The sequence below is a fragment of the Amblyomma mixtum genome, chromosome 8 (genome assembly GCF_055824585.1).
Source record: "Amblyomma mixtum isolate Tamu chromosome 8, ASM5582458v1, whole genome shotgun sequence".
NCBI classification, from domain to species: domain Eukaryota; kingdom Metazoa; phylum Arthropoda; class Arachnida; order Ixodida; family Ixodidae; genus Amblyomma; species Amblyomma mixtum.
In genome coordinates, this window is record NC_143019.1 from 32,390,933 (window position 1) to 32,451,880 (window position 60,948).

General features: G+C 49.8%; 1 protein-coding gene across 2 annotated transcripts; it reads left to right on the top strand.

Moving 5' to 3' along the window:
- Positions 1-31,147: 31,147 nt before the first annotated feature.
- On the top strand, positions 31,148-60,327 carry Rab1 (RAS oncogene family member Rab1). 2 transcript variants are annotated; one of them, XM_089556938.1, is made up of 7 exons: positions 31,148-31,281; positions 45,137-45,209; positions 46,468-46,515; positions 47,697-47,744; positions 51,864-51,959; positions 56,066-56,197; positions 57,769-60,327. In XM_089556938.1, exons 1-7 carry the CDS (start codon positions 31,253-31,255, stop codon positions 57,964-57,966), a joined length of 624 nt encoding a protein of 207 aa, XP_089413064.1. In that variant the 5' UTR covers positions 31,148-31,252; the 3' UTR covers positions 57,967-60,327. The 2 variants fall into 2 exon arrangements, with proteins under 2 accessions (XP_089413064.1, XP_089413065.1); XM_089556939.1 differs by lacking the exon at positions 31,148-31,281 and adding an exon at positions 39,025-39,184.
- The last annotated feature ends 621 nt before the right edge of the window (positions 60,328-60,948 follow it).

Below are 60,948 nucleotides of genomic sequence, written 5' to 3' on the forward strand. Positions count from 1 at the left end.
GGCGAGAGAACAGTGGACGCCTGTGTGCTCTTGACCGGTCAGCGGCCCTGGCCTTCAGAGGGCTACCGAACTCACGGCGAGCTTATTCCTCGTTGGCGTCGGCTCTAGTGCACAGCAGTCCGGCCACGTTTGACGTCACGAGCCGCACACTGAAGCCGAGTTCAGCGCCCGTGTCACTGTAACAATTTTCATGGAAGCAACATGGAAACGCCGTCCCAAATTTCGTCAAGGTACATTACGAATGGAGCGTTCCGCTGTACTCAATTAGACTCCTCACGCAATGCTCAAATTACTGTGGTTCAGCGAATATCTAGAGCCCCGCTTTTGTCTTGACCTCACCGACGTGGGGCGAACTGGGGCTTTGGCCGATGTAAGGAGATCGAAGGTGGTCGCATATGTCTTCGACTCGGGACGGTGTGAGACTGAAAGAACAGGCATTCCCACTTGCTTATTTCCTGTGGCGGAGCTGTTCTGTAATGTGCTGTGATTACAAAAAAACCCAAGCAATCTTAACACTTTTTCCCTCTCCTACCGGGCGAACGAACGGCAATGGTTGCTCTAGAAGAAAATCGGCTTCACACCGTGGCATCGCCCGCTTCAAGGCCAACGTTGGCCGGCCACGGCTAGATCAAACACAATGCAATGCACTAGTTATTTGTTCACATCACGTTACATGGCGCCCGAGGGCTTCAGGAAACACTGCCGGCTCGGTAACTCAACTCAGATGAGGAGGACACCGCTGGCCGTTCTCATAGTGAGCAAAGAATATAGGAACAGTTAAAAAAATGGCTGTGGCTTAACTCAGTTATGCCTGGATGTGCGTAGCGAGAGGTACGGTAAATCTTATTGATTAGCTTGGTTATCTATACGATTACATCTTTATCGTTTAGCTTGGTTCGTCTCAGTGTTTATGTTTTGTTGTTGCCTATTGTTAAGCTATTTATTTATTTATTTTCAAAGTCTTCGTCTTGTTTTTTCTCAATTACCACAAAGATGGCCCGATGGTCGTCCACAGTGAAACGGCGAGAATACGGCCAATGTAGCTCTCGCTACAAAACAAAATTTACCTAATGACAGGCACACTATATATTGCGATAGGAATATACATTCTGTGGGAACGTCCACTTTGGGAGCACCCGTTCAGAAACTATATTTTGTGGACCGCACCGGTGGCCTATAGTCGTCTGAGCATCCACCTCGCATGGGGGAGGTGCGGCGTTCGATCCCCTTGTGCCGCCGGGCATCCACCAGTCATACAAGGGGTGCAAGCTTTCCCCTGCCTGGTGCTCGGCTTCTTTAGGGTGAAATGCTTGGGAAATGGGGTCTGTGAACCCACCTTGTGTAGAAGAAGAAAACCCTATGCGATGGCGCTCCTTGGCCGCAGGTGCCCTTGCGTCATAAAAAATTATCATCACCATCATCAACTATATTTTGAAGATGAAAACAAAAGAGCTTTGGGCAGACGTCGCACAGCGCTTGAAAATTTTAATATTTTTTTTACTGTACTAAATGTGTAATATTCCTCGTAGCTCACCGGTAGCACTTCTTGGCCACACAACGCTCGGCGTGTTTTCGCTCTCCATTGCTCGAAATGGCGACTTTTATGAGATCTAACATTATTCTCGTGTTTAGCCGTTTTTGAAGAACGCCGCCTGTTGTGGGCAGTTTCTTGTTCGATGTAATTTGGAAAGGCGGTAGTGTTAACATCTTATTGCTTTTCTAACCTTGCACATCTTGAATGAATTACGCGTGTGCAGCTTTTGCAACCTAACCCCCCCCCCCCCCCCCCTTCGCCCCCTTTCACCCCAGGGTAAAACAGAAAGAGCCCGGTAAGCCCACGACTACCGATGTTCATTTCTGCTGTTTAGTTGACTCTGAGGACAATTCCACACAATCCTTGTTTACAAGATTAGATTTATTTGGTTCTCCGTGACTCCACTGACACTCGTTCGGTAGCAAAAAGATGCATTTATAGCGGAGAAATTTTGATCTCATTGTGCAATCTTTTTTTGCCAACCCCTAAATTCGGATTCGTCGCGTGATGACATCAAGTGCATTAAGGACTCCGTGATCAAAGATTTCAAGAGGACGGCGGTGTAACCTAGCCTCAGGGATCCGTGTACGAAGACAGAATTTGTCGCCACCGCAGTTTAGTTATGAAAACAAGCCATGGCAGCGGTAACACTCTTCCTTTCTGGCCTTTTCTAGAGCACGGAAGCTATCCTCTGCCTTATTTCTTTGCGCACGACTCCCTTAGTGTACACTTAGCCCGAAGCTAAAACCGGCTCAGTTTCCAAATTCAGGTCAAGTTTTCCTCGTACCAAAGATTGCGGGACATGCTAGTGTGTACGCACAGCTCAGGAAGGACACGCCCTTCGATATTTGCCTCCACGTTATCAGCGTCCAAACACGCGATGCGGTGCCTTGTCTCGTGCAAACATCGGACGGAGATCCAGCGCCAAATCGGTTCGGCCTCGCCAGCCGCGCCTCGTTCGTGCAAGCACAGATATTGAATCGGGCGCCTGCAACGGGTCACGAGAAATCGACCAGACGCTCCCGTGAGTCACTGGCTTCCCCGCCAACCAGTGACGTCATTCTGTGTCGTCACTCTGTGCCTTCGAGCCACGCAGGATAAACTGTTCTCGCCGTCAGGCCCACGTCGGATTTAGGAGTCGCCATCGAGTGTGGACAGGACGTGGGTGCTCAACTCTTTCGAGTGGGCTGGAGAAGCTCTTCAGAGGCGAGCGAGCGAGCGGGGTACGGGTATATTGAGTCATGCGCGAAGGTGTGTCCAGAATGCGTTAAAAAACAAAAAAAAGGACTAAGAATAGAAGAGCGCGGTTTCCGGGCCGACTCTAGGGTGCCTCAATGAGCGCAACGAGGCTACCAGGGACGACAAGCCTAATCCTCTTTTTAATCGGCGTAATCAACAAGCCTTTTGCCGGGTGCGTCGACAAGGTAAGGTATGCGCACCGTTACACAAGCCAAGAAATTCTGGCGAAACGCTTGTAGCTTCTGTTGCAGCATCAATGTGCGGCATATTCAAAGTAATGGGAAATTCAACTGCCCTCTAGAAGCACATCCACTAGCCAGCTCCACACATTTTATATAAGGTACTGCCCTACCCACCGTCTACTACCCTACTACCCACTACTACCACCGTGCTACTCACTACCACCCACTGCCATCCTCGACAACCCCCCCCCCCCCCCCCCCTCACACTCCACCTTCACCCTGACGTGTGCAGCCTAGGCTTAGAGTAAAAGCTTCATTATGGTCAAAACATAAATGTAATCATCGAGGGCAAATCCAACTGCTCTCGCAGAACTGTAGCATCAGACGTCTCATCGCCCCGTAAATGTTTTGCGGCGAAGTCTTAGGTCCTTATTTGTTGCGTTTGCTTATCGTGGTAGCTTTTCGCGTTTTCTCCGTGACCCTGCAGCAAAAAAGTTTTGTTTTCTTGTTTTCGATTTAATTCCCTTCCACATCGTATGCCGCAGGAGTGGCCTTCGATCTTCAGGGCCACCGGATACCAGAGGACGAAATGCTTAAAAAAAAACAAACAGGGGGGGGGGGGGGGGGGGGGGGGGGGGGTCTTTGATAACCCTTCGCGCAGATCAAACGGCTTCTCCATGGAACAGTTTGACCAGTTGCCCATTGAAATTCAATCTTCATTTTAATATGTTTAATTCCCCTTCTTCCTTTCGTGCATAGAAGCTTCTATTCGCTTCCTTTCTGCAGGTTGTTTTCCCTCTTTATGCGTGTTTTCTTACTTTTATTCATTTGCAAAACGTTGCTCTTTTCCGAGGCCGAGGTGGTCTTGTCTAGTTTACCATTTTACTGTTGGTAGACGGCTGTTAAAGGACCCCTTCAATGGCCTGCAACGGGGATAAGAAAAGAGAAAGTCTGATATATACTGAATCACCCAACACCCTCCCGCAAAAAAATTAAGACCCAATTAATGTAGAACATGATATATGGCGATTAGTAAACGCCATATATCGCCAACCCCTTCTGTTTCAACTCATTCACGGGAGTGATCCAGAAAAAAAAAATTGAAAGGCCAAGACCACTCCCACGAATATGCCAATCGGCTCGGCTGTTTACTATCTTTTTTGGCCATTTGCTTCTGGTTGGTTGGTTTATGGGGTTTAACGTCCCAAAGCGACTAAGGCTATGAGAGACGCCGTAGTGGAGGGCTCCGGAAATTTCGACCACCTGGGGTTCTTTAACGTGCACTGACATCGCACAGTACACGGGCCTCTAGAATTTCTCCTCCAAAGAAATTCAACCACCGCGGCCGGGATCGAACCCGCGTCTTTCGGGTCAGCAGCCGAGCACCATAACCACTGAGCCACCGCGGCGGCTTCCGTCAAGGCGTAAAAATAGAGCAGAGATACTGGAAGGAAGGGACGCGGCGCCGTCTACAGTGACTCGTCTACACAGCCGGCAGCGCCCCCTGCCTCTTTCGTCTGTTTAGTCTGTTTAGTCTACGAATGTAATTACGGTTTTTGTGCACCCAAGGAGAGTCTCTCACGACTGACGTCACGCGGTGCTCATGATGTAGCATGTTAGTATTCGCGCGAGAACCTGGCGTTGGACGTCGCTGCGAAGCTGGGGAAGGACAATCTTTAAAAAAAATTATTCGTAAATTATCGGCTAGCTTTTCAGGACTTGCTTGCGGCATGAACGCTCAGTGGTCTTTAATCTACATAATGCACGCATTTTATAGACACTTTCGAAAGTGTTTTATGGGCTTTTAAGTAGAGAAATTGTGCCGCTGGGTCGCCTACTAATGGGTGTAAGGGACAGTCTGAAAAGAGGTAGAGTTTTTTTTTTTTTTTGCACAAGCCTTTTTCTTTATTTATTTATTACAATACCCTCAGGGCCCGCAGGGAGTTATAGAGGGGGTGGGTGAAAAAAGAAAAAAAATACATAGTAAAAAGTACAGGAAAAAGGCAAAAAAAATCATGATGCAGACGCTTGTTCGATTATATGCTTGGTGATAAGTCTTGAAAGATGACGCGTCTTCAATGCAGGCGATATGGGGTGGAAGGCGGTTCCACTCAGCGCTAGTCTTTGGTAAGAAAGAATTTAAAAGCGCATTCGTTTTACAAGTTGGGATGGAAACTTTATGCGGATGATCAACACGTGATGACACGTATGATGGTATAGACCTCGAACGACACCGTAGTTCACCACTCATTTTAGATACGAAACTCCTTGTCAAAATCTGGCCATCTGCAGTGTTTCTAAAGGGTGTCAGACGGAAAAATTTCATCTGCGTTTCACGAGAAGCTAAAATCGACTCTTTGTGACCCTTGTTTCTCTATGCCGATAAGTTTCGAACGGTATTTTGAAAGCCACAAGCAGTAAGAGCAATCATCATCATCATCATCATAAGAAGCCTGACTACGCCCTCTGCAGGACAAAGGCTTCTCTCATATCTCTCCAATTAACCCTCTCCTGTGCCAGCTGCGGCGACCTTATAACCGCGAACTTCCTAATCTCATCCACCCAATCGATTCTCCGCCACCCTCTGCTATGCTTGCCTTCGCTTGGAATTCATTCCGTTACCCTAAGGGACCAAAGGTTATCGTACCTTGGCATTACATGCTCATGCTCATTTATTGTTCATGATTTCGACTAGGATGTCATTAGCCAGTCGTTTGTTCCCTGACCCACTCTTCTTTCTTCCTGTTTTTTAACATTGCACTTACCATTTTCCTTTCCATAGTTCGCAGTGCTGTCACGAATTTAAATTCAGCCCTTATTGTTAGCCTCCACGCTTCAGCCCCATAGCCCAGTTTGATAACCAAAAAATGCTTAACCAGTCATCGTCCCGGATTTCGAAGCATGAAGCCTACGCGAGGAATCTTTCAAGCGCTAGAATCAAGTGAACTCTGCTTCAACTGGAAAAGATACGCATGATTCGGTCGCGTCATGGATTCTGCATGTTGAATTGTGTCCTGTTCGGCCACATTTCGAATATTTAGCGGGCGCACCATACCCTACGAATACGAATCCTATTGCAAGATTTACAGAAGCTAGCGCAAAAAAAAAACAGCTTTTGAGACTGCTTCTGCAAGAGATGAAAAAAAAATCAACAAGACCAACTTCACTCACTGACGGACTATTCCAGGACATCGCTACGAGCACAGCACGAAGCCATATCCTTACGATACCCCGCGTGTACGTTATATCTTCCACCTGTCTTTCACGGCGTTTAAAAAACGCAACATTTTTGCATGTTTGCAGTTTATTAGGACTCATGATCAAAAAGGGACATCCGTCCCTCTACAAAACCAAATATACATTGCGACAACTAATGTCGCCCTGTGCACACACACTCACAGGGAACGTAAGTGTCCAAAAACAAAAAGTGTCCAACCATTACAGAAGTGCTCGCACGTAGCCACCTTCCTAGGAACTATATAGCAACAGGGGCGCTGTGAACAGCCTTCTAAATTGGTTTATTCGACTAGATCAGCTTGCTGCTCTCGGCAGCCAAATATCTAGCCAGTTCCTCGCCCTTCACGGTGCGATCATTTGTAATTTTTATTTAAATACGTATTTTTCCGTATATGTATTTAATAACTAAATACGCGCCATACATTCTAAACACGTATACGCCTTTATGCGAGCAGAAAGGGATAAAACTGTCATCTACCGCTCTCCCTTTAATGTGTGCAAGAGAAAAGCTTGCTCGTTTTTTACTCCTTTATAAAGAGAAGTGTGTTAGAGGACAACTTACTCCTTTTTACGCCTTTATGTTTAGAGTGTAAGGCGTCGTTGCATGTTTATGAGGGCATAGGGACCCGCGGCGCAGGTCAGAAAGGTCATAAAGAAACAACTGTTGGGCTAACAGCTGTAAGCATTTTTTGGGGCGACGTTCTTAGGATCACCACGACTCATAAATATGCTTTGATTAACAACGACAAATTTTCCTCCGGGATGCAGTGACGCGTCGCGGATCTGGGAAACGAAGTGTATGCGGCGCAGAATGCGCAAAGATAAAAGACAAAGCATCAGCTCTGCTGTCGCCCTTATAAATATGGTATATAGACAATCTATAGACTTCTTATATACTCTATTGCTTTCCTAAGATATTTCTTCTAGTCTGCCCATAGTGTATGGGCATCATAGACAAAGGTCTACTAAAAGTTTGTTGCCATAAATCTATAGATTGTCTATAGACTAATAGAGGATTGGTATTATCTGTTGATTATTCTCTAGTATTTGTCTATAGACAGTCTATAGACTTTATAGACAGAAGTCCATAGTCTATAGATTGTCTAATGAAATTTTTGACAGGGTGGGTGCCGTGGAGTTCTGAGAGAGGGAACGTGAGGCTGGTCTGCTTGTGAATAGTCTTTTTTTTTTTTATTGCATCTTTACTCGAAATATGCCTCTGTAGCAGGACACCAAGGACGACAGGCATTATCACTCGTCATCCACCTGGCTGAACAAGGAAGCGATACTATACAACTCAAACTGTTTTCGCAGTTTTCACGGTTGAGTCATGGCCCGCAGCCGATCGCGTCTCGAACTGCCGAACAATATGAGTTTCCTATCCCAACGCTGACGGGTTATCTTATTTGCGTGGTATTTAAAAACCTTGGCCTTTGTTGGCACCACTTAACCAGCTCCATTAGTGTTTCTGTTTTTGTGTATGAGAGAGACGTGACTTCACCTTTAACCCATACCTGGAGTAGCAAGGCCAGGCCCTTGGCTAGGCTAACTTTTACGGGGATAATAATCGTTTGCCCATCCTGGCGGCTTACTGTCTCTATAGCGTTCTGCTGACGTGCATGACGAGTTCGCAGGTTCCTTTCTCCAGCGCCGCTGTCGCACTACCACGGGCGCAGAATGCAAATTCAAAATGCTCATTTCTCGGTGGTAGTTGAACTCTAGGTGCTTAGCCCTAGGTAGCTCTAGTATAGATACCATTTAAAGATGATGGTCGTTTTGCGAATTTAGTCGAAATGCAAATTAGGTGCACTAACAATTCGGTTTTCACTTCGGTTCCAGTGTTCAGATCCAGTGTTCACGGTTGGCAGTTCTTCTGAGAAAGCTGTATAGCTTTCCTTTGTAGCCGTTGGCGGCGTTTGGGTGGATGTCAATGGGTAATTACTCCCTTATTGCAGTTCTTCGTATAGCGCTAATGGGTTAATGTCTATGTGGGTCATTCTCCCTCTCCTTCATGATCACAGATCCTTGGGAGTCCTCATGCCCCTCCTTGCGCAGTGGGGCAGCGGTCATTCGATAGTAGATTTTTTTTTTTTGAGGAAAGGAAGTTGAGCAGTGTCTGTCTCACATATCTCGGCGGACACCTGAACCGCGCCGTAAGGGAAGGGAGGAAGGTGGGAGTGAAAGATGGAAGAACGAAGAGGCACCCGTAGTAGAGGGCTCCGGAATAATTTCGACCACCTGCGGATCTTTAACGTGCACTGACATCGCACAGCACACGGGCGCCTTTTGCGTTCCGCCTCCATCGAAATATGACCGCCGCGGTCGGGTTCGAACCCGGGTACTCCGGCTCGGTAGACGAGCGCCTTACCACTGAGTCGCCTCGGCGGGTCCTGGTTCGATTCCACAACTCGACCAATTTCCTACTCGGTTTTATTTATTTACTGGTCTGACTAGAAAGGTTAATTGGGCGAATTGGTTAATTAAACAACCAACTAAACTCAGTCCCACTTGGAGCATCACTATACGATCCCTCTAATTGGTTGCATGGTTACTAGCCAAAGTACAATTAGCCCCGTTTGAAATTAGCACACTGTGACGTCACAACCGTTTCGACCAATTGAAACAAGGTCAGCGTGGCTACGACGGCCACCTGAGGTCTCGCTTTGGCGGTCGCAGTGTTGCTTTCGCAACAAAAGGCAGTTGCTAACACTGGGCCAAGGTCGGCGGCGTCCTGTATTACTCCGCTGGCAGTTGCAACAGTAAACTAAATATGCTTTTATTGCGACAGCAATACTGCTCGCAGTTTGAGCCTTTCAGCGTCGTCCCGGCGCTGTAACCACGTTTGACCTTTAGCATGACCTCCGCTGTGACGTCACGCCAGACAGAGAGACACAGCCCCAACTCGTCTCGTCGCGGTCGTCCCAGCGTAACCGCGGTGCGCCGAGCAGCAGCTGCGCGAAGCTGCCGCGAGGAGGCGCTCGCTGTGATGTCACGCCAGACGGAGAGAGACAGAGCCCCAACTCGTCTCGTCGCGGTCGTCCCAGCGTAACCGCGGTGCGCCGAGCAGCAGCTGCGCGAAGCTGCCGCGAGGAGGCGCTCGCTGTGATGTCACGCCAGACGGAGAGAGACAGAGCCCCAACTCGTCTCGTCGCGGTCGTCCCAGCGTAACCACGGTGCGTCGAGCAGCAGCTGCGCGAAGCTGCGAGGAGGCGCTCGCTGTGATGACGTCACGTCAGACGGAGAGAGACAGAGCCCCGACCCGTCTCGTTTCGGTCGTCCCAGCGTAACCACGGAGCGCCGAGCAGCAGCTGCGCGCCCAACTCAGCTCGTCGCTGCTGTCCCAGCTGTTCCACGCCGCGCCGCGCAGCAGCTGCGTGCAGCTGCCCCGAATAAAAAGAAATAAATAAATGAAAAAAGAAAAAGAAAAGAGAAATATTAAAAAAGAAATGAAAAATAAAAAAGAAATAGAAATAAGCAATAAAATAAAAAAATAAAAATAACAAAATAAGAAATTAAAAATAAAAATACCTAAACAAAATTACGGAAGAAAATCTGAGCATGGTGGTAATTGCCACCACCCCGTTTCAAAGGGGGCGCTCCTATCCATCTATCAATCCACCGGTTATCCGAAACCTCGGCCGCCGGCTTTGGCCGCGTAGCTCGGAGCTTCTAGACAATCAAACGTTAGCGTAAGCCGCTCGTTTTGGCGACCGAGGCACGCATAAGTCTCCCAGCACGTGGGGGCCCTCGTGTGGTGACTATAATGCCATGTAAAACAAATGGGCAAAACTATGATAAACATAACCCTTACTAAGAGCACTACCAAGACACACCACCAGCCAAACCAGGCGCAGCCAGGGCTACTGCTTTCGCAACTTACCGGGCTTAACCAAGCTAAGCCTCAGGCAATTTTTTTATTGCCTGACTCTATTAAACAAGCCAGGGATCAAAATTCCAATCTTACAGCTTTTTTCTGGTGATCATCTTTTTTTGGGTGACAAGAAAAGTTTAAACAACGGACTTCTTTTTCGTCGTGGGGGAATGTGCGCGGAGCTTCGCTGCAGACAAGTTGTATCCGACTGTAGTCGTATCATTTAGGTCGTGCATAGCAGTAGAACTGGTGGAGGCCCACCGGCAGGCCCATTACATCAGGCTCACACAAACCTCCACAGGTCGGTATATCCTGGACTTCCCCGGAATCGGAATACTGGCCAACGACCCAACCCTCCTCGCCATCCCACGACCCCTTCACCAGGAGCTCCTCATCAAGCCGCTCCCGAGGAATATGTACCCGTCCCACCATGAGCAGCGCCGCAGGGCCCGTGCGAAGGCGCTCCATCGAGCGTACGGCTCTGAGCTGGACGCCGTATGGGTGGACGCTGCCTGCACGGGTGATGAAGGGACAGCAGCTGTGGTGACTCCTCTTTATCCGCCCTCCTCACACTACCTCTCCCTCCAGACACCTCCCCAGAGGCTGCAGAGGAAGCCGCCATTGCACTTGCTATCACCCGCACGGAAGCCCGGTACATTTCAAGTGACTCTAAAACGGCCATTCTAATTAAGCATGAAATGCTTTTAGCTCCCGTTGTCGGCAGTGTGGTGACGTCACGCCGAGACCGAGCGCCAACATCCGGGCACTGAAATCCACTCATCCGGGCTCTGAAACAAGAAACGGGCACCGTACGAGACTTACCGAGATTTAACGAGACTCTCTAAGCCCTCCTACGCGACCGGCATGCAAGCGCCGGTTGGTCTCCAAACGAGACAAAAAATAACTGCTGCCAGTGCCTTCTCCATGTTTATCAAGATATCAGTGGAGCTGTGGGTTTGATAACGCACGGAATTATAATTTCCGATTTCTAATAACGCGTGCAAAAAGCATATAAATGCCATGTTGCACTTCGTTGTCGTACGTGATCCGGGGGAGAAGCGCTGCGTTCAAAGGGCAAGGCATCGCGCCGAACGGGTGGTGGCGTTCCTCCCTTCCTTTACGGCGCGGTTCGGGTGTCCACCGAGATGGCAGAGAATTACTGCGCCATTTCCTTTCCTCAAAAAACCTTGCGTTCAAATGGCAAGGCATCGCGCTGAACGGGTGGTGGCGTTCCTCCCTTCCTGTACGGTGCGGTTCGGGTGTCCACCGAGATGACATTAGGCCCGTAAACATTTCATGCTTACTCTACTCTCGTTTACGGGAGAGGCAGAGATTTTTGCTCGAGGCCTACTTCATGTCCCTGCTTTTGGCATACTGGACTCGCCCGATGCACCTCCACCCCGCCAGGTGGAGCTGATATGGATGCCTGCGCACTCCGGGAATCCCGGAAACGAGGCCGCCAACCTTTTAGCCCGGGGTTCTTTAAACCGGGCTCAGGTGGCCTCGGATCGGGGATTCACGAAGGAACGCATGCACTCATTCAGCGAGCTGACGCAAGCCTACAGAGCCTCACGCCAGCTCTACCTCCCTAGATAACAAACAAGCAACACTCTGGCGCAGACTACAGACACACACTCTCCCCTCACCCGTTACCCTAGCACACTATCATCCCTCCTTCCCCACTCCTGCTTGCGCCCTATGCCCAGAACCCTTCGCTTCTTCCCTCCACATCCTTTCCCTCTGCCCGGCGGACCCTCCCCCGCGGGACCTAGAGAACCTCAAGACCTGGGAGGACTGGGAGACCCTGCTGCGCTCGGAGGACCCGGCCTTGCAGACCATCGCCACCGGCCGTGCTGCCAGTGTTATGGACCTTAGGAACATAAACACGAGTGCAGTGGGGTCGTGCGGGGACCCTGGGGCGTGCCCCGAATTTCTGTTGAAATTAAGTTTTTTTTCTCTCTCTCTTGGCTCTCTAAAGAGCTGCAAGGCGAAAGCGTTTCCTGGCGCACTGGTTGTTTTTATTTATTTTTATAGGCCCTGGTTCGATTCCCACCCTCGGCGCAGTTTCTTTTTAAGCAGTGACGCCGACAGGCGGACAAATCTGCCGACACGGCTGCCGACGCGTCTGCTAACGACAGTATGAGGCATTAAAGGCTTTCGCCTTTAAAAAAAATGGCTGTGGTCTGACCATAGAGTTTCATGGGTCTGACCAATGGCCATCCCGAGTACAACTGCGGAAGCAACGGCGCGGCAATCGCCACTTCGGCGGCATTCCAGGGGGCACTCTGTCTGAAGTGCGTAGAGCCGAAAGCGTTTTCCGCACCACTCTGACTGCCTCTGTGGCACTGGTGACGTCACCACTGGATGACGTCAAACATAATTAATTACTAATTACTAAGTAATGGCACATTACTCATTAATGACTAATCACTTATTAATGACAAAATACTCATTAACTGTCCATTAATGATGCTTAAGCTTCGTCTTTAGGAGTGGAGCTCGACAGCGTTTTGTAGCGCTGCCAGGGAGTTCACGGAACGCCACCACCCCTTCGAGCGAACGCTTTTTTGAGGAAAGGAAATGGAGCAGTAATTCTCTGTCAACTCGGTGGACACCTGAATCGCACCGTACAGGAAGGGAGGAAGTGGGAGTGAAAGAAGAAGGAGAAAGAAGGGGCAGTAATTAAGAAAATGAAAATTGTATTTGAGGAAAGGAAATTACGCAGTAACTGTCTCACACTCGCTACTCGCTCATCCGCAGTTGGGGCTCTTCGGGGCTGCGCGAAATCGCTCACACCTAGCGTAGTGTTGCCGCAACAAATAACAATTCGTTGCGCTTTGACAGACCGTATGTATGCCATTTTATACCGAGTAGAATCAAAGGAATGAAAACTGCACGGCCGGGGTTCCAAAACTGTGCCCCAGATCTATGTGGGTTGTTTAACAATGGTGAGAGGCATCTGATTTTGATACATGCGTCGTTTTTCAGTTATCGGTGATGGAATCAGTTAAATGACTCTGGATCTCGTAGAGGGAGATTGGGTTGTTGTAGGATGCTTGACGTCTTGCAGATTCGAATTGCTCAATCACATTGCAAGGGGACACTTCTGGAGAGGTCAACCTTTTATAACAATCAAAAGCACAAAGGAAGATACAAGCAAGGAGAAAACATATTTACACTTGAGAGAGAGAGAGAGAAAACTTTATTTACAAAGGAATTCGGGGCACGCCCCAGGGTCCCCGCACGACCCCACTGCACTCAAGTGTTTATGTTCCTGAGGTCCATAACACTGGCAGCACGGCCGGTGGCGATGGTATGCACGGCCGGGTCCTCCGAGTGCAGCAGGGTCTCCCAGTCCTCCCAGGTCTTGAGGTTCTCTAGGTCCCGCGGGGGAGGGTTCGCCGGGCAGAGGGAAATGATGTGGAGGGAAGAAGCGAAGGGTTCTGGGCATAGGGCGCAAGCAGGAGTGGGGAAGGAGGGATGATAGTGGGTTAGGGTAAGGGGCGAGGGGAGAGTATGTGTTTGTAATCTGCGCCAGAGTGTTGCGTGTCTGTTATCTAGGGAGGGGTGGGGCGGGGGGTAGAGCTGGCGAGAGGCTCTGTATGCCTGGGTCAGCTCACTGAATGAGTGCATGCGATCCTTCGTGAATCCCCGATCCGAGGCCACCTGAGCCCGGTTTAAAGAACCTCGGGCTAAAAGGTTGGCGGCCTCGTTTCCGGGATTCCCGGAGTGCGCAGGCACCCATATCAGCTCCACTTGGCGGGGCGGGTGTGCATCGGGCGAGTCCAGTATGCCAAAAGCAGGGACATGAACTCGGCCTCGAGCAAAATTTAGAATCGCAGTTTTAGAGTCAGTTAAAATATACCGGGCTTCCGTGCGGGTTATAGCAAGTGCAATGGCGGCTTCCTCTGCAGCCTCTTGGGACGTGTCTGGAGGGAGAGGTAGTGTGAGGAGGGTGGATGAAGAGGAGTCCACCGCAGCTGCTGTCGCTTCATCACCCGTGCAGGCAGCGCCCACCCATACGGCGTCCGGCTGGGGGCCGTACGCTCGATGGAGTGCCTTCGCACGGGCTCTGCGGCGCTGCTCATGGCGGGACAGGTGCATATTCCTCGGGAGCGGCCTGATGAGAAGCTCTCGGTGAAGGGATCGTGGGATGGCGAGGAGGGTTGGGTCGTTGGCTGGTATTTTGATTCCCAGGGAGTCCAGGATATACCGACCTGTGGAAGTTTTTGTGAGCCTGATGTATTGGGCCTGTCGGTGGGCCTCCACCAGTTCCCCGATCGTGTTGTGGAGGCCCAGGCCTAGTAATCTGTCTGTGGGTGTGTTGAGGGGAAGATGAAGTGCTACCTTGAATGCCTTGCGAATCAAAGCATCCAAAGCGTTTATGTCATGTTTGGATAGTTGTAAGTATGGGGTAGTGTACAGTACACGGCTGAGGACAAAGGCACTTGACTGGCTCGTAGTTCTACGTGACGAAACCAGCCCTCGGTCCTGCCGAAACAGCTGGTTTTGAACCCTATGTCCCCGCCCTCGGTGGAGAGAATAACCAATCAGGTCACTGCACAAACATCCACCCAATAAAGTATTGGGGAAAGGAAAACATCACCAACCAACAATTTGGAAAGGATACCAATCAATGATTGGGGAAAGAAGGTAACTCATCGCGACACCGTACACATATGTACACTTTCTACCATCACGATTTCGGATAATTATGCTTTCCTGCTGCGAGCTTCGCGAACACTCTCACTTTCCCAACGTCCCGTTGATCCAAGTTCAAGGAAAGTCACTTCAACCCGTCTCTCCGCATGCTTGCAGCTAGCGTGGCAATATACTGTTGACCGCGCTTCAAGCCGTCAACGCACGCCGCTGCAGACATTGGACAAAAGCCACGCACTGTGACGCGGGTCCGCCTCGCCGCACGCACGTGCACACAGGATGCGACCTAATGAATCCCTCACTGAAGGGTGGTGGTGGTGAAAATATTTTAATGAAATGGTTTAGGAGGTTGTAGCCGTGGTTGGAGCTCTCAGTCCGGAACCCCATTGGCGTAGGCTGCTGTCCGGGCTCTTTCGATGAGTTGCTTTTGACTCTTTCCGTCCGAGCTGGACAGAGCTGCCTCCCACCCCTCCTGCGTTGGCTGGTTATTAACAGTGATCGCCTGATTTCGTTGGCAGGCCCATACCATATGGTACAGGTCCGCCTTCTCCCCGCAGAATTTGCATTGTGAGTCAAATGACTCCGGGTCTATGGCATGCAGTCTTCGTGGGTTGTTGTAAGTGTTGGTCTGTAGCTTTCGGAGGTGTTGTTCCTCCCCTTTATCTAGTGTCTTAGCCGGCGGAGGGTAGACCCGACGGGATAATCTTAAGTGCTGAAGTATGTCATTGTAAGTTAGTAGTGGGGTAGGAGGTTCCACGGCATCCGCACTGGGTGCCCGGGGGAGAAATGCTCGGGCTGAGGCATGTGCGCTCTCGTTCCCTGGGATGCCCTGGTGACCTGGTACCCATATTAAGTGTTTGTGTGTGGGTTGGTAGCCACGGATGTAGCTATCTTGCAGAATTTTAGCTGCTAGCGGTGCGACCCTGCCCCTGAGGTAATTGCGATACGCTGTCTGTGAATCTGTGAGAATGTATATTGAGCTAGTGTGTGTTGCAGCTAGAGCAATCGCCACTTCTTCCGCAGCCAGTATGTCCTGGCTAGCCAGTACTAGTCCGTCGACTGTTGTATTTTGGTGCACTACCGCGACGGCCGTCATTCCCTGCTCGGGACCCGCAGCATCGACATAGAACACGCCCTCGCGCCCGCCGTAGTGTCTTTTCATGGCTTCGGCTCGTGCTTGTCGTCTTGACTGGTGAAAATCAGGGTGCATATTCCTGGGTAGTGGAGCTGCCTTGAGTTGTCCTCTCCATGAGGCTGGGATGTCGGTTTTGGTGTCTAGCTGTCGGGGGCAATTGATGTTTAAATCACTCAGGACTTGTCGGCCAGTTCGAGTTGTGGAGAGCCGTACCACCTGCGCCGTAAGGTGTGCCTCTATCAGCTCATCGATCGTGTTGTGCACACCCAGTCGCAAGAGCCGGTCCGTCGATGTCGCAAGAGGGAGTCCCAGGGCCTTCTTGTAGGCAGTTCTGATTATGATGTCGAGGTTTTTGATGTCACGCTTCTTAAGGCGGAGGTAGGGCGCTACGTAGACGACGCGGCTTACAACGAAAGCCTGGACCAGTCGCAGAGTATCGTCTTCTCGCATCCCCGATTTGCGCGTCGTTATCCTGGCGATCATCCTGGCGACTTGCTCGCTCACGAGCCGTAGTTTCTGGAGGGCAAGAAGGTTGTTGCCGTTGTTATTTATGTACAGACCCAGTATCTTCATGGTCTGAACTTCCTTGATGGGTGAGTTGTCTACGCGGATATTGATGGTGTCTTGATTCTTGCGTTGACGGAAGACTAGCAGTTCGGATTTTTCGGGTGAGCACGTTAGTCCACACGCCCGGGCATAATTTTGAACTGTTGTCGCCGCGGTTTGTAGTTGTTCTTCAATCATTCCCATACTTCCCGTGGTTGTCCAGATGGTTATATCATCAGCGTACAGGGCGTGGCGTATGCCCTGTACCTGATTGAGAAGAGGTGGGAGATTTAGGAGTGCAATGTTGAAGAGAAGTGGGGATAGTACTGCCCCTTGCGGAGTGCCTCTCGTGCCCATCTTCACTTGCGTTGTGTGTTTTGAGCCGGTGCTGATGTTGACGGTTCTGTCCGTAAGGAAATCGCAGATGTACGAGTAGGCTCGCTGTCCGCAGTTCATGCTGTGGAGGTTGTTGAGGATTGTGGAGTGTTTGACATTGTCAAACGCTCCCTTGAGGTCAAGTGTTAGAAGCGCTCGGTTACTGTTTGTGCGTGCGGGATCAATGACTTCACGTTTGATTTGCAGAAGCACATCATGGGTGGACAAGTGTGCCCGAAATCCAAACATCGTGTGTGGCAGTAGCTCATTGTCCTCAAGATAATTGGAGAGACGGGTGTGGACTGCCTTTTCCATGAGTTTGCCTGCACACGACGTGAGGGATATGGGGCGCAGGTTTTCAATGCTGATTTTCTTGCCGGGTTTGGGAATAAAGTGTACATTGGCTGTTTTCCATGCTTGTGGAATGGTGCCGGTACGCCAACATTCGTTTATGTAATCCGTGAGTTGCTGCAGAGCCTCCGTGCCGAGGTTGGCCAGAAGTCCGACAGTAATTTTGTCTTGTCCCGGGGCTGTGCCTCGGCGCATATCTGCTAGTGCTGCAATGATTTCCTCTGAAGTGAAATCTCTGTCTAGGTCTTCGTTCGGTTCCCCACGGTACTCCTTATTGTAGGGTTGTGGGTCTCGCGCGGTGCAGATATAGCGACGCGTGAGTTCATCCACGAGTTCATGATCCGTGCCTTGAAAGCTGTGTAGGGCTCGATGCAAATTTCTGTGTTGTTCACTCTTCGCTTTCGGAGGGTCAATTAGGCATCGCAGAAGGTTCCATGTAGCCTTGGTGTCTAGGCGGCCTTTGAGGGATTCGCACTTCGTTAGCCAATTGGTGCGAGCGAGGTCCCATGCGTATTGGTCTGCTTGAATAGTAAGCTTGGCTATTCGAAGTCTTAGTTTCCGATTGTGTCTTTGTTTTTTCCACCGTTTTATAAGACTACGTCTTGCTTCCCAAAGGTGTAGGAGGTGGTTGTCAACAGCTGGGTGGTCCTCCGTGGTGGCAAGAGACTTTGTGAGCTTTTCTTTAAGGTCGAGAATGGAAGCCGCCCAATCTTCGTAGCTGGTTATTTGTTCGGATGTGGTTAGTTTGGTGTCCTTTCTGAATGTCTCCCAGTCTGTAATTCTGGCTTGCCCTCGTGGTTTGCTGTGCTTGTTGCTTTCGAAGATGGTCTGCAGCACGTAGTGATCGCTGCCTAGGGTCTCTCCTGTATTGAGCCACTCATAGTTGCGGGCATTGCGGACGAGCGTGAGGTCGGGAGAAGTATCCCGCGTTACGCTGGTGCCGACTCGCGTCGGGTGCTGCGGGTCCGTGAGTAGGGTCAGGGCCATGTCAGCGATGGCGGATGCTAGTTTTCTGCCTTTCGTGTCTTCCCTGGGGTATCCCCATAGGGGGCTAGAAGCATTAAAGTCGCCAACTATAGCTAGGGGAGCTTTTTGGGCTTCTCTTAGGGCTTTAAGAAAGATCACGTCGAAGGCTACGCGGTGCTGTTTGGGGCGACTATATATATTGAGTATATAGGTGCCCTTGCTGTTTCTGTGCTGTGGCAGTATTTTTATGAAGGTATATTCAATGTCGCTGTCTAGATTAAGGTCTACAGTTATTGCCGTGCATGATTTGTGGACCAAGATGCATGTCGAGGGATTTGTTTGATGTGTTGAGTATCCTCTGATCTTAGCCTCCATATTCACTTCTTGCAGGGCTATTATTTGCGGCGTATCGGGATGAGAGTCTATGTATTGCTGTAATGTTTCCCTCTTCCGTTTTAGTCCCCTGCAGTTCCACTGTAGGATAGTAAGTTTATGTCTACGTTGTGGAGCCATGCTGAACACTAGAAACTTGTGCCTCATCATGAGGTGCGCCCTCAGGTTGTAGATCTGGCTGAGTGCTTGGCAGACGACGAGTTCCCATTTTACCCTGCAGCTTTGTGCCTCTGTTGTGAGAACCATCTGATAATTCCTGAAGTTTGCGGTCAATTCTGATCTCCTGCGATTGCATCCTTATTAAAACTGGTTCGAGGTTTTCCATCATGGGTTTAATAACTGATTCGAACATACTTTTGATTGTCGTCTCGATCATAATTTGTAATTTATTTTCAATGAGGTCTTGAATTGTTTTTTCCAAGCGAGTGATGCGTTCCTGGGTTTGGGGGTGCTCTGTATATTGCTGCTTTAGTGCCTGCGATGGTGGAGCCTGCGGAGTTGGTGCCTGGTGGGGTGCGTCTGGTGTAGTTGCTTGCCTCTCGGGGGTGCCAGCATCTAACTGGTGTGGAGACGGAGGGTGTAGCTCTGCCCTATCTTCTTCCATCGGACATGCCTGTTGCGTCGATGGAGGTAATGTGTTGTTTGGATTGACTGCGATGACTAACTGCTGTTTCAATGTGCTATTTTCTGATTTTAGTTGTTCAATCTCTGCTTTAAGTCGTTTGTAAGCCAACGCTTCGGGGGAGGAGGCAGCTACATCTGCCCAGCTCACCTTGCTGCCGTTGCGCTGCTCCTTGTTATGGGGTCCTGTTGTCTTCTCGGCTGGACGACTGCCGTTGTTGTGCGACACATTATCGGTAGTCCCAGGTCCATTGCTTGAAGAGCGTGAGCCGGGTGGTGCTGAGTTGTTGCTGGACTGGTCCTGGTGGGTCAGTCGGTCCCCGCTGCTCGATGGACCTCTGCTGCCGGACCGGTTCCGAAGCCTGGATCTTGACCGGTGGTTGAATTCTCCTGTCTTGGGCTTGGTTTTTTGTGATGTTCGGTACTTGTACTTGCACTGATTCGACCCCATGGGATGTGGACCTTCGCAGACCGTGCACTTGGGTTGGCAGTCGTGGGATTCTGGAACATCTTGCTGACCGCACTGCGGACATCTTGACTTCGAAGGGCAAGGGCAAACATCCGCCCGGTGTCCAAGTTTCCCGCACAGTGCGCAGGCTGGCGTTGTTTTCTTGTATAGGCGTACTGGAACCGCTTCACCATAGTAGAAGACGTGAAACGGAACCTTTCTTCCTTCAAACGTGATGGCCGCCACGTTGGAGGAACCTAATTTTCTCACGCTCACCACTGGTGCGTCCGGGGAGCGAAGCGCGTTCGTGATGTCTTCGTTGGAAACCCTCGGGTCCACTTGTATTACTCCTTTGCAAGTGTCGTCGGAGGGGCGGAGGTAGGAGTACACTGCCTGTGCCTTGTCCCCAAGCTGAATTTCGTGAATTGCCAGGATCTTTCTGATTATTTGGGCGTCTCGCACCCCGATGACGATGATGTTCTGTTCCCATATGGGCCAAACGCTGAGCTCGGCTGAGCCCTTGTCGACGCCAGCAGCAATGTGCAAGGCGTTTCCGACCGCGTTGCTTCCCCTGAATTTGCTGAGATCCAGCGTTCCTTTAGGTTTGATTATGATCACTGCATCTTGCTTGTCCAGACGCGGCTGCGGAGGAGGCTTCCAACGCTTGACTTGCGTGCGGGGCGTCTGCTGCAGCGGCGTATCCCCTGCCGCGGTGACGCGTCCATCTGGCGTTCGACCTTTTTGCCGTGCCGAGTGGTTGTCACGGGCTGATGCGCGTTCCCACTCTTCTATCTTGCGTTGGATAATCGCCTCCGTAACCTTGTCGAAAACTGGGGTTTTCGCCTGCGGCATGGTGACAATCTGCATCCCCTCCGGGTCGTATCCCATCAGGGTCGTCATGGTTTGCGGCAGAATTTGCCCGCGGAGCCGCGGCGGGCAGCTGAGTCGTGGCCTAACTGTTAGGCTTAGCAACTCGCGCGATCCGCTTGGTCTTCAAATTCTCGAAGGATTTGAGAAAACGGTCCCACCTGAACAAGGGTGGGTGGTCTCCTCGTTGTTCTGGAAGTGTAGCCAGATGGTGTCGCAGCGCTTCGGCAAATGCTTCGGGAAAGGATCATAAAATTCGGCGGAGCCGACGTGAGACACGTCCGCTCTTCCCGACTGCTGAGGCGCGTCCCTCACTGAAGGGAGTTTGACCTTTCCCGTAATCCTCCGCTATCCGGCGACCCCCCCCCCCCCCCCCACCCTTCGTATCCAGCTGAGTTGAGCCGTTGAGCTCACCCCTTCTCTGCGGTCGTGCGGAGGGCCCAAGAAAGAACGTAATGGGCATTCCACTAACGCGAACCGGATGCGGCAAACAAAATGCAGCACCGCGAACTTCACTGAACCTGTTCATCAAAGTCTGTTCGCCGACCTCGTAAACATGGAAGTAGGGCTCAGCCATGCACAAGGGGAAGAAGACCGCATCAAGCCTAACGGGACATCCAACTGTATCCTCGTGAGCACGCCTGACGAAAAGCGCGCTAACCAGCCCGCCGGCATACAGCGAATCAAAGTGAACGACAAAAATCTGTCTCTCCCGTAACCGAGAGTAGAGAAAGCATGAAATGTTTACGGGCATAACACATTGGTTGTAGATGGTACTAGTCAAAACCTTGAAATGGGTCAAGTGTTCAACACACCACAACACACCACACATCTGCACTGGCCCATGCGGAAGCAATCGTTTCCTGTGAGTGTCTGGGGAGTCTCTTCCGCCCTGCCTCGTCAGCTGCATCCGGTTTCTGTTTGCCTTTCATCTTTGTAATCGTTGTTTTCATTCCTCGGTTATTTGTACCAATTTGCCTATGTGGCACTAGTGACGTCACCACTGGATTACGTCACACATGATTGATGACGAATCAATGACGAATTACTAATTAGTGACTAATTACTGATATATGACTAAATAGTAATTAACTGCTAATTAATGACGCTTAAGCTTCGCCTTTAGGAGCGGAACGCGACAGCGTGTTGTAGCGCTGCCAGGCAGTCCACGGAACGCCACCTCCCGTTCGGCGCGATGCCTTGCCCTTTGAACGCGATGCCTTTGAGGAAAGGAAATTGCGCATTTATCCTCTGTCATCATCGGTGGACACCCGAACCGCACCGTACAGGAAGGGAGGAACGTCACCACCCGTACGGCGCGATGCGTTGCCCTTTGAACGCAAGGCTTTTGAGGAAAGGAAATTACGCAGTAATCCTCTGTCATCTCGGTGGACACCCGAACCGCACCGTACAGGAAGGGAGGAACGCCACCACCCGTTCGGCGCGATGTCTTGCCCTTTGAACGCAACGCTTTTTGAGGAAAGAAAATGGCGCTGTAATTCTCTGTCATCTCAGTGGGCACCCGAACCGCACCGTACAGGAAGGGAGGAACGCCACCACCCGTTCGGCGCGATGTCTTGCCCTTTGAACGCAACGCTTCTTGAGGAAAGAAAATGGCGCTGTAATTCTCTGTCATCTCAGTGGGCACCCGAACCGCACCGTAAATGAAGGGAGGAACGCCACCATCCGTTCGGCGCGATGCCTTGCCCTTTGAACGCAACGCTTTTTGAGGAAAGGAAATGGCGCTGTAATTATCTGTCATCTCGGTGGACACCCGAACCGCACCGTACAGGGAGGGAGGAATGCCACCACCCGTTCGGCGCGATGCCTTGCCCTTTGAACGCAACGCTTTTTGAGGAAAGGAAATGGCGCTGTAATTCTCTGTCATCTCAGTGGGCACCCGAACCGCACCGTAAAGGAAGGGAGGAATGCCACCACCCGTTCGGCGCGATGCCTTGCCCTTTGAACGCAACGCTTTTTGAGGAAAGGAAATGGCGCTGTAATTCTCTGCCATCTCAGTGGGCACCCGAACCGCACCGTAAAGGAAGGGAGGAACGCCACCACCCGTTCGGCGCGATGCCTTGCCCTTTGAACGCAACGCTTTTTGAGGAAAGGAAATGGCGCTGTAATTATCTGTCATCTCGGTGGACACCCGAACCGCACCGTACAGGGAGGGAGGAATGCCACCACCCGTTCGGCGCGATGCCTTGCCCTTTGAACGCAACGCTTTTTGAGGAAAGAAAATGGCGCTGTAATTCTCTGTCATCTCAGTGGGCACCCGAACCGCACCGTAAAGGAAGGGAGAAACGCCACCACCCGTTCGGCGCGATGCCTTGCCCTTTGAACGCAACGCTTTTTGAGGAAAGGAAATGGCGCTGTAATTATCTGTCATCTCGGTGGACACCCGAACCGCACCGTACAGGGAGGGAGGAATGCCACCTCCCGTTCGGCGCGAAGCTACCGGCGCTTGTATGCCGGTCCTGTAGGAGGGCTTAGAAAGTCTCGTTAAATCTCGTGCGGTGCCCGGATGCTCTCGTTTCAGTGCCCGGATGAGTGGAATTCAGTGCCCGGATGTTGGCTCTCGGTCTCGGCGTGACGTCACCACACTTCCGACAACGGGAGCTTGTGGGAATCCTGGCTTTCCGCCGTCGCCTTTGCGCGGCTGTGCCGGCCTCCCGCGTTGTTTCTCCTCTTTCCCTTGCTCCCGCCTCAGGCGGTGGAGAGGCGGCTGAATGACTAATCTTTATTTTGTCCGCGTGCTTTGCCGATGGGTAGGAGGGCATTTAAGGAGAGGGGGATGTGGGAATCCTGGCTTTCCGCCGTCGCCTTTGCGCGGCTGTGCCGGCCTCCCGCGTTGTTTCTCCTCTTTCCCTTGCTCCCGACTCAGGCGGTGGAGAGGCGGCTGAGTGACTAATCACTGTCATTTAGCCACAGCTCCGCCCCGGCTCCCCAAGGGCCTTTGCCATTGGCGCCTTTTGGCGGGAATCCGGGACCCGCTTTGGGCGGCCGCGCACCGCGCGACCGTCCGAGCGGGGTCCAGAGAGAGAGATCCCTCCGAGACAGCGTAAGGTGCGTACGCTACTGTTTTGTCCGTGCCGGCCTTTGCCGTTCGGACCAGTGCATATACTCGAGCTCGCCTGCACGTGTCCTCTGACCTGCAGCGGCTCGAGCCTGTCCAGCGGGGTCCAGCGACCTCCGACAGGCGTACCTTGCGTTTATTGCCCACTCTCTCTCGCAACCGGCCCAACGGTCGACACGAGAGGGAGATCACAGCACTGCCGCGGGGACATTCTCCTGCAGCGGCGTGCTAGCGGCACGCATTACTCGAGTCGCTTCGTGCGCGCAGCGAAGCCTTGCTCCTTGCGCGCCCCCGGGACGGGGTGACTATTGAGTGTGTGTGTATCAGCTAGAGGACGATGTGAATAAACGTCTCCTTTGTGAACTTGGAGGCCTATTTCTTTGCGGCGAATCGCTCTCCTCCCAGCGGAGGTTGAGTGCACCGCATCGGTGTCCCAGTGTGCGTGTGGTGACGGCTGATCGGGGCCCTTGGCTCGCGCGAAGCTCGAACCCGCGGTGGGTGGTGGCCTGTGTCCACGTAGAAACCCACAAGCTAAAAGCATTTCATGCTTAAAAAATCTGTGCCTCCCCCGTAACCGAGAGTAGGGTAAGCATGAAATGCAGAACGATGCAGAAGCGTACGCGGACATGACGAGACGCAGGCCTGACAAGAATGTATATGCAGCGCGTTCGAAACTGTCTAAAGTGCGTAGAGGCGAAAGCGTTTTCCGCACCACTTTGCCTATGTGACACTGGTGACGTCATCACTGGATTACGTCACACATAATTGATGACGAAGTAATGACAAATTACTAATTGGTGACTAATTTCTGATTAATGACAAAATACTTTAACTGCTAATTAATGACGCTTAAGCTTCGCCTTTAGGAGTGGAACGCGGCAGCGTGTTGTAGCGCTGCCAGGCAGTCCATGGAAAGCCACCACCCGTTCGGCGCGATGCCCATCGAACGCGACGCTTTTTAAGGAAAGGAAATGGCGCAGTAATTCTCTGTCATCTCGGTGGACACCCGAACCGCACCATAAAGGAAGGGAGGAACGCCACCACCTGTTCGGCGCGATGCCTTGCCCTTTGAACGCAATGCTTTTTGAGGAAAGGAAATGGCGCAGTAATTCTCTATCATCTCGGTGGACACCTGAACCGCACCGTACAGGAAGGGAGGAACGCCACCACCCGTTCGGCGCGAAGCTACCGGCGCTTGTATGCCGGTCCTGTAGGAGGGCTTAGAGTGTCGCGTTAAATCTCGTTAAATCTCGTACGGTGCCCGGATGTTCTCGTTTCAGTGCCCGGATGAGTGGAATTCAGTGCCCGGATGAGTGGAATTCAGTGCCCGGATGTTGGCTCTCGGTCTCGGCGTGACGTCACCCTACTGCCGACAGCGGGAGCTAAAAGCATTTCATGCTTAAAACAGTTTTCATTTACCTTTCATTCTATCCGTTGCCAGTCAGCAATCCTCACTGAAGAGCGTGCCCCTGCCGCATGTAGTGGACCATGGCTGAGCAGTGTCATTGCGGTAGATGTCGGAACTGCGGCGGGAAGCAATAATATATTATTTGCTAACTACAGCTTATGTTTGTTTTAAATAATAAATTAAGAATATCACGCCGGGATTTGAATAAGGTGCTGCAGCTTCAAAACTGGATTTCTCGCTTGTGCAATTCAGAAACACTGAACCTAGATATGCAGCCTCAGCTCTTAGCTTGAAGTGCGCTGGGTGGAAAGCCTTACTTTAAGAAATTGGGTTCACCGGTCTTTCTGCGCGCTCTGAGTTTTGTGCCTACTAAGAAACGTGATCGTATGTGTGCATGACTCTGTGTTGTGCCCTAGTCACCTTGAACAGTGAAAAAAAATTTTTTTTTTTTTTTTGGGGGGGGGCACTTGGTTGACTTAAAGTGCTGTGGGGCGAAAGCCTTAAGCGCGGTGTTGCTGCTTGTGTCACTGGTGTGTGTTTAAGATGTTAAGCTTAGAGTGGAACGCGACAGCGTCTTGCAACGCTGCCAGGGAGTCCACAGAACGCCATCGCCCGTTTGGTTCTACGCCTTGCTGGTCGGTAAATTGGTTTTTGAGGAAAGGAAATGTATCTGTCTCACATATCTCGGTGGAGACCTGAACCTCGCCGTAACGGGAAGGGAGGAAGATGGGAGCGAGCGAAGACACCGTATTCACTAGACGCACCTTTCTTATTCCAAACCATCGAGCTGGCATGGCGGAGTGGTGAGCGTGCTCGTCTCGCACTCCGGAGACCCTGGTTCGATTCCCCAACTCGACCAATTTCCTACTCGGTTTTATTAATGCGAAAGCCTTTAATGCCTCATACTGTCGTTTGCAGGCGCGTCGGCAGGAGTATCGACAGACGCGTCGGCAGGAGGTTCGACAGACGCGTCGGCAGGAGTGTCGACAGACGCGTCGGCAGAAGTGTCGACAGACGCGTCGGCAGAAGTGTCGACAGACGCGTCGGCAGATTCGTCCGCCTTTCGGCGTCACCGCTTAAAAGGCTCAAGGTTCCAGCATGAATAAAGGCGCATCTGGTGAATGCATGGGCTTCATAAATAAAATAAAAGGAGTAAAGTCAAAAAAGGAAATTAAAAAATAAAAAAGAAAATAAAAAAATGAAAACAAAATAAAGATAAGATGTGAAAATAAAAATAAAAACCAATAAAATTAAGAAAAGGAGCAAAAAATAACAAAATGAAAAATAATGAAGTAAATAAAAACAAACAGTGGCCAGGAAACGCTTTCGCCTTGCAGCCCTTTAGAGAGCCAAAGTGCCCCCCTGAATTTTTTATTTACCTGGTCTGACCAGAAAGGTTAATTAGGCTAATTGGATAATTAAGCAATTAACTAAACTCAGTCCCACTCACTTGGAGCATCACTATACGATCCCTTTAATTGGTTGCATGGTTACTAGCTAAAGCATAATTGGCCCGTTTGAAATTCGCGGACTGTGACGTCACGCCCATTTCGACCAATTGAAACAAGGTCAGCGTAGCTACGGCGGCCACCTGAGGTCTCGCTTTGGCTGTCGGAGTGATGCTTTCGCAACAGAAATTTCCGACGATTACGTTACTTCCTAATGGAAAAATTTGATCTCATCATCTGTTTCCGCTTTTCGATAGACTGAGGCAAAGTATTCGAGACGTGTATGTACAATTACACAGTTATTTTTCACACATATTTCTTCCTCAAGAAACACTCCGGTAACAGTTCTTGACTGTCATGAAGTGAAGGAAGCTTTCTGGTCGGAGAAATAGCTGGATAATTAATTATAATTATTATTATTATTATTTGTTTTTGTTTTGTTTCTTTTTTTTCATCCTCTCCGTGCCCTTCTTGTGGTAGACTCCCCGGTGTTCCTCTCCCGTGTGCTTTCCTTTTGCCTTTACTACGTACAGGTGAATACCAACCTTTTCCTCCCGATTCTTGGCCGATCCCCCAGAGTGGGTATGTGCCATTCTGTCGTAGGCTACAACAACAACAACAACAATAGCTGGATATGTGTTCAACTTGCTCCACCAATGCCTGGTTCTCAAAGACGAGGTATGCGCAAGTATTTCGCGAGATTGTCACAGCCGTGGGAGGCGTTGGGAGCGAGAGGAACGGGTTGTTCTCCGATATAAGTGGTAAGAAATTCCTGTTTGTCTTTACCTCTACGTTAAAGTACCCACCCACCCTGCCACCCTGGCTAGTTGCAGTTAATGGTTGATCGCGACAGTTCGCTCACCGTTCTCAGCGCTAACGCATGCAGCCCACATCTCTCTCTCGGCGGCCGAATTTCGATGAAGGCGAATTCTAGAGGCCCGTGTACTGTGCGATGTCGGTGCACGTTAAAGAACCTCGGGTGGTCGAAATTTCCAGAGCCCTTCACTACGGCGTCCCTCATAGCCTGAGTCGCTTTGGGACGTTAAACCCCGATAAACCAAACCAAACCTCTCTCATCACTCCTCCTACCTATTAGCGCAATTCAGGCGTACACTGGCTCAGGGAGCCAGTTATGCGCGCTTCCTTTCCTTAAAGGGGTGGAGACACCAAATTTGTGGTTTGGGCGTTCTTAGTTTCAAACGTTTCTTATGGCTCCAGGAAGCATGATACACACTCAGAGATTCATATATTCACAGTGAATAATTTATTATCGCATTTTTAGGTGAACGATTTTCGGTTTCGGTTTCGGAACGCCGAGTTGGACAGTGACGTCACAGAGGGGGAAGATCAACTACTTCGCTTGGTCACGTGGGTCCACAAAAGTTGTGACGCACCTACTGCTGCATCGTCTGCTTTCTCACACACGTGCTGACCAGCGCATGAAAAAAAAACAACAGCATGTCTAGTACCAGCAGCTCGGATTCTGACGGATCTGAATCCAATGAGTGAGGACATCAACTTTTTTTTTTATCGCACGCTAATATCGCCTTCGCGGGTTCGCGTGAGGATGCGAAGCACTTTGGAAAATGCCAGTAAGCATCACTGCGCTGCGCCCACAACCGGTGTCACACTTCGCCGCCGTGCAGCAGTACCTGAGCGCTGCTTGGGTTGGTGTACAAATATCACAAGAAAAGACAAAATCGCCTTGTTATCAGAACTGCCAGCTATACTCGAGCAGCGACAAAGCATGCCTGCTTATGTTGGGAGCTTTCGGCAACGGCACCGCTCGCGGGCGCTCCGGGCGACGAGCTCTGCTGCTGCCTGGCTGGCTGCCGTGGTCGTCGCTAGGCCTATAGCCTGTTTCGCAAGCGGCCGGCGCTTCGGTAGTCGCCTGCGCTATAATAAAAGGAATACTTTTCACAAATAGCTTTAGTGTCAACAGCATCATCTCACAATAAAATAATAGTATGGTCAATCTCCTCGACGCTTTCGGCAGCGGAGCTAGCGGGCGCCAGGCGAGCCGGACCCCAACGTCGGGCCAGCGGCAGCTGCGAGGCGGTTCTGGCAAGAAAATTGCTCATATCACCGTTGTTACCTCTACCAGCAGCTCAGTATTGGTCAGCGATCCTCAAAAATGACACTTTTTTCACATTTCCTGTACCATGGTTTATTATTTACGTCAAGAACACTCCTTAGCTCGCTTTTATGACGTCGGCAGACGGTATCCAGGCTGGCCGACCGACTGGCAGGCACGGCGTACTTCACGTCCGCACAAAACAGCCATGCTACAAGTAAGGATGCTTCCTAGATTCGAGATACGACAGCATGACTGTACTGAAAGTGGATCTTTCGGCAACGACACTGCCTGCGGCAACGCCGGGCGACGACCTGCGCGCTGGTCCCAGACTGCCCTAGTCGTCGCTAGGCCTGAGCTGGTTTCACGACCGACTCCGCAGCTGAGGGCGCTTCGGGACTGGCCAGCGCTCAGAAACGTGCTCCGCTCGGCACCCCTTTACTGTGAACTCGTCCCACAATAAAAGATATGTTCGATTTCCACGACGTCTTCAGCAACAGAGCTAGCAGACGGCAGGCGAACCGCACCAGGTAGCAGCAGCACAAAACCGATATGGGATGAAATTTGCTTGCATCGCAGTCATCACTTCTATCAGGAACTCGGTATTTGCCAACGATCGTCAGAAACGATGCATTTTTGATATTCATATATCCCAGGGTTTGCTATGAACGTGAACAAACAATACTGTCGAGTTCTTCGGATGTCGGTGGTCGGCACGAAGACTGGCGCAGGCCGCCCGGCTCCAAGGAGTGCGCCCTATTTCATCATGACGCTGCCGCTCTCCGGGCTCGCATTGGTTGCCGCTTCCCGTCGTTGCGTTTGTCGCGAGCGGCTCGCCGTTGACATCTAGCAGGCCGGACGCAGGCGACGAGCTGCAATCGGACGCTGCGACGCTGTTCGCAACGGCGCGCAGCAAACCGAGCGAGTGGCGGTTAGCAGCAAATGCGGCTCGCTGGTGCGTCGACTGCGCTCACGCGGCTGTGCCCCGCTCATCATACGTCACTGTATTTTGGTATGACGTCACTAAAACTTTAATTTGTTTACCCCCTTGTGACGTCAGCGTTGATGGCGCTAGCGATGGGGTCTAGATCGTGAGAGTGAGCATTTAGGTAATCTTTGGAACCGAATTAAAATATTTTTGAAACGTTTGTTGCGTCCAACACCTGGCTGTGAGTGCCCTTGCATACATAGGAATCCCATAGCAGGCTTTTTATAGCTTCAAAATTTGGTGTCTCCACCCCTTTAAAATGATCGGCGTGTAAAACGTTGGCAGCGCCAACGCCAATGCTCACAATGAACGCCAACGGCCTATGGCTTCAGCGCCGTTTTCCTGGCACAACCTTGTCAATGCCTGCAACCCACATCTCTGTCTCATCACCCCACATACCTATAAGCTCGATTCCGGCGTCCGCCGATCCAGGGAGCCAGTTATGCGCACTTCCTTTCCTTAAAATGATCGTAGTGTAAAACGTTGGCAACGCCAAGCCCAATGAACACAATGACCCCCATCGGCCTATGGCTTCAGCGCCGCGTTCCTGACACAATGTTGTCAATGCCAGCCCAGATCTCTCTCTCTCATCACCCCACGTACCTATAAGCGCGATTCAGGCGTCCACCGATCCAGGGAGCCAGTTATGCGCACTTCCTTTCCTTAAAATGATCGTAGTGTAAAACGTTGGCAACGCCAAGCCCAATGAACACAATGACCCCCATCGGCCTATGGCTTCAGCGCCGCGTTCCTGACACAATGTTGTCAATGCCAGCCCAGATCTCTCTCTCTCATCACCCCACGTACCTATAAGCGCGATTCAGGCGTCCACCGATCCAGGGAGCCAGTTATGCGCACTTCCTTTCCTTAAAATGATCGGAGTTTAAAACGTCGGCAACGCCAAGGCCAATGAACACAAGGAACACCGACGGCCTACGGCTTCAGCACCGCGTTCCTGGCACAACGTTGTAATGCCTGCAGCCCAGATCTCTCTCTCTCTCTCATCCCCCCACGTACCTATAAGCGCGGTTGAGGCGTCCACTGAACCAGGGAGCCAATTATGCGCACTATAGCTTCAGCGCCTATGGCTTCAGCGCCGCGTTTCTGGCACAACATTGTCAATGCCAACGCATGTAGCGCACACCTAGTCACTACCGCCACCTGCCGCCGAGCCACTCAGTGGTTAAAGCACACACATCGCACAGGCATCGCTCTGTACGCGGGCGCCTTTTGCGTTTCGTCTGAGTCGAAACACGGGCGCCGCGGTCGGGTTCGAAACTGAGCTCCGGATGAATTTTGTCCACCTGGGGATCTTTAACGCGCCTTTAACCCGCTTGAGTTTAATGTCTACACTGACATCGCCCGACACACGGGTGTCTTTCCGCATTTCGGCCGCATCCAAACGGAGCCGTCAAGACCTGAACCTTATCCCGAGTCCTCCAGCTTAGGAGAGTCACACCGGAGCCCAAACCAGACATCCACATCGCGATGAGTGGCGTCGAATCTCCATCTAGAGTGGCTCTACCTTCAACCACGGGAGCGCGCAACGCGCGTAGTGACACTCGGACGCTGCGTGCGTAGTCGGGGCTCGAAACCAGGTCACGAGCTGGCCGCGTGGACTCTGCAATGCCTCAGCTCACCGACGACGGCCTGGAAGAAAACAAGGACGGTGTAGCTTCACGCCGGAGGTGTTGCAGGAAGCGTTTCAGATGCTCCCAAGAGGCGTTTTCTCGCCAGATGCGCATACCAGCAGGATGAACGAGTCCGCGACGCTACTCTGAAGCCTGGCTGGCGCAAGGAGCTGCTGGAAAACACACCCTGCATCGGTGCCATGAATGTGGAGACTCACTGCTTACAACTGTAAGTAGATTTGAAGGCATGAATGTCTATGGCGTACTCTTTAAGTGGGTGACTGAGGGGAAACGTTTACTCGGTGGCTGCAGAGGCAGAGAGGAGTATCGAGACTGACGAGGGTTGGGGGCTTGCTGGAGTAAGGAGGCCGCGATTGGTTCAAGACAGGGCTAAGCGAAACTACGGGTAGTCCGGATGCCTCGAAACACGTGCGTCCCGCGCTGGCGTGATGTGCACGTGTGTGTGTGTACGTTGAGTGTAGGAAGAAAGGAAAGTACCGACTGGCTCCAACTGGTTATGAGATGTGAGAGAAATTGCTAAAAAGTGTAGGGCAGATTGCACTCTCGTGTAAGACTTATGACACAGCGATGCTGTTTGAATTTGGTTCGACTAAGTTAACCGTGATTATACTCATCATATCTATCTGTTGTCGCATATAGTAACCCCCACCCCCCTAAGATCAACGAACACAAGTGTTTATTTCAGTACTACCCACTAGGGAGCCTTCATGTGATTTAAAAAAAATGGCACATGAAGGCTCCATACTACCCACGGACGCCTGACGCCCCCGGTCGGAGCGGACGACAGCTAAGCGGACGCCAACTAAGTGGTCGTCCGCTCCGACAGGGGGCACCAGGCGTCCGTGGGTGACCTTATTACTGCGAACACACCCATCGCTGCGCACGACTTACGGAACAACCTCCCGCATAAGCAGCATCACTGTTAAAATTTGGTAAGGTTTAACTCTTCTAAACCTAGTTATACAGAGCGAAAGCGCTTTACCGTTGTTTCGCAAGTCTATCTTCTCTTCGCTGGTCAACTCGTTTAACTCGCGTCGTCTGCAGTTCACCTTTTCGGCGAGCTATATCGACCGGATGATCGGACGCGGCTTGACAGCGACGCCGGAGTTGACACAATCGGTCCAGCGCGCGTCTCATCCATGGCGAAACTGAAGGAGAAACCGCCGACGTAGCAACTGTTACACCCTCTCCTTGTCACGTGTTATCAAAACGCGAAGCCGGTCAGAGTTAATAGACAGTTTTATCCGTACTTACGGAAAAGCTTTACGTACGAAACGGGCACATCTTACGCGCACTGCTCGCCGTCCTGGCAACGGTAGTTTTGAGTGGGGCTAGCGTAGCGCCCAAGAAGCGTAACATACTGTAGCGCCATCTAGTGACAGCAAGTCCAAGTTCCCGAACTGTTTGCCGAAGAAACTTTCTTCTGTTTTATTAATGGCAGTATTGGCAGTAATGGCAGTAATGGATGGCAGGCTCGAGCCTTCTGGCCCCCCGCAGTCGGCGCGTATGCATATGGCGCTAATGTGGATGAGTCAGTCTTGTGACACACATGCTGCCTGATAAGTGATGAATGGTACGTTTGGTTCACCGCTTCGTTCTTGAGTTCTACGTCACCGCAGAATTCTCTATGTACTCTACATTTCGTGCGAATCCGCCAGCTATTCTTATCAAGCGTTGCAGACATTCAATCACGCAGCGGAAATGCATTTCTATTTTCTCAATCGATACCTGTTACCGTCAAGTGCCTTCTGCTTAGAAAATATGTTGCCATTAAGGCTGAACAGGGTTTACGCCTCATAATCGTCGCTAGACGTTGGTGAAACAGATTAAATCATTGGGGCTGAGATGAACACTGCAAGCCGTCACACAGCGATCGTTACCGGAATGCGAAGCTTGAATACCCATTCTTTCCATCTCGAACTGATGCTTTTATTTTTTTCTGCCCGTATAGTGTGCTTTACAGAGCACAGGAATATTATATAATCCTGTTGCCGTAGCTATGTACAAAACGCAATCCAAAGCACGGTAATACACGAAATGCGCCGCTCTAATGAAATGTTTGAGCAGCAGCTCGGCAGAAGACGGCCAACCAAGCCGGACGCCGTTCGCCGGTATTACCTCTCGAGCAGTTTTGGGGGCGACCGTGTGGTGGCGACACTGTATGCAAAAGTTGCGAGTGGGACATGGCGCCATCCATCGGCTGTCTGTCAGATCACTCATGCGTCATCCGCTTTCCAACAGGATCAGCGCGGACGCCTCGATAACCAGCTATCCGCTATGTGGCACTATTCTGCCGGGGCTACGGTGCCGGGCTTCGTCTATGCGGGATCCTACGTCACCAGCCTAAGCTGGCATTGAGCAGGCGAGGGTAGGGAAATGCAATGCTCGTAATGAGACGCGGAATAAGGAAACCAACAGTCACTGAAACCATGGTATGCACATGAGAATTAGTGTACTCTTCATTTTTTTTTCATATTTGTGGCGTTGATAGATGAAAAATCAGTAGAGTTATGGCTGAAATAATTAATTATAAAGTAGAAGAAAAGTAACCACATGCCGCCAGTGGGATCCGAACCCACGACCTCCTTGTGTCGCGTACGGTTCCCTTTCGACTGAACTGTGCCGGCGGCTGGCCAATCTTCAACTTTCGGGGGTATTTATGTCACGTGTAATGTAACCTTGAGAGTGTTCACCAGCGCCACCCTCGAACATAGCGGCGGACATAGAATGTCCTGTGTTAATTGCCGAGTGTCACGTGCAACATGATCGAACGGTGACGGCGGCAGCTTCACAAGAACTCTCCTATGCCACCAATGACATCAACACTACCAGAACCGCGTGCCACACGACCTCTCCGCTATTCGGCTCGGAGCTGGCGTGTCGTTTCTTTCATGTTCCGAGCTTATACGTTATGCTCAGAACGGGCTTCCTAAGACCGGAAGAGGCCGAATTACTGTTGAACTGATTAAGCTGCATTACCAACTTCTTGAAAAATGCGACATGACTGAACATGTCATAGCGAAATAATTTTGCTACAGTTTTATGGACTAGACTTATAGAACTTGAATTCTAGGCAAAATAAGGAGCGTGTTCTATCAGAATGGAAGCTGCAGGTCCGCATAACAGATTTGACTCGGTTAAAATATGAACATTAAAAGCCGAAAGTTGGGCAAGTTGGATAATGTTCACGGTATAACAATAGCCCAAAAGGAGCACGACGGAAGGAATGGAAACGACGCAGACAAGTGCTGCGTCGAAAGTCATGAGAATAAAATTTACGACCATTGTCAGCATTACGTGATTGCTGCCCTGTTCTGGCATCTGTAACGGTTGCTGGCAACGTCACTAACGCAGCTGTTTTTTTTTTTTCCTTTTTTAAGGGGGGGGGGAGGGGGGACTGAATTATGGCCGACTGGTTTTATTTGTTTTCTTTGAGCATGCGAGAAACAGCAGTATACTGAAGTTTTTTTCGTTCATTCGTTTTCCTGTGTTGGCACAGCTCGACACTATAGTTGAGGGGCAACATTAAGGATTATAAAACCCTTTCTTTCCTCCCCTGGAAACAGCATATTCGAAGCGACAAAACAAATATTTTAAGGCAAAGACACACTATCATTATTTCCTCGTAATACTGACTGTCTTGCACGAAGAACACTTGTGCCACGAAGAAAAAAAAATTCGAGGGGCACTTTGGTGATCTGCAAGTGCGATGAGGCGAAAGCCTTTCCCGCAACGCTCCCCAGTGCCCTTACGCTAGCCTCCGCACACAGAATTACTCCACGACAAAAAAGTAGTCCGCTACTTAAACGTTTCTTGTTACCTAACAGGAAGCTTATCAGAAGAAAAATATTATGAGCTTTAGAACTTTGAGACGTGGATTGTTTGGTACAGTCAAACATTAAAAAGCTGATTTCGTTTGCATTCGCGATTGGCCAGCGGAGTATACAAGACGCCGCGGACCGCAGCCCAGTGTTAGCAACTGCTGTTTTTTAACCTGTATCCGACTATAGACAAGGAGGAGTGCATACGCCTTGGCAGAAAGTCGGCGTAGCATAGTGGTTAGCACGCCCGGATGGGTGACGCCATCTGTTGTAAACGCCACAAATCACGAACGTTTTATGTAACGGACGGACGGACGGACGGACGGACACAGCCACAGCCGCGAGTATGAGCCATTAAAGGCTTTCGCCTTAATCATGTCGTATGTAATCAGGACCTAACTCGCTCCTCTTTCAACAAGGCGAGGAAGTTAAGCCGCTTAGATTTTGGGGGGTTGCTGTTGTTCAGAAATAAATTACTCCTCTGACATCTCGATGGAAACCTGGGGGTGAAATACGACAACTCATGGCCTAGGCTAATGCGTGCAAATATGTTTTCGCAACTAAGGATGAATTACGGTGTTACCGGATGCGTCAACTGAGCAGGCAACTGAAAATATCAGGAAGGAAGCCAACAGCCACTGAAACCGAGGATAGCGTACGCCAAAGTGTTTTCTATCAGTGGTGCTGCTCAAGGGGAAATTGGTAGTGTAATAAGTTTTTACCGGAAAGATCCGGAGGTCTTGTGTTCGAATCCCACTGGCGGCATGTGGATATTTCTTCTTCAACTTTTTCATCAATTATTTTTCAGGTGAAAAATGGTTACATTCTAATTTTCCATTTATCGACACCGCAAAATAAAAAAAATAAACATTCCCTCATGAGTCTCTTGGTTTTGATGAGAGTTTCCTTCCTTCAAATGTATTTCATCTTGAGACGCACTTTACTTCATTTTAAGGACGGAGTTGACACCGCGTACGATTGGGCAAACGTGTCAAGAGGTGCCACAGTCATGAAGGGGGATGAGATTTGGTTTGGTTTACGGGGTTTAACGTCCCAAAGCAACCCAGGCTGTGAGAGACGCCGTAGTGAAGGGCTCCGGAAATTTCGACCACCTGGGTTCTTTAACGTGCACTGACATCGCACAGTACACGGGCCTCTAGAATTTCGCCTCCCGTCGAATTTCGACTGCTGCGGCCGGGATGGATGAGATTTAGAAGTCTGCTGTGATAATGCAGCCACAGCTGACAGATGTCTTGCAGTGAACGTAGTTAGGCTGATGATGACTGCAATGATGATGATGGTGATGAACCACCGACCAGATTGTTCCTTCTTTGTCCAACTGGGAATGTGTTGCTTAACTGCGAAAGATTTCAACGACGAGAGAGGCAGTTTGATGAGAAATAGATTAGGGATGAGCCGGGCGCCCTTTATTTTTCGCGGTGCGGCACAATAGGGAGGAAAAGAGAAAAAAGTTTAGTGCATAGAATGGTTGGGTGGCCCCCGATTCCAGAAGCCGTTGGCGTTCTTGCCCGGTTCACCTGCGAAATCTGGTCTTCCGAATGACAGCTGGACAGTCCTCCCAGTCCTCAGTTGTTGGTTTACTAATTTGTCATACCCCAAACCAATGTTCCTTCTGTCAGTTTTGTGACAGGCGGCCTCCGATCCCGTTCTGGTCACAGTGCAGCCGTGTGTCGCATACTGTGTGTCGCACTGGCCATCTCGAATGGGCAGACATTTGCCTGTGATCTTTCCTTGCTTTTCACAGTGCCAAGGTTGGGACTGCTTTTCCTCGAAACGCCGTAACGGGAGCCGAGTTTCCGCATCCAGAACCATGGATGGATGAGTGGATGAATGATAATGACATGACCCTTTGTATCGGGCGGCAGCTTGCGCCATCTAGCCGCCATGTTCCTCTTGATGATGATAAGGTTTATTCGTCCTTTGTTTTCTTTCTTCTTCTTTTTCATTTTCCTTCAATCCTTCTTCCCACTCTTCTTTCTTTGGTCTTTTCTTCTTTTCTTCTGTCTCCCCACCGCACGGCTTCTTCGCTCATCCACTCGGTCAGCGCCCTCAGCCGTCCCTCTGCAGGCGGCTCCATTCAGAGGACTCTTCGGGTACTTCGGGGGCCTCCCCTTCTCTTCGTTCGCATTCGCACTCAGCGGCGGGCGGCTATTGTGCGTGCGAAAGCCGAGAGGAGGGAGGGGGGGGGGTGGTGTCAAGGCATTCTTGGTCCTGTCGCCAAGGTCGGCCGTTCCCCCTCGAGTACCCCTGAGAAGAAGAACGTGGAGGAGCCACATTCCGCGAAAGGGGTCCAGAGCAGGCGACAGTCGTATCTGCAGCTGCGGCCCGTCGGGATGAGAGCGCTCCCTCTTTGCGCCGGTTTTCTTGCTACCTCTTTTCTTTTTTGAAAAAGCCTTTTTTTTATCTCTCCCTTTTCTCCTTCGCCTCTGTAACCCCTCATCCCTTTCCTCCAGTGCAGGGTAGCAAACTAGTTCCAGCTTCCGGTTAACATCCCCGCCTTTCCTCCTCATCTTCTTCTTCCTCCTCCTCCTTTTTTCCATTCCTTCGTTTGAATGATGTCAGCTTAGAGGGAGCGATCTCCCTCCCCTCTTTCAGCCTGCGCCTTCGCGTTCTCGGGATATGGATGCGGAAAAAAGAGCAAAATTTAAGCCCTTCCTTGCCAGGGGGCGACACAGGAAGCGATGGTTGCTGATGAACGGGGCAAACTGGTACCCGTGTGCGCTGTGTGGCAGGGCCGCACTGAAGTCCCTAGATAAGCTTTGCTAATCTACAGACTTGAGGCCGCGCGTAGCAACACCAGCCGCAGTTTCCTGTTGGGGTTCCGGGGTCGCATATCTCTGCAAATCTCAAGCAGCGGATGCGTCTGTGCTAGACTCGTGTTTAGAAGGAGTAGCCTTCAGCCGCTCTACTTCTGTCGGTGGTTATCGCCGGTTAGCCTCGGACGCATATTATATATGGTAATCACGTGTTTACCGGCGCATCAGAATATAAACTACACCATAGGGGTTCATACTCACTTTGGTAAATAAATCATTCACAACGTCAAGTACAAGAAAACTGGGTAAATAAAAGGCCAAGTGTGGCTCATTCTGGTAACAACGCTGCTTTACAAAGACGCCAAAGCATGTGATCCGCTGTCACTGCGCTTTCATTGTTGTTTCTATTTGACCTGTTTGAAATATCGACCCGCTGCGCGATAACATTTTCCATCGCCGAAAAAAAGTAGGGCCGTTCCTGTTGGACTGATAGCTTATCTGCTATGCTCTCAAATGCAAGTTTTATGATGCCGTACATTTAGACATGAACTATGTAAGCACTATGAACGTTATCTGCCTCTGTTCCCCTCTTTAGTGCTCAGTTCTGAGGCATATATGCTTCTATTTCTGAACGCCGAAGAAATTAATTGATTATAAAACATCTTATTCGTCGGAGAAAAATATTTGCGATTCATTGCGTTCAAATTTCGCGCTACTCTTCTTGTGTCAAATCATGACTGTTATTACGGGGGCTTAGGTAACACTTGGAGCAGTTTTTTTTTTCCCTCCATGATTGGGAGCAAGAATTATGCATATTATAACGGCAAGTGCCAAAGAATGTTTACGTCGCAGTTAGTGAAGTACCAGCAACTTTAGAGTTTGCTGAAGTCACTGAAAATTAAATATTTCGTCAGAATTCCCTGTTGAAATAATACAAACCCAACCCTGTTTGGTTGGGTTTGATAACTTCTAATAAACTGACACGTAACCAACAAAAAACCAGAAAAACCTTCCTAAATCCCCTTCCTACTCCTTCCAGGCATGCAGCGACATCTCTCAATAACACGATATACCATAAAGCGAACGACACAAGCGAAACCGAAACTGAACAGTGACATTCGCTAGCGACGCTTAGCGGTCTGCAATTATTTCGTGGCTCTAAGTAAGTGCAACAAGAAATTATTTCATGTGTGCTTAATATTTATTGGTTCATAGTTAAAATTTGACTTGCGAGTTGGGGAATTACTGAGTTGCGTTTTACCTTGCACTATTTACACGTCGCCTTGCGATCCCGGGGTGGCGCCACCATTTCGCCACGTCGCGTGCGCTTACGTCATTCGTTGATTCCACGGCCCAAGATTCCGCTGGGCTAGAGGGTGGAGGCAGCCATATTGAGAACTTCCGGAATCGCCAGATCCCACTAGAAACGCCGTAACAGAAGTTCAGCAAGCCAAAGTTCTGCCGACGACCCACCGCCCAACAGCCACACAATGACTACGATGAATCCAGAATAGTAAGTGACCCGTGTTTCCCCCGCGTTTCGGGTTTTTTTTCAAGCGCGCATGGCCCAGGGGTGTCGCCGGCTAAGCCTACCCCCGCTACGTGTGTGATGCTGGGCCGACGTCGCGGTGGTCAAGAGAAAAAAATGCCGACAGCGAGGCAGTCGTGACGTCTCCACGTCGACTCGAGCGTCCGCGAGTGCCAGACGTGTTCCAGGGTCGGGATTTCGTGGCAGGCTTCGACCGATGGGGCATCACGGATGAGAGATTTTGGCAGGACGCTGGGCGTCGCGAGTCGTGTCTGTATGAAAGGTCCCATTGATTTGGAGGAACTTCGTCGTCACGGGGTTCCCAGCGACTGGCGTTACCCAACCCAGCTTTGCAAACGTGGTATCGCTTGAATGCTCTTAATCGCGTCAGTTCGCGGTTTCTGCCGCGGTTTTGGATGCTTCAAACGAGCGCTGAAACTTGGGAGTAAAACTTGGGGCGGGCGTGAGCGACTCTGTGTAAGAGGCGATAACGATACTTGTTGCGGTGGCGTGGGGGGATGCGTTTCTGCGGAATGCTTGCTGATGCATTGCGCGAGGTGCGCGATTAATTTCGTTGTCGATTCTAGCGAGTGTTGAAAGTTTGTGCGGAGATTTCGAGACGGGACTTGGCAGTGTTTGTCGAAGCATGGCCGAGTGCTCCTTTGTTCACGGCTGTCTCGTTCGGACTAAACTTTTGTGGCCTCCCCATCCCATCCCCGTCAGACAGCTGTTTTTTCCCCCTAGGCCTAACCAAAACGGGGTGGTGCTCGGTCAGTGTCGTTTGAATGTTGAGCTGGGCTGTTTGAAAGGCCGAGCCCCTTGCATGCTTGACACGGCTTTGCATTGTGCTGTGCAGCTCGGCTGTAAACGTCAGCATTGTTTTACGCTGGCTTTCTCTCCGGCGCGGCACTGGCTTTTAGTTCTTCGCAGGTTGATGGATGAAAAATCTGTCTGGCTCGTGTTTAAGCCGTTCTTGCGCCAGTTTGTCATCACTTTGTGGCAATATATGGCTGCAGTCGCCACTTTTAGTGGCGGCTGACGCAAGTATGTGAGAATTGCTGTTCCGTGTTGAAAGCTTGCTGCGGTAACACAAGGCCCCAGATTATCGCTTTTCACAAGGTGATCATTCGTTGGCCTTACGTGTTCTTGTACTGTTTTTGCTAGTAAATAGGCGGCTATTCTTGGAAGACTGGTTTTAAGGAAACGCCTTTCAGGGACTTTTTGTTACTCTTTGCTGGCAAACTCTCGGTGCTCTCTGGAGTCGGCAAAGGCCGAAACGTCAGCCCGTAGCGCTCGGGAATGTGGCCGAGTCAAATTGATGCTGTGACAGCCCGCCAAACCGGCCTCGCTCGTGTAACTAGCGTGAAAATGGCGTGTGGTGCCAAAGTGCCAAATCACGCCTCACTGGGTTTCGGCGCGAAATAAGTTTTCGGACTGGCGAAGCTAAGCGGCCCACTCCTGTGTCTCGGGGTGCAAGCATTTCTCGGAGATGTAAATTCGTCGTCTTCTGCAAGCCGTTTCACCCGTGCCGCCTGCTAGTCAGTCATGTGACGCAACCAAACTGCCTTCGCTTCTCGCTTGCATGGAGGCAGCTTTTTATTTCTTGCTCGCATAAATACGCCGTCCTCCTGACAGATCAGTTGCGCAACGTAGCGAGCAGTGCGTCGCGCTTTTTTTCCTGGCCGTGTAGACGCATTTAGTCGCCTAAAATGCGACCTGCGCTGTCGACGGACAGTATCTTCGGTGTACTGATTTTTGCGCGCTCGACGGAGCCCTCGTCTCACCGTGACAGCTGGGGTCCTCTGTTGGAACAACGCATCCTTTTCTGGCACTGACGTGCAGGCCCAATTAGTGCAGGCGTTTGGGTTCGAGGGGTGTCGTGCGTGAATCGCGGGTTCAAAGAACTGACCCGCCGCTCCCGTCACATGACCGGCGCGTCGTTTTGAGTGACGCAGCCCCGGCGATGACGTCACGGCCTGCCGCGGTCACCTGCGTTGCAGATGAGCTAGAAGCGTCGGGGGTGATAAATTTTTCTTTTTCCTGTTGCCGCTTGTGGGATCGTTTCACGTCTCGCCATTTACAAGGACGACGCGGTTGCTACCTAGCGACGTCATCTGATCGCCACGAGTTGCGAAATGAGTCCGAGAGTGCAGTGCGTTGCGTTAAAACGGATCGTCTGTTGCATGTTGAACTAACTTGTGTCGGCGACCGTTGCGTGCAGGCGGTTGCACCGAACATACTGCACACCGGTCTGAGCGATGCGTCTGCGTAGCGTGGAATGCGCTGAAAATCGCAAGGCGAGAAATCAAAGCCACGCGGTGTCATAATCTGTCGTTGCGTCACCGTTCGCGCCTAGACGGCCCCGACGTCCTTGGAACAAGATAAAATAAAAGCACGGCAGACGTCACGCCTCCCGGGCGCGTGCCCTGATGATCGACTTCGCCGCTAGCGGGCGATGAGCAACTCTTGCGATGACGACTCGTCAACGCGAGGCGATGGTGACGCCTCGGGCGCGTGCACGCAACGTCGATCACCGCCCCGGGGTTTCGTAACGGGTTTATCTGTCAACACGGCTCCCTCCCCCCACTACTGCACCCGTGTGCCGAGCAAGGACGCGACGTGTCTGATAAGGGAAACAGGCGTGTAGAAAAAAGCGGTCGCTTGGGGGTGGCCGTGGACTAGGGCGTACGATTTCGAGGTGTTGGCTTTCTCGTCGCCAGGCGGGTATGCCAGTGCTTGGACTGCTGCAGTGTGAGAGGGTGAAGTTAGGGCACTTCTAGCTTGGTATTGACCCCCTGGGGGGGGGGGGGGGGGGATGGATTGAAAGGCTTGCCTGGCCTGTTTGATCTTATTGTGGCACACGAATGTGCTATACCTCTCGTCTTTCTTGCAGTTCACGTGACATGCTGGTCACGTCACATACTGGTTGTGGGCATAATGGGAATGCGGGCACTGTAGTTTTGGCGGTTGCTTAGAAATGCGACCTTGGCTTCGTATCAAAGTACCTGCATAGAAATGTATCCCTGTGATGGTCATTCATTGAGATAAGTTTGTGGGGTAATGTGTGTGCATTTTGTCCACTGTTTGCAGTCAGTCCGATTTGGGCTTTGCTGCTGGAGGGCTGTGACTCCAGATTGTCGTAGTTGTCATGCGGGTAGCCTGTGTAGGAACAACCTGTTCGTTTTGAGTGGGGTACAGGGCACACTCACGGCCATTCTAACACACAGTGTGGGGAAATGCAGTGAAGCGTAATTGGGCGGCTACCAAGAGTCGCTTGTTTGCGCTGCACATATTCTGCTTGCGTGGCTGGTATTCATGAGATAAGGGAATGGCACTCTGACCCCAATGGGAATGGGCACATAATTGATACCATTGTTTCGACTGTGCGCGCCTGCCATTTGTCGCTCTTATCCAAAGGGGGGGACGGCACTCAGGTAGGGAGTGGGAGGAGTGGTCCCCTGAGATTGTGAATTAACTGAGTAGCATTTAGAGCAGCTTATCTTGTAAAGCACATATTGATAAAAGGTTAGTGGTCTTTCATTCCATTTCACCTTGAGCAGCATTTTTTTTACATCCTGCTTGCAATCAAAAGCAGCATTTGCATTCGACCTGCAACTTCTTTCAAAGTAAGGAAACGGGGTTTAATACCTCTTTCCAAACCTGATGTGCTGATTAGACTGGCTAACTTGTATGGAGTCTGCATAACGGTTCTCTAGGGACATGTTCTTGTTCCTAATGCTAGTGTCACATTTGGGCGACACTTTGTCCTGTTTGGTCATTGCATGCTCTGACTAATCTTGACGTTAGTGAGAATAAAGTGTGGAAGTGTTTTACGTGGTCTCCCTATAGCATTGGTACTGGCATTTTCTGGATGTTGCCAACATGATGACACATCTAGACTTGACCTTCTGTGATGGTCTCTTCTTCCTTGGATGTCTGAAGCTTGGCAACAGGCTGTAAACTGCCAGTGGAGAACTTTTCTGTTGTCTTGCTGTAATGCAGGCAGTTTTCTTTGACACTGAGGGCAGTACTTGTCTTACTGGTCTATATGAATTGACATATTGAGAGTTTGGGTGATGAGGGCCAGTAACCTAAAGGTTCCATGTGTCTTGGAGCATGCAATTGAGTTTATTGGTATATTTATGACAATAGTATTAAACACTGAAGCAAAATGAAATGTGTTAAATGGTGTGTTTGACTGGCCACTGAGCCTCTGGGGATTGGGAGTGAAGTTTGAATTGGAACTGCAGGGGGCACTGCTCAGCCAAAACTAAGGCACTGTCAGTGGTCATGTGACTGAGACAGTCTTCCACTTGGCTCCGAGCAGTAGCAGTGTTTGGTGCATCTAATTCCACGCGATGCCTATTCGTCATAGCACAGCCATATTCCATTATTAGAGCACTCACTCACTGACGAAGTGTTCAATCAGCACCACAAGACATTTAGAGTTTGGTCGTCACTGAACTAGTTCGCTAGGTGGCACTGCCAATATGAACTATGAAAACATGGCACTTTTGCCGTGCTCACGCAGATTGTTAGCATTGTATGCACTAATGAAGAGCTGTTAGGGGCGTGCTTAAATTTCACTGAAGAAAACCTTTGCCCTCCTATGCGACTACTTATTCCATTTCTTTTGGGCATTTTTTAGCCGCCGCAGTGGCTGATTGGTTACAATGCTTGGCTGCTGACCCAGAAGACGCGGGTTCGATCCCAGCTGCGGCAGTCGCACTTAGATGAAGGCGAAATGCCAGAGACCCGTGTACTATGCGATATCAGTGCGTTAAAAGAACCCCAAGTGGCTGAAATTGCCCAGAGCCCCCCGCTACAGCGTCCTGCATAGCCAGTCTCGCTCGGACGTTAAACCCCGCAAACCATAAACCATCTTTTGGGTACTCTTGGCCATTTGTTGCGTAAACTTCTGTTACGTAAGTTACGTAAACTTCGCTAAGGAGTTCACAAGATGGAAGCTGGAGCATCGGCTTACAGAGAGCAGTTTTCTGGTTAGTTTAGTTTCCTTCTGAGCCATCGGATCAAACTCCTTTTGTCTTTGAACATAATTATGTCCGACAAAAATGGCCTTCTCACTGTACACAACATGAGCGATGAAAACGTGTTTTTGGCTATGTCGATTGAGAAGCCGCCGCGGTGGCTCAGTGGCTATGGTGCTCGGCTGCTGGCCCGAAAGACGCGGGTTCGATCCCGGCCGCGGCGGCTGAATTTCTTTGGAGGAGAAATTCGAGGCCCGTGTACTGTGCGATGTCAGTGCACGTTAAAGAACCCCTGGTGGTCGAAATTTCCGGAGCCCTCCACTACGGCGTCTCTCATAGCCTTAGTCGCTTTGGGACGTTAAACCCCATAAACCAACCAACCAACCATGTCGATTGAGACATTGGAGCTAACAGGCTCGCATTGTACTCTTACTGGAGCCGGGGCACAAAGCTCCAATATGAAATGTGTGTTGGAAGAGGCAAGGTACAGTGCCACATGGCTAGCAAGGAGTTTGGGCACTCCTTGAATGGGCCGCCGCGGTGGCTCAGTGGTTATGGTGCTCGGCTGCTGACCTGAAAGACGCAGGTTCGATCCCGGCCGCAGCGGTCTTACTTCGATGGGAGAAATTCTAGAGGCCTGTGTACTGTGCGATGTCGGTGCAGGTTAAAGAAACCCAGGTGGTCGAAATTTCCGGAGCCCTCCACTACGGCGTCTCTCACAGCCCGAGTTGCTTTGGGATGTTAAACCCCAGTATACCAATACTCTTCGAATGTGAGGGAGTTTGGGTGGTGCTACTCAGCTTGAGACTGGAATGGCCAGTTTTTTCAGTGCTGGATAGGGGATTGCACCTAATAACAATAACCTCAAAGGGTTTGATGCTTGTTCCACAAATAGGAGCTTTTTCCTTGCTTGGCTTTCATACTCATGGTCCGTGTCCTTTCTTTGCAGCGACTATTTATTTAAGCTTCTTCTCATTGGCGATTCTGGAGTGGGCAAGTCGTGTCTGCTGCTCAGGTTTGCGGTGAGTGTTTCGGCATCATTTCCCTTTTGTTCTGTTCGTTTTTTTTCCTCTTGGTAGCTTGGGCCGCATATCGAAGCAGGTGGCTAGGCGTGCAAACTGTGTAGTCGGTGAAGAATAGCTTCAGGGCTAATCTAAAGTTGCATTTGGCATAGGTCAGTGTGGGATTTAATTTAACCCTTTGACACGCTGTGTGTCTAGCAGCGATTCCTTTGTTTCAGGTGAATTTTGCATCCCTCATCTGGCAAATCAGGCTTTTTTTTTTTTATGCCGTATAGCAAATTCGGTGAAGTAGAAATTAAGAAAAAAAATCATTACTGATGGCAGAATCTGTCGCATAAAATGGTGTAGGATGGGCCGCCAAGCACTCTGTTTGCAATAGCGAAAATTCCTGCTACATTCAGCGTTCCTGGAAAAAAAAACTGAAAACTTTGATGTGTGCACAGCTGTGTAAATAGGATACTGGGGCCAGCTCTTTCTAGATATTTTTTGGTTCTCCGGCAGCGAGACAATCTGTAGGCGGAAAAAATTGGATTTAAAAACTCTTCCTGCCAGTCAGTCCAGACTCGTGATGTCCTTACTGAAAAAAGGAAAGGTCTGGTTGCAGCCTTTTTCATGCGAATGGGTGGTGTAGCACTGTATGATCTGCACCCATAAATCGGGTGTCGACACGCACATTTTACTTGCTAAGTCGGCTGGTGAGGGGGACATGTCTTTTTTTCGTCTTTTCTAGCTTTCAGAAGCTGTTCTCAAAAGCGGGTGTGTTCTTTCTAAGAATGCTGTGTCGGATCCACACGGGTCAACTTCTGTCTGTGCCTTTTTAAGGAGTAATAATACATGTAATCTATTTACCAATAGCATATCCTCTTGTGTAGGCAGCCGGTGGTAATGCCGCATGCTGCTTAGATTAGTATTTACTGAGGCATAAAACCGTTGTGCGGGAAGCCATGCTTATGCAGCTTTAGCTTGCTTACACTGGTGAACTGTCAGTGCGTTAAGCTTAAAGTGTGGGGACTGCGTTGCACCTCAGTCAGGTTCAGGTACAAGTCTTGTTGGGGAATTTGGTTGTTGGGTAACCTGTGCTATGCTTTATTTAGTTAGCCAAGCCACACATGATGACATCATACCTCTTGTGAATGTCAGTGATTGCTTATTCTTCCTTGGATGTCTGAGTGGCACACGGTCTGTCTAGCCAGTCTAAGCAGTCTTCTGGCGTGCATGCCATGCCTGTGGTGTTGATGTGTTTGCTCTTCTCTTGCAGGATGACACCTACACGGAAAGTTACATCAGCACAATCGGTGTTGACTTTGTAAGTGATGTTCATTAATTTGTTTGGGGAGGGGGAACTTCAGTTCGGGTGTGACAGTCGGTTGTGGAAGAAGCTGATAGCAGGCAAGGCGTGTAGTTTTGCGCTAGCCTTCATTGAGCTTGGTGCCTAGTTTCTCTCGAGGATGGTTTATTTGTGTAGGGATAGTGCATGACTGCAACTGTGCTGCTCCTACAGGTAGTCTCCACTTGTGGACTTTAAGCAGAGTTCTGTCACTCATTCTGGTAACGTTATCTTCTCCACATTAGGTGTACGACCTCTTAAATAAGGTTTAGGGATAGTTTCCTTTTTGTGTTACTCACACAAGAGGTCATCGACCTAGTGAAGTGAGGGAAAGTAGAACATGGCATTGAGTGGCTTGATTTTGGGGTTGTCTTTGAACGTAATCCAGAGCTTAACCCCTTCGTGATGATCGCAGTCACCACCATTGCCGTCCAGTCTTCACGGCCGAATGTGTGCGAGTGCTCAAGGCTTTGCATGATGACACACAAATGTTTTGGCAATGACCACCTGTGATTGCTTGCCATTGTTCCCTTGGCTGTCTGAGATGGAGTCTTGGCTTGTGCACTACTGTTCGGTGTAGACTGGACTGGTGACGTGTTGTGTGTGAGATGGCATATAGCTTGGGCAGGCACTAAGGCTAAGCTAAGTCAGGCAGGTCCGTTTGGGAATTCGCTGAAGGAACTGTTGTTTGTGCAGTACACCTAGTGGCCAGAGCTGCTCTTGCCACTACTATGTCCCCACCTAGAAAGAAGTTCAATGTCTTACGGGAAGTTGACTTTGGGGCTGCTCTGCTGTTCTAGGACTGTAGCAGCAAATTTGATGCATCCCAGGAAGAGAGCATTCGTTTTTGTGATAAAACTTTAAAAATAGTTTATCTCGCAACATTGCAGTTGTTGTTTTTCTCTCAGGCATCTTGTCAGATATTTCTGGTGACTCTCTAGTAATGGGTGACTATCAATTAGGCAGGTGTTTGAGGCTTATTTACTTAGTTAACTGATTTGGGCCATTATGATACAGCGAGCAAAGAACTGGAATAAGTCTGTCTGGTTGCCCATTCCTGATGGCTGTAGGCTGGGAGAAGCTAAAGTATGCATTGAATGCATGCACTGTTCATGGAAGTGTCTTCATTCTCCTAAATAGTGTTTTCTTTTTTCCTGCAGAAAATAAGGACGATAGAATTAGAAGGGAAAACCATCAAGCTGCAGATCGTAAGTACCGGTTCTCGTGACTTTGCCAGTGTAGAACTGCACTTTCACTTGGCAACCTCTTGTTTGAAGCACTGTATTGCATTCATTGCTTTGCAGACAAAGCAGTGCATAGCTGCAACGGCAGAGTTCCAAAATTATTGCGGTGTGATCCGTTGATAAGCCGCATGGGCACACACTAGCACATCTGAGAACTGTCAGCTACCTTGAATTAGCTTCTTGTGTACTGTGCACAGCTGTAATCCTCTCGTCAAGTTTGACAGCAATGGGATAAAATGTTTGCTGTGTATATGGCGTGACTAAGAAAGCATTTGGCAGTTTGAGTGACATGATGACTCCATAATTGAATGACATGCAGTGATTGCCTATTTCTTCCTTGGATGTCTGACCACTCAACTGCCATGCCACTAGTGTGTGTTACCACTTAGGGTGGCCTAATGGTGGATGTCTTTGTGGCTAGCTGTTATCCTATTTACCTTCACTGGCATTTGTTCATTTGAGGGGTGTGGCTTTGAAATTGGAGAAAATGGCCAAGAAAATTAGTTCTTAACAATTGTTATATGCGCTTGTACGCTTCGTTTTTATGCTTTCCCGAGTTTCATAGCTGAAATTGACTGAGCACTCTATAAAAAAATTGTTTCGGGAACCGCGTCCCCTGTGCATTGCAGGGAAGCACTCAAACAATGGGCAATTTCCCCCTGTACTACCATAGTGCAGATCAAGACATTCTGTTGTTCAAATTTCTTAATTTTCTATTGCTTACATGAAATTTTCTCTTCTCTCTCGACATGTCAGCGGACACTGCATCGAAAAAATAAAAACCATAATTTGTGTTTTGTGAAAAAAAAAAATATAAAAGTGTCGTGACCTGTAATACGCCAGTAGGAACGCAGGGAAGGTTTGAACCGGCCTTTTGCCTCATTTCTTAACTCTGCAGCCTTTTCACAAGATTCTGAGGAAAACTTGATATGCTCAAATTTTGGTGTGCAATTAAAAATTTTGCTGCAAGGCGCAAAAATAACCCTGTAGGTGTTATGGGGTAAATACTGTCTGCAACTAGCTCTAGTCCTTTTGGCCAATAGGTAATTATGCCTATGTCTGGTGTGCTCTAAATGCAGCGACAGCAGCTTTCTCCGAGGGCCTCTTCTTGCGCGGTAGTCGGACCCTGCAGTGGTTGCCATTTGCTTGCATTAGCCTTCATTAGAACTCCATGGAATGCCTGCCATCTTCCTTTTTTAGTCGCTGGGAGATCTTTGCCTTGCAAAATAGGTCTAGGCCTCAGTTCTGAGCTTGTGAAGTAACTGCGCTAGCCCCTTGAGTGTGTTAGTGTTAGCTTTGAGCAACTGGTTTCTCCTAAAGTCCCTTTATGAGCTTTTCTAAAAAAAGCTAAGTACCGAAAACGTTTGCGGCGCCGCCGACGCACACTATTGGACAGCGCACACTTCTGGTTGAGAACTGGTTCCGTTCCGCCATGTTCTTCCTAAGTCGTCCGGCTGCATAGTTCGACGGCGCTTGCACGCTACGTTTCTTCATGACGCGAGAAGCGCCCGGACTAACCTCGACTGATCGAAGCCATGCAGAGCTGCATCTACGTTTTGCCAGATTACTGTAGATGATCCTGACCTGGTTGTCTCGAAGTTTCCTTGCCGGCTTTAAATTGAGCGATGTCGCGAGCGGCGGGCATTTCGTAGTTCGGCGACTGACGAGCACGTCTGTTGCTTACGGCGCCGCCGAGTGATTCAGTTGTTTTGTGGGCGCAAGTCAGCCCAAATAAAGAGCTTCGTTTGCAAGTTTAGTTGCTGTCTTCCTGACCGCTGGACTGCCGTCACTACAACGTGACAGTATAGTTGGGCTGGCCACGGACATTCAGCGGAGGTGACTTTTTTATATTTGTCGCTGTTTGCTGGTAGTCACTTTAGTTTATCGGACGCTTTTTTTGTGTCCGCAGCAGCACATGAAATGCCGGGCTGTTGCGCCTTCGGGTGCTCAACCCAGTCAGGAAAAGGGCTGGCGTTGTTTTCAGTGCCGCTGGCGAAGAACGATATTGTGCGACAGAAAGCGTGGCTCCACAGGATTGGGAGAAAAAATTTCAAGCTGACGAATTCTAGCAAGTTATGCGATGTAAGCTCAATTCATGTTTTCCATCGTTGAGATTCGATGCTATAGTAGCAAACTTTGGCTGGCGAGTCAGAATTGGTAAAGCTCCCAGCTCGCACTATGCTTAACGATTGTTTGATTACGCGCTGCTGTCCGCCTTTGTCATTTCGTAAACATGCATGTCAGTGCAAGTATGCGCGCGTATTTCAGCCTACGGCTCAATTCCGGCACCTACTGCAGCTGGCCCATTGAGATCAAGTAGCCAAAAACTTTTCGCTCAGTAATGCGCCCTGAAACCGTAGCCGCTTGCAAAGTGTTCTGCAGTACGCCCCACCAATTCTTAATAGTACCGCGCGACCGTCGACCAGCCGGCTTGTCAGCGCCTGATGACAGCGCTGAGCGGCAAAACGAGCGAGAAACAGTGCATCTGAAACAAATGCTCTTATTCTCGCTTGATTCGCGCTCCGCGCCATGATAAGGCGCTGACAAGTCGACGCTCGCGCGGTACTATTAAAAAATTGGCGGTGTGTACATAACTCGCGCTCCAATTAGATGAATTTACATGTGTTCACACTCGCGCATAGCATGTCTGATTTATTGGGGTGTTAGCTGCACAAGTGCTCTACGTGCCAAAAGTGTGTGACGCGGGCGCAAAGGAATTTTATTGCTGTGCGAAACCAAGGGTCAGTCTCAGCGTCCAGTGCCCATAATATTTATTTCATTCTATTCCCGCCATACAAGTAATCCGCGAGGCAGCACCGCAATTATTTCGCTCATACCGGCCCCCCGCAGACATCGGCTTCCCTGTCTGTCCTAGAAATTCATGAAGGGACTTGAGTGTGCTCACCTGCACAGCTGGGTTTTTGTATTTTTCATCTTCATATATATTCCTAATACGACTACCCTTCTTTAAAGCTCCATTTTACTGAAGATCAATTCGAGCCCATAATTCTGAGGAAGCTTGGCATAAAGAAACTGAAATGCACTGCTGTCCCGTCAATATTCTCTCACCGGCCAGCAAAGCTGCCCCGCAAACCGCCGTTGGTAGTATTTGCAATAATATGCTATATATAAAGTTGCACGCGTGTCCGTGTTCTCTCGCGAACTGTCCGCCGCATCACAACTGCAGTTTCGCCGTCTCCGACAAAACTCAACGCAAATCACATTCGGAGCGCATTACTGGTACGTTTCCCTTGTTCTCATACCAAGCTCATTTACTACATTTTTCACTGCCCCTTACAGCAAAGCCGCGACTCTGCAAGGTCCACCGTTCCAGTGCATACAACCGCGCCGCCGGAACGCGTTAGGAAGAACATGGCGGACAACGCGAGCCGCAGGGGAAAGGGCGGTAGGAGAGGAGGGACTTGTCGCTACTTAGCAAAGCTGATCTAGGGACTTTAGTTTCTCCCAGTGAAATAAGGCAAGCAAATGCAGCGAAGCAGTGCACGTAGTGGGGCAGGTTGTTGTGAGCTGCTTGGACAGTCAGGATTTAAGGGTAGCCGTGGGGAGTTGGCTGTGCTGAAGATGGCCCGCCTCTTCCCCCTGGTTGTTCTGAACCATCTTGATTTAGTTGGTTACATGAAAGATTGGCTCTCTATAAAATATTGACTGAAGCAGTTGATGGTTTAGTTGTATTGCTTGCAAATAATGAAATTCACACTGCTGGTATTTTAATGCTGCTGCTTCACTTGCATTCACAAACCGCCGCGGTGGCTCAGTGGTTATGGCGCTCAGCTGCTGACCCGAAAGACGAGAGCTCGATCCCGGCCGCGCCGGTCAAATTCTGATGGAGGTGAAATTGTAGAGGCCCGTGTACTGTGCGATGTCAGTGCACGTTAAAGAACCCCAGGCGGTCGAAATTTCCGGAGCCCTCCACTACGGCGTCCCTCATAGCCTGAGTCTCTTTGTGCAACTGCAGTTGTACAGACTGTGAACTTGTTTGCCACTGTTGAATTCCGTTGGTGGCTCTGGCGAGCTACACTGTGACAGTGTGCCCCCAATGGCCCCCTCCTTTCTGTCTTCCAGTGGGACACAGCGGGGCAGGAGCGGTTCCGCACCATCACGTCCAGTTACTACCGGGGGGCACACGGCATCATTGTCGCCTACGACGTCACAGACCAGGTGTGTGTGTGTGCTACATGGTTTAAAACTTCATTTTTTTTTTTCCACCGAGGTCGTGGGTTTGAATCCCGGCTGCGGCGACCATGTTTCGACAGAAACAAAACATAAATGGTGCCTGTCTGCAGTGCAATGTTGGTGCATGTTTAACTCTTATATACGTAGCATCCAACATGTTGGACATTGCTTTTTGGCACAGCAACTGTGTAAAAGCTTGTGCCCGCTCGAGTAGGATCAAGAGGCTTTGTAAACTCCTCCTGTACAAGGTGTGTGTTGTGTGCATTCAGAAAGATGCGAGGGTCTCTCCTCTGGACACCTTTTCTTCACAGTAGACCCCATAGACTGCACTGCAGTTTTGCAAACAACTTTTGCGCATTATCACTAGAAAACCACCACCGCTCATGATGAGAAACGGGGTATAAATGTTCGGAGCTTTACCACATATAACAGGCAGCGCATTTGCCTAGTGTCCTACGTAGCAGGACTGCTCAGCTGTGTTGAGGAAATATTTCCACCAGTAATAGAATGATTCTGAATTTCGAAGTGAAAACGTTTTTGTCAAGAATGATTTCATTTTTTGAAATTTCTCAGATGGTCTAAATTATTACCCCTCTGCTGCAGTCTCTCATAGCCCGTGTGTTGCTCCAGGGCAAACCCCACGTCACTGTCTGTGGCTGAACATTGGTAGAGAGAACAGGGTTGAGGCAGTGGTAGCGATGGTTGTGGAGACAACCAGAGGCTGATGTCGGTGTCAGTTAGGAGCAGTGCTTGTTTGGGGAAAAGACTGTAAGGAACAGAACGCCCCACGTCTGGAAGCGCGCCATGACTGTTGCCTTGTTGCAGCCTTTCATAATTAGGGTCTTTGGTGTCTACGAGCTGGAGAGCAGTTTTAAATCGAGCTATGCATATCTTTGAAACCGGTTAGGTAAGACTGGAAATGTCAGCTGCAGTGGGCAGTGTGAGTACCGTATAAATGCGTGTAAGGGCCGCATTTTCTCAGATTCGAGGGCCAATTTACGGGGTGTGGCTCATATACGGGATGCATGAAATTTTTAAGCACAAACACTCTGATCAAGGAATGAGCGGCATTTATTCTACGTTCAGTCTTCACTCGCGGTGTCTTCAGACTCAGAGCTAGTGCTGTGCTCTGGTGCATGCTCATCCCACAAGAAGTCGCACAGCATGTCCGTTGTCAGTGCATAGTCGTTGTTCCCCACTTCCATAATGTAGCAAAGCAGCTCTTCCAGTTTGGGAAACTTGCAGGGCTTGCCTTGGAAAGCACCCTTTTTGCAGCTTGTGTTCCTCGATGCATCCTTTCGGTTGCACGATCATCAGACACACTTCTCATCCACTCTAATTTCCTGCCCGCTGCACGCTTGCCATGTTCAAGCGCAAATTCCTGGCTATGTAGCTGTTAAAGTCCTTGCCCATCGTGCTAAAATTTAAAATGCTCAGTGGCAGCACACCAAAGCCGCAACTACGAACTACCACGCTGCCAAAACTCCTGTGCCTTTGACAGCCACGAAAGGCTGGAACTGGTGATACTGATGCTGATATGGGTTGTGGGAGCTCACAGCGGAGGAAAAAGTTGATGACCCGCGGCCTCGGGCACCATCCGTGGGCGGCACACGGAAGCTCCTGTGCGTGTGCATTTCGAAGGCTATTCCTGCGTGGCTTGTGGAAAGCTTGGCTGTGGCCCTTACATGGCTCTTTCTGTTTTTAATGTTTCCTTCGGGCTTCATGGCTCAGTGCCTTTGAAAACATCAGTTAAATGTTATCCTTTCAGTTTTCGAAATCAGGATTAGATACAATGGTGGAATCAGGGGATTGTTTGGAAAAGTGCACCTCATTTTGAAATTCAAGTGCAAATGTTTGTGGGTGCTTGGCATGGTATCTTGGACAAAACAAATTTTAATTTTAGATATTTGAGTGGCATTTCATATTGTTTAGATTTCAGGTATTTTTGGCAGTTTGCGAAGGCAGTTGTGGCTGGCTTAGTGAAAAAGTGTAAGTGCTAGTTTGATGGTCGGGCACTGTGCAACGTGCAATTGAACCACATTCTTGCCTCTCAGAAGCATTCTCGGCCTGTTGCATGCGCTGGAGCTGACTTCTTTTTCCGGGGGTTGCCAACTATGATGACACATCCTGACATGACCCACTGTGATGGTCTTTTCTTCCTTGGATGGCTGAAAGTTGGTGGACCACAACGGAACTGTCCATTCCATTGTTATCGCAGCTTTGTGACAATACCGTATGCACTCGTGTAAAGGGCCCGCCCCTAACTTGGCAGCTGAAAGAATTGCTTCATGTTACATTCCGCTGGGAGTTAATAGACTAACTGCCTGCGGCACTTGGCACTACCAAAGACACTCTGTCCCAGACACCTAACTCCACCCGGACTTGTGAACATGCGGTCTCAGCGTTGCCAACTCATCTTGTATGCTTGGTGGCATGCCGTAGTAATGCGTTGTTTTCGCGTCTCTAGGCCGAGTGTGCTTTGCAACGAAGCCACAATGAATGTGTTTTGAATTGGTCAGGTTATCATAAAAGATCTAACCTTTTTACTAGTTTGACATTACGCCGTAACTTCTCATTAAAATGAACATGACTGAACATAGTGCACGGATCACACGCGTCTGGGGCTCCAAACTATTGGCTTAGGCATCATTACATTCATTCAAGCACTGTATCTTAATGACTTACCGTATTTACTCTCATAATAGGCTCACTTTTTTTCCAGAAAATCCGGCTCAAAGTTCGGAGTGCGCCTATTACGCGGGGTAAAATTTCCGGAAATTTTTTGACTCGCAAAATTGAAAATACCGCATAAACGCACTCGTGTACGGGCCGCACCCCGTTTTCCCGAAGAAAATATTTAAAAAAAAATATCCGTGTAAGGGCTGCACTGAAACTTTCCACCACCCACGCGGGAATAGCCTTCGAAATGCACGCGCCGAGGCCTCGGCGATCAGCTCCGGCTGCGCGCAACGAGCGCTTGATCGCGGAGGTCCCACATGCGCACAGGAGCTTCCAGACGCCGCCCACGGAGGGTGCAATCGTCGAGGGTGCGCCGGCTTGCAATCGCGTAAATATAGTATTGATCACAGTGCCAAGTTCGGGGTGCGCCTATTATGCGTGGAAATACGGTATAAATCATGTGGCATTTGTCAGTAAACTGATCTGGCAGCTTTTGTACTCTGGGCGGTTAATTTGCACTTGTCATCGCGTGCACGTCCTATCCTTAGTTTAAATGCATTCTGTATTGGAAGGATTTGCCAGGACTGTGCCCATTCTTCGTGAAAAAGCACATTGCAGCATAAGAGGGGGATGTGTAATTGGGGCTCCACTGTAGAAGAAAAAATTTGGCTGGTAAATTGCGATCCCGTCTAAGGGCTGCACCCCATAAAGGACCCCTTCCCTCCCATAAAGAACCTTGGGTGGTTGAAGTTAATCCCAAAGTCCTCCAAACCAGGATGTGGAATGTGCCCTAGCAAAGTAAAACAGGTTAGTCTGTCTTTATTGCACATGTATTCAGCGCTGAATGTTAAGATGTTTTTCCTCAAGAGACTTTAATCATGGCGTGACGCCTACTCAAGGTGGCTAAGCGTGCAACTTAGTACAGGTGACTAGCAACATGCCAGTAAATACCACAGCTTAATGCATTGTGGACGGCTGCAAAGAGTTATAGTAATGCTTCGTTATATGGAAAGACTAGTGACCAAGCGGGAAACAACCTTTTTCCCTCAGTGTAGAACCTGTGCCTCATAGCTATGCTTCATTTAAGGAGGGCTGCCACGTTGTGTGACTTTGGCAGGTTAGCAGCGTTATTCAGTGTGCTGTCACACTGTTCGGAGTTTTGCCATTTTCCTAGCTTGAAACAAAAGTGTGTGTATGCCTGGAGTTTTCCCACTTCATTAGTTGGTAGTGGATTTCATTGCTTCGCCTCGACACCTGAAGCATTTGTGTGAAATTTTGCTAAAGTATGGCAGTAGCTTAGGCACCCAGTTTTCTGTTGTGAGGGTCGTTTGCGGAGGGTTACGGCCGATGCACCCTTGGCATTTCTCTGTCCTCTCTGCAACCGTGCTGCGTCTTTGCTGCTGCTGCCGCAGGAGTCGTTCAACAACGTGAAGCAGTGGCTCCAGGAGATCGACCGCTACGCCTGCGAGAACGTCAACAAGCTCCTGGTCGGCAACAAGTGTGACCTCACGACAAAGAAGGTGGTCGACTACACGACGGCAAAGGCAAGCTTTTTTGAAATTTTGTATTTGTAGGCGTCTTCCTTTCTGTGTTGAGTGATGTAGCCACATGCTGTGCTGGTAGTGCAGTTATTCTCCCGTCTAACTGTTCTGCAGGGAATAAGAGTATGAAATCTGCATTTGAATGTGACTCATGCGAAGATTTAAGTGTAACACAGAATGACTCATGCGAAGATTTAAGTGTAACACTTACAGAATTTTGCTCTTATTTTTGCTGTGCATGCTTGCGACATTTATTTGAGAATTCTTCAAGTTCTTTCAAATTCTTGGCCTCCAAGCTCGTTCGCGTGTGGGTGGAAGAGTACCTCATTAAATCAGATATGACAATTTAAAAATCGTCGAACCGAAAGACCTAAGCTGCCGTGCCACAAGTACGTTTGAATGGAGATGCATTTGTTGCAAATGCTCAAGTCTAGCATGCGATGATGCGAAGGACTTGACATGATGACACACATTCTGGGAATGATTGAAGGTGATTACAATCCCATTCTACCGTTCCCATGGCTGTCTGAGATCAAGTTCTCGCATACATCCTGCTGGCCGTATATTATCTTACTTTGGTCATTTCACGTAGGTTCTTGAACAGTACTGCAATATTGGCAGGGTACTGTGGATAGCTCACTCCGTAGCTGTCGTGCGGCATTCGTTAAGTCAGGAAATTCGATGTGGACTGCTCTAAAAACATTAGATTCGCATAAGGGCTTTCATGGTGTACGTTTTGAACTGCATCGACGAGTCACCTTTGTTTGGTGTACAGGTGTCTAGGCACAGGCTAGTAGTCTGTTTCGCCATGCTGCGCATGTGTGGTGTGGCTCGCGAGAGCAGAATGTGCATAGGGATTACCAAGGCGGATTGCCGTCCTGAACCATCTGGCTATTATGAATTAATCACTCTGAGGTCCTTGCTGGAATGCCTGGGCCTAGTTTGAGTCGAGGGATGTCTGTGCACGTTGAAGAACCCCAGATGGCCAAAGTTATCCAGAGCCCTCCACTGCGGCGTCCCTCGTAGCCTGAGTCGCATTAGGATGTTAAACTCCACGAAGCTTATAACCGAAACCGGATTGAAGGTCTTTTTTGGTTGCAATGCTAATTTAGCTGGTTTTGAAATTTTCGCTCTCATGTCTTTGACCTCTGCTGTAGTGGCAGTGACATCAACTGAGACCAACCCATACATACTTCTGGACTGCCATGGTGGCTCAGTGGTTGTGCTGCTCAGCTGCTGACCCGGAAGGCACGGGATCCATCCAGGCTGCGGCTGTCTCATTTCGGTGGAGGCAGAATGATAGAAGCCAGTGTACTGCGTGTTGTCATTGTCCGTTGAAGAAACCTAGGTGGTCGAAATTATCAGACGCCCTCCACTGTGGTGTCCCCATAGCCTGAACACGTTAGGGATCTTAAACCCCATGAAAGCATGAAAATGTGGTTTCTTTCTTAGCTGGACGACCAAGGTGAGCGAGCTGGTTAGCCGTACATTGTACAGCACTAACTTCTCCTCTTCCAAGCTCACTGTGTACTTTCAGTGTCCTTCTCTTAACCACCCGTGCCTGCCTTGTGCAGGAGTTTGCGGACCAGCTGGGCATTCCGTTCCTCGAGACGAGCGCCAAGAATGCCACCAACGTGGAGCAGGCATTCATGACGATGGCGGCCGAGATCAAGAACCGCATGGGACCCCCGACCACGGAGGCAAACCTGCGCAGCGACGGCAAGATCAACCCGGGGACGCCCGTTCAGCCACGCGGCTCTGGTTGCTGCTAATCCCGAAGACCCCCACCCACCTTGCTATCCCTGCCCCTGCTGCCCACTCTTCCAGAGAGGACGACCTCCCACCATCCCCCTCTCACCTTGGTTCCTTGCGCTGAGGGATGACACACATACATACATGCGGCCGCTGCGAAAGAGCGGGGTGGCTCGGAGAGGGCGTTGAGGAGTCTGGGAGGGAGAAGAAACCGGCGACTTCTTGGAGGTCTCTCGCGTCGTCCAGTCACGTTAATGCCACCACCACGACCGACCACCCTCCTCAGCTGCTTTCTCTGTCACGCATGCCTCTTTCCTACTCGAGGATGGTAACAGACGCCCTACATCTTTTTGTTTCTCCGGATCCGACCTCTTTTTCTTTCTTCGGCTCTCAAAGAACTGTCGCACTTCCTCTCAAAATCCGGCACATCTTTTAGGTGTCTGTGGCAACTGAGACTGCGCCGCGAGCTGTACAGTGTTTCGCTGCTACACCCCGTCCTATTGCTGCAGCCTGGCCTCTCTGCAACCCCCGTCCCCACCAGTGGCTGGTCCTCCTGCCCCCCCCCCCCCCCTCTTCCGCAGTCCTTTTTTTTTCTTCTTTTTTTAAACGAGGGTCTCTTGTGTATGTTGATGCGTTGCTGAAGCCATTGCCACACACCTGTGAACTGGAGTCTGAAGAAATTGTGTGCGCTGTCGCGACCCTGTCCGCCCCTCCCCCCCACACCTCTCTGGACTTGTGTGACGGGCTGTGTAAAGACTGAGAGATAGTTTTAACATTTCTTTTTTTCTTTACCTCGACTGAAACTAAAGTGACGGTGAAATTATTGTTTAATTTGCTCTTCTGCACTCTTTGTTGACCTTGTGGTTGCCGTCTTTGTTTTTCAAACACAAGCGAGGCCTCCCGGGCTGTGCAGTTTGAGTTGCTGTTTTTGCTGTCAAAGTAGGCTGGTACGGTCATTGACCGATTAAAGGGATTCAGGTGCATGGTCTGCCACAAGTGCTTGTGTCGAGGCCTTTTACTGCGAAACACTCCCTGTGTGCACACTGTCTTGCTGTAAATTGCCACTGGAAGGAAAACTGAAGAAGCGTTTGGAAGTGCATCTCGGTGCATGGGATATGTATGGGAGACTCGGGCGCTTATGACTGCAGAATTGGAAAGGAGCATCTCTTGATGTAGAATTAAAATTTGATAGAGGTAGGGTTTGGGTTGCAATGGCACTGTTCAGGGAGCTTTAACACCTTTGTTCACGCGTCAAGTTGGACTGGGCTTAGGCTTTTGAGATGAGAGTGGAGCGAGCGGGACGAGTGATGTGTAATCTGAAGCTGAGTCTCGCTGTGGAGTGGTGGCAATTATGTTTCTTAATGGAGAGTGGGAGAGTTGCTAGAATTCCTGTAATTGTTGCCCCTTTTTTAAAAAAATTTTCTGTAGCATTCCAAACACACACTTGTGGGGTGGGGACGTAAAGGTGCAGTGTTGGAGGTATGAGACTGTAGTGCGTGGCTGTGCACGTCGGGAAGAGAAAGCTGCGGGAAGGTGAATGGCAGATAAGACTAAATAACGCCTTTTCCGCAGCTGAAAACAGCAAACCAGACTAAAATAACAGGCACCAACAGAGCACGCTGTTGACGTTGCTGATGAAATGCTGCCTGGCTGTTTTAACCGGGTCTGGGGTGCATCGTTCAAAAGTGCGCTTTGTCCAGGCCTGTTTGAGTTTTGAAGGGCTGTCTTCTCTTAGTGAGTGGCTTTTTTTTTTTTTGTGAGTGCCTGTATTACTACCGCTTCACATTTATATATATTATAAGATGCTGTATATGGCATGACCTCCACATGTACATAAGAAGGCGTAGGCTGTCCATGTAAGCTTCGTTGTCCCCCCTCAAGTTGTGCTGGTTTTTAACGCCAATTTTTATTTCGTGCTGAATCTTTTCCTCTTGAATCTTGCTGAATTGGTAACTCAGATGGGCATGTGTTGTGATGCAATATGGGGATACCGGCCAGAGCTGGTGCTCCTTTGCTGTTTTTTTGTTTTTGGAGAGGGTCTAACCGTCCCACAAAGTAAACATAGTGCAAGGGAGGTGCCGCGTGTTGCTGAGCAACACATTTTCTGTGTGCATGGGGCACTTGCTGCCTTAGCCGAGGGAAGAAAAGATGTCAGTCTCGCAGTTGGGGTGTTTTGCCAGCTGTGTTTAATTTGTTTGTGCTAACGGTGCGGTTGATGGGGGTGGCGAGAGCTTTTTGAGTGTTGCTCGCTGACGCCGCCTGAGCGACTTTTTTTTTTTGTGTTCCTCCGGATGCTTCCGAGCTCGGCCAGTCGAACGTGATGAAAAGTGTATGATTTAGTGTATATTTGAAGCGTATTAAAAGAAATCTCTTTGTTGGGCGCTTTCTTGTCTTTCTATCCCCATGAACACCTGGCTGGCTGTTTGTTTTGCTAGGGGATGCCTTGAGTTTCAGTGTGCTTAATCCTCTCTGTTGTGAATCCTGTTCAAGCAGGGTGGTTTAAGTGTTGCAGTAAAACTATGTGTTTGTCATGCTTCACATGAGCTATAGGTGAACACGTCGCAACTCATTTGGTTGATGAAACAAACTGCATGAAAGAAGAAATTCAAATATATTAGCTGTAGGTGAATACCACGCAGTGCTAAAATTTGGTGTCTATAGCCGTTAATTACTGTGCCCTCGTGGTGTCAAAATCTCGTGAAAAAACGTGCAGCGAAGGCTGAGCGCATTCAGTAAAATTTGCTATTGGATGAGAGTTTGGATTGGCTTCTCGCAAAGCATTTCAGAATCTGAGCTGAAAATAAAATGGGATATGAGAAATTCGGAAATTTGTTATACTTTGGCTTTAGTCATGCCTACGGTCATTGTTCATCTCGGTAAACATTCCTACCGTGCTGCTGCTCCTTGGACCACGCAGCGCAGTGAAAATGCAAGACCAGGGATCCTAGAGGAACTATCGGAGTAGGAATCATTTTCGTCAATTACTTAGACGCGAGCAGAAC

Coding starts and splice junctions, on each gene's coding strand:
- Rab1 (XM_089556938.1), top strand. CDS start 31,253: ATGAATGTGGAGACTCACTGCTTACAACT. Junction 46,516..47,696: donor GCACAATCGGTGTTGACTTT/GTAAGTGATGTT, acceptor TTTTTCCTGCAG/AAAATAAGGACGATAGAATT. Junction 56,198..57,768: donor TCGACTACACGACGGCAAAG/GCAAGCTTTTTT, acceptor TGCCTTGTGCAG/GAGTTTGCGGACCAGCTGGG.